The sequence below is a fragment of the Phoenix dactylifera genome, chromosome 6, assembly GCF_051530095.1.
Source record: "Phoenix dactylifera cultivar Ajwa chromosome 6, Ajwa_hap1_PhDact_Kaust_v1.1, whole genome shotgun sequence".
Lineage (NCBI taxonomy): Eukaryota > Viridiplantae > Streptophyta > Magnoliopsida > Arecales > Arecaceae > Phoenix > Phoenix dactylifera.
The window spans coordinates 23,381,326-23,453,414 of NC_143195.1; the positions used below are offsets into that span (position 1 = coordinate 23,381,326).

The 72,089-nt window shown below is 39.0% G+C and overlaps 5 protein-coding genes, 1 long non-coding RNA gene and 1 other non-coding gene across 7 annotated transcripts; 3 read left to right on the forward strand and 4 right to left on the reverse strand.

Moving 5' to 3' along the window:
- Positions 1-7,400: 7,400 nt before the first annotated feature.
- LOC120110883 (putative cis-zeatin O-glucosyltransferase) lies at positions 7,401-9,234 on the reverse strand. Its single transcript, XM_039126816.3, has one exon. It carries the CDS (start codon positions 9,047-9,049, stop codon positions 7,634-7,636), a length of 1,416 nt encoding a protein of 471 aa, XP_038982744.3. The 5' UTR covers positions 9,050-9,234; the 3' UTR covers positions 7,401-7,633.
- A 14,892-nt stretch (positions 9,235-24,126) lies between these two features.
- Positions 24,127-24,811, forward strand: LOC120109633 (histone H4-like). Its single transcript, XM_088723404.2, has one exon. It carries the CDS (start codon positions 24,325-24,327, stop codon positions 24,634-24,636), a length of 312 nt encoding a protein of 103 aa, XP_088579530.1. The 5' UTR covers positions 24,127-24,324; the 3' UTR covers positions 24,637-24,811.
- A 2,776-nt stretch (positions 24,812-27,587) lies between these two features.
- Positions 27,588-27,659, forward strand: TRNAC-GCA (transfer RNA cysteine (anticodon GCA)). Its single transcript has one exon. It is a non-coding gene; the product is annotated as a tRNA-Cys (tRNA).
- A 1,698-nt stretch (positions 27,660-29,357) lies between these two features.
- On the forward strand, positions 29,358-31,644 carry LOC120110884 (putative pentatricopeptide repeat-containing protein At3g11460, mitochondrial). The gene has a single exon (XM_039126820.3). The coding sequence runs from the start codon at positions 29,653-29,655 to the stop codon at positions 31,228-31,230; it is 1,578 nt and encodes a 525-aa protein (XP_038982748.3). The 5' UTR covers positions 29,358-29,652; the 3' UTR covers positions 31,231-31,644.
- Positions 31,645-31,967: 323 nt separating this feature from the next.
- On the reverse strand, positions 31,968-35,308 carry LOC103710319 (uncharacterized). The gene is made up of 2 exons (XM_039126819.3): positions 33,308-35,308; positions 31,968-32,582 (listed from the first exon to the last, which is right to left on the reverse strand). The coding sequence occupies exons 1-2, from the start codon at positions 35,306-35,308 to the stop codon at positions 32,253-32,255; spliced, it is 2,331 nt and encodes a 776-aa protein (XP_038982747.3). The 3' UTR covers positions 31,968-32,252.
- A 17,054-nt stretch (positions 35,309-52,362) lies between these two features.
- Positions 52,363-54,483, reverse strand: LOC120110943 (uncharacterized). Its single transcript, XM_039126996.3, has one exon. It carries the CDS (start codon positions 54,481-54,483, stop codon positions 52,363-52,365), a length of 2,121 nt encoding a protein of 706 aa, XP_038982924.2.
- A 4,985-nt stretch (positions 54,484-59,468) lies between these two features.
- LOC149753363 (uncharacterized) lies at positions 59,469-60,110 on the reverse strand. The gene is made up of 3 exons (XR_016395666.1): positions 59,781-60,110; positions 59,590-59,691; positions 59,469-59,497 (listed from the first exon to the last, which is right to left on the reverse strand). It is a non-coding gene; the product is annotated as an uncharacterized LOC149753363 (long non-coding RNA).
- Between the last annotated feature and the right edge of the window lie 11,979 nt (positions 60,111-72,089).

Consider the following 72,089-nt stretch of genomic DNA (forward strand, 5'->3'; position numbering starts at 1 on the left):
TCTACTGCTGCGGCTGTTCAATTCTCCATGCAGGGCTAAGCTCTTCTCTAGGGCTGGATGCAGCCCTAACAAAGGGCCAAGAGTTTTATATTTTTGATTTCTATTCTTAGAGTTGTATAAACCTTATTTTGCTTCTAATGAATATTTTATTTCATCTCATATTTAATTTCTGTGATTTTAAATGTGAAGTTTATACAACTGCTCTTCATGATCACTAAGTAAATATAAGATAGTCCATGCTTAAGGAAGATGCGATGTGCTGCCACCTTAGATTAGGATAGACATTTCATGCTAACTAAAGATGGATTATGCCTAAATTACTTTTGTAAATTTTTATTTAAATGCTTATTAGGCTTGTAGCCAATTTGCATGTTTATCCAAGAAGAAATTAAAATATAAATAACCCTTGTCTCGATGTTAGTGGTGGATTTCTTGCCCTAGGTTCTCCTAAACTGATATTATTTTAATTGTATTTTCTTTTATTAAATTGCTTAGTTTAATAGTCTTCACAAATTCATTTTTTTAAATATTTTTATTTTTAAGAAAACAACTATACCCCAATCCCTGTGGATTGATACCCGTAATCACTATCCTACCAGATACGTGCTATTGCGTGGTCTTTAAAGTTGACTATCATCAACCAAACTAGGAAGCCCCTATTCAAAAGGAAAGAAAGACAGAGGAATGGTGATCGCCATGAGATTTCCTTCTGGTCCCATCATAAAGTAACTCCTCTTCTAATCTAGGAGAAAAGGGTATTAATGGAATTTTATTTCTAAACTTATCTAACCAGACAATCGTGTATTCATGAATCGTAATAGAGATGAATGGTTGGGTTACATTGCAACCAAATCTTAAGTTTTGGGGTCTTATTGAAAAAATTAGAAGTTTTAGGGCGTAAAGATAAATTGTAAAAACTTAAAGAGGTGTCACTGTAATTTTTTTAAATTTTTCTAGTTCCATGTTTGAAAACTTGTAGTCGTCTAATTAAAAAATTTATAACAAAAATATTTAGATCTGTACAATATCTAAGGCTACAAATATACACGAGCATAACCTAAGACCATGGGGTCAGGCTAGTTTTAGATCGGGTAAGGCATTTTGGCATTGGCCATGGGCTTGGTATGGGTCTCAAATTTTAGGCACTTATTTGTTTGGGCTTGATTTGGTTAGTGTAATAACCCAGATATTTTGGGCTCGTGGGCCGGCCCGGAGTGGCCAGGCCCAGCCCTATCATGACTAGCCTAGCCTTTGGGCTTGTGGGTCAGCCCAAATAGGCCAGGGCCAACTCGACCCAAGCTACCCAGTCAGCCAACTCGATCATGGGTCGGCCCGGAGTGTCCAAGCCCATGATTCCCCGATGTCTCACGATTTCATTGCCTTATTGCGCCTAAAAATCTAATGATTGAAAGCGAATCGAACAAGTATTCTTTCCTATTTAAGGATTCCATCCTCCTCCTTTGAGAATCCATCAAAAATTATGAGAGAAATCACCACAAATTTGAGCTCTCTTCTGGATCCTTCTTCCTTGATTCGTCGTTGAAGAGCCGCCGAGACACCTTGATGTACCTAGGTAAGGGTTCTTCATCTTTTTCTCCTTCTTTTCCGCCGTCTGAGCCTTCGTTTCACCTTGTTTTGAGCTGAAAATTGCTAGAAATTTTATCCGAAATAGGGGCCTTAATTCATCCTCTCTAGTTTGTCATCGCTAGCCGCCGGTTGGCCAATGCTGTGGCCACTGTCGAGTCGGGGGCGGGCCACCATGGCCGCCAACCCCTAGGACTTGCGAGAGGGAAGAGAGAAAGGGTCGGGCCGTCATGAAGAGAGGAGAGAGTGGATTTCTCTCTCTTCCTCCTCTCTTTCTCTCTCTTCTTTCCCTCCTCTCTTTCTCTCACCTCTCTTTGTCTTCTTTCTCCAGTTTCTCTCTCTTTCTTCTTCCTCATTTTCTCTCTTGGTGTCTCTCTCTAGTTGAACAGGTAGGTGGTGATGGGGACTCGCGGGACAAGGTGATAGACCCTTGGTGGATGCTGGTAGGCTGTCTAAGTTATTAGTCTACTGTTTGATTTTTTTTTTGATAATCGAATTTGATTCTGTAGAGGGAGAGTCGTCTGTGCAAGAATGTTCTGATCGGAGTATTCTGCACCCCAGCTCATAGACTTTGAAGCGGATCAATGATCCTTGTTTTAGTCAGTCTTCGGTAAAAGTAAGAATCCTTATACCTAGTCACTAGTTATATATATGAATATATATTGAGTTGTATCGCTGGATTTGCATCATGAGATTTGTATCAGTTTGGCATGTGACGATATGTTTTTATATGATTTCCAATACAAATATATTTATATGGTTATTATACATATTAGATATTGAGAACATGATTATATGAATAAAGATATTTTGAATTTGAGAAGAATTCATTGTATATGTGATAATTTATTTGACAATTGTAATAGGCATATCAGACGGATAAGATATGGTTTGGACTAACCTCACTGACACATGAAAAGCTACCATGGGCTATAACGTAGGTTGGATAGCCACCACAAGCTTTTGCATGATATCCGTCTCGAGCTGGGTTATAAAGCCACCACGGACTTATGCATAGTATCGGCCTTGAGCTAGGTCATAAAGTTACCACGGGCTTATGCATGGTATCAACCTCAAGCTGGGTTATAAAGCCACCACGAACTATAACATAGGTCGAATAGCCATCAAGGGTTATAACGTGATACGGTATCAGCCTCGAGTTGGGTCATGATCTTGGTTAGTTCAAAGCCGAAGGAAAAAAGAAAATTGATAAGAAACCTGAAAATCAAGTTAATGAGAAACGAATAACATGGCATAAAAAATCGTTGTTGAACAATTTGTTTTATTTGAGATATATATATGTGTGTGTGTGTGTGTGTATATACTACTTTGAAAAGATTTTAATAAAAACTTATATGCATGTTATTTATGAGCTTTTCAAGTTTTTATACGATATTTATTTGTTTGAATTTATTAATTGATTAGAGTCTAATTACTTATGGTGTAGCAGTTTGGGATTCTTACTAGGCTATATAGCTCACAACTTTCTTCTTCTTTCTTTTTTTCAGAGTTGTAGGTTGCATAGTACATAGTTGTTGTTGAAATCACGGGTAAAGGGGATGATTAGATAGAGCATCAGTGATACTAGTTGGATGATTAAATTTTGTAATTAAAATAGTTTTGTTATCTGTTATAAAATAAGATCATTTTGGTTCACTGATATTGAAGTTGTGATAAATTTTTAGGCCTAGTATATTCTCTAGGGTCTAGCTCTAGAGAGTGGGCGGTCATGTCGCATTTTGGACTCAGTTGCTAGGTTCGGGGCGCAACAGTTAGATCCAAGTCTAGTCGTGGCCTGAGCCATAGCCCACCAATCCTTTAAAAATTGAGGCCTAAATCCTTTCTCAAAAGTCCTAATGGCAAGACGAGTCTGCCAACAAAGGATACCCAAGGAAAGCGGGGACTGAGGAAGAAGACTTAGCCGGCTCCTAAGCCGACTCGGACGGCATGCACCTCCGTCCTGGGACTGAGTTCACCATGGATCGCGACGAGCACTGCCGAGTCCTCGCCGGATACCGAGGGGTGGCACAAACCCAAGAAGGTGGCACAATGGGGTTCGCCGGAGAAGATGACACCGACCGGCGCCTCAGCATCGGCAGCGGCAACGGAGGTCCTGTTCCATGGCAACTCGGCCCAGCTGGTGAACCAGGTGAGTCCTCCTCGCCATGACTCAGGATTGGGCTTGGATGGGCCGGGCGGAAGGCCTAGCGGAACTCGGCTTGAGGAGCTTGCGGGCCAGCGCGGGGCTAGAGCTGATGGGCTTGGCTTGGCAGCTGTGTCGGGCAGGAACGAGCTGGGCCCACTAAACCTGAAGCCCATCAAAAAAGAAGGGCAAGGCCAGTGATGCAACCCACGAACCAGCTACTCACAGGCCCCTGCATCCCGTGCTGGGCGAGGGCTCATCATGCCAGTCCCCAATGGGGCTCGACGGTTCCAGAGATGGAGCCTCTCACCGGCAGTGTGTGAAGGCCAGACTGGGTCAGTTCGGGCTAGTGCGACCGGAGGTGGAGGCAGGCGGTGGCAACCCCATGGTGTTCCATTCCCTCGGCAAGGCGACCAAGCATGGGAGGTGATAGCTGGGGACGCCATGGGGAGAGGCGGCAACGCGGGCATGATGGCGGCAAGTGGTGGCACCAAGGGTGGCGAGGTGCAGGTCTGGGGTAGACCCGACCGCAGCAAAGGTCTGGTGTCCAGCCTTCCCACCAAGCCAGACGAGAGAAAGGGGGTGGGCCTAGCTGTGGTCGACTCTGCAGCAGGCCAAGTTGGGCCTTCACATGATGAGGTGGCCCACATGTTGAAACAAGTCCTGCAAGGGCTTGGGATGAGGGCAGATCAGGTGTTGGAGGCACCTGCAGGGGTGTTGGAGCTGAAGGCAATCACACAATCTCACCTTGCTTGATGAAGATCCTTCTATGAAACTGTCGGAGGGCCAGAAAGCCATCCTTCAAACCTGCCTTCCACAGGTTGGTACAGGTGCATGCCCCTAATATTTGCATCCTTGTCGAGACCCACCTCTTCGGTGCTAGTTTGCAACATGCCTAGCAGGATATCCCCAGATCCTGGGGGAGTTATGTGGTCGAGTCACACAGGCTGTCAAGGGGCATCCGAGTCGCTTGGGGGCTTAAAGGATTCACCATTGACATCTTTCACTATAACTACCAGCAAGTGGTGATGGTCATTACCAAGGGGAGCAGTACCCCTTGGGTCTTGTTGGCTGCCTATGCCAGTATAGACTATAGGGAGAGGAGACTGCTGTGGAATGAGGCCTCCAGCCTGATCCAACTAAGGAACTCGGTGTTGATATTGGGTGACTTCAATTGTATCGACAGTCCATAGGAAAAGTGAGGGGGGAACCCTTCACCAATAAGATCGGAGTCAGAAAGTTTTAGGAGTTCACCCAGATCAACGAAGTGGTTGATTTGGGATTCACCAGTCTGAGGTTCACTTAGTGCAACAATAGGCTGGGGCGGTACGCATCTGGGAGAGGATCGATAGGGTTTTTGCTTCAAGCAGTTGGATCCAGAAGTTCCCGAATTACTCCGTATGCCACCTTCCTCGGATTGTACCTGACTACTGCCCTGTTCTGGTGAGTACCTCACACATTATTTCTATTCATAGCCCTTTTAGATTTGAGTAGATTTGGCTCTCCTACCCGCAGTCGTGGGACATGGTTCGAAAGGCATGACAAACACTAGTGCGGGGGGATGTTATATACAGGGTGACCCGGAAACTGTTGTTAACCAGGCGCCGATTAGTCAGATGGAATCGAGAAAAGGTGGAAAACATCTTCAGAAGTGTGAAGAAAACTGAGGCTGCCATTGCCAGACTCCAAACCATAGATAAAAGCGGGGCGAGGCTATCTGACTCCGCCCAGGGGGACCTTTGGGAACTACTCTCCAGACACCACTCTCTACTCAGACAGTAAAAGATCTTCTGGAGATAGAAGTCATAGGTTCAGTGGATAGTAGAGGGCGATAGGACCATCAAGTTCTTCCACCGGTCTACCATTATTCGACGGTAGAGGAATAGAGTCAGCAGGATCAGGGACCTAGTCCGGGTGGTCAGAAGGTCTTCAGCTCGACAAATTGAGGTAGGCTGGATTTGGAAGCTTCACATTCACCCCCGAATCTCCTTGTTTATTTGGAAGGTGATTTGGGGTTGTTTGCCAACCAGGGGCTTGTTGGCCTAACGAGGGATGCACATTTTGCCCGAGTGCTCGGTTTACCCTGAGGTGGAGGAGTCCACCTTTCACGTCATCCTCGAGTGTCCGAGGGTTGTCCAGATATGGAGATGCGCCACAGCCCCCCGAGCCTCCTAGCCAGGTTGGCTGTCGACAGAGGACTTCTTGCTATTTTTGGAGACTTCTTCGCTGAGGTCTGGTGCTTAGGACTTAGGGACCAGGGCTGCCTATCTAGCTTAGCATTGCTAGTTGGACAAGAATGCCCAAGTTTTCGAGGACAGAATGGAGCAACCGAGGTCGGTAGCGGACCGAGCTCATCTTCATACGGTGGAGGTCACCTGTGCCGCCACGCTGCCACCACTTGAGATGGTCGGAAAAATATGGGACTCCCCTTTTGCTCCTATAGCACCCAAGACTATTCTAGTCTCCTAGAAGCCCCCACCCCCTGGCTTCCTCAAAGTGAATTTCAATGGCAACGTTGGTGAGGGAGGGAGCACTGGAGGTGTGAGCTTCATCATCAGGGACCATGAGGCCAGGTTGATAGCGGTTGGAGACCGGGGGATATTTGACACCCCTATTGTTGGAGCTAAGCTCAGGGCAGCATGGGAGGGACTCACATACGCGAGGCGGGTGCTAGGGGCAGATCCCGCATCCTTCTCAAGGAAAACTCTGCCACAGTAGTCGAGTGGATCTGGGGTCGGGGCTCCGGTGCAAGCTTCAGACTGCTGCTACGTGATATTTGTAGTCTCTTAGCTGTGTATAGATTTTCCGGGGCCACACACGTCTATAGAGAGGCAAACGGTACGGCTGACTAGGTGGCCTCATTCGCAGCTCATTAGACTAGATTGAGCTGGCACCGATGAGGTGCCCTACGCTTTGTGTCATTTACTTTTTTTTGATTCTGTTGGTTTTGCCCATGCATGACGTGTGAAAAGCCGATGTACCAAAAAAAAAAGCTGAAACATAGAATGCTGCCAAATAAGGGGTCCCAAGCAATTCAATAAGCAGAGTTGCTAAAAATTATTATTTTTGATCTAGATTCAGATCTTATTTCTTTCAAAAACCTCTTTCTAGACATCTAGAATCTCCAAATGACGACGACGATGACGACAACAGAAACAAAAACAAAAGCAAAAAAACTCAATTCAAAGGGGCACGCCAGCTAGATGAATGACTTCTTAAGTTATATTTTTGTGTCAGTAAATATTTTTAAAATATGTTAAAAAAACATTTTCAGAATAGAATAAAGCTTGCTTAGGCCTTAGCTCTCTCCCTTATCTCCTTTCCTTCCCCGCAAACCACAAATTTTTTGTCGTTTCTTCTATCTCCTCCGTCCACACAGTCTCATCCCGGCATGCCCGCCCTCTCAGAAAACCCAAATACGCAGGCCCATATAGACTGTCTTTGATGTCGACGGTTTTACACTTGATTCAAGTATAGAATTATTCAAGAACCCCTTTGAAAAAGCAATCTTACTTTGCAAAATTGATGACTCGAGTTTTTGTAACATCCAATGAAGTACCTGGCTCGATTAGGCTTGGTTGGAGAAGTCGGATGTTTGCTCTTTTTTTTTTGATGAAGAGAAGTCTAAATTCACAAAGTGTGTCATAATATCCATTAGTTAGCATAAAGTAAATTGTTCGTTCCAATCCAGTAGTTCACCTTGGGTTCATTAATATGTAATCGATTACAGAATCGAGCTTGAAACAAACTTGAAGCTTGAATGGGAACCATCATTCTAATTTATTTATTTATTTCTCCTTTGAAGAAATATAGCGTAAATGCCAATACAAATCTGAGTATAAACCTGGATGGATGCAACAAGCAGAGATGTGGCAAATCGCAGACCCGAGCCCTTACGCTCACTGATCATCTGCTAACATGGGCAATGAAGGAGTCCAATTCAGCTCGAGATGACCCACCCTCGGATGCAGCCTCTCGAACAGCATTGCCCAAGGCCTTAGCACGTCTCCTGATCTCCTGCCCTTCTTGACTCACCATAACTCTCTTGATCGACTCCTCTATCTCTCCGGCCGGCAAAATCTCTTTCCGGCGAGCCCACTCCCTCGCTACCACCCCGACCTTCAGAAACTCCGTCACCAGCACGGCGTTACTCGGCTGGTCGGAGTGCATCGGCCACGCCATGACAGGCACCCCCATGCTGAGGCTCTCCATGCATGAATTCCACCCACAGTGGCTCATGAACCCACCCGTCGCAGGGTGGGCCAAGATCTCAAGCTGCGGCGCCCACCCTCTCACCACCATCCCCACCCCCTCCACCTTCCGTTCATAATCCGGCGGCAATTTCCTTTCTCGACTCTCCTCGCACTCAGCATATATGTCTCCTATGTCGGCATCCCTCAACACCCAAATGAACCGCTGCCCGCTGCGCTGGAACCCGATCGCCAGCTCGTTTATCTGCTCGTCCAGCATCGTCGACGTCGTCCCGAATGATACATACACGACCGACGCCGGCGGCTGCTTGTCGAGCCACTCCAAGCATGCATGCCGTCGACCGCCGTCTCCTTTTGGAGTAGTTACAGGATTTAAAGGGCCGATTGCAAATAGTTTTTTCTTGCCCCTGTAAAATGGGTCTTCAGCAAGCAGGTCGACGAGCTCGCCCTCAATCGGGCGGCAGGTGTTCATGAGGCCGCCGTCGGCGGCGATACTGTCCGGGAGGACCCTGTGCGTGGTAACGAATTCTAAGAACTCGTTGGTGAAGCAGTCGTCGAAGGACTGGCAAAGGATGGCTTCGAGATGCTTTGGTTTCGGTTGGGCAGGCTCATCTTGGACTGACGACTTGTAGGAGAGGTGGAAGAAGGCCGGGACGCAGTGGAAGCCGTAGACCTCGGCGTTGGGGAGGGTGGCGGCCTCCTGGGCGGCGAAGGAGAGGAGGGGGTCGTAGACGACGACGAGGCGGCGGGAGACGGCGGAGAGAGAGTGGAACAGGGAGATGAGAGGAGAGCGGAGTTGGAGAGTAGATTCCCAGAGGGGAATCAGGTGGTTGGGGAATTTGGTGGCAGCGTTGGGGTCCGGGGGAGGGGTGGAGAAAGGAGGGATGGGGAGGTCGTGGAAGTGGATGGCATGGAGGGCTGCGGGTTGCCAGCCTTGGAGGCGGGACTTGGCCTGGCGGATTTGGGAAGGGGGGGCGGCGTAGTGGACAGCGAGGCCGCGGGCGGAGAGGAGGAGGGAGAGGTGGAGGAGCTGGTTGAGGTGGCCTTGGGCCGCGAAGGGCACCATCACCACGGCCACCTCCTGGACCTGCATTGCTTCGACGAGGACCATTTTGGTTTAGGTGATGGATATCAACACGGCTGTGTAGTTTTTGTCGTGAGTAGCCGCCGAGTAGAGAGCGACACGGCTGTATTGGTTTAGGTGACCATTTCAACACGGTTGTGTGGTCCGAGGGCGGCTAAATGGGATGGTACCTGCCAAAAAACTTAAAATATAAAATGAATATTAGTTTGTGGACAAAACACTAACTTTGACGGGCACAGAGTCGAAAGTGACCGAAAAAGCGATAGGTAAGAAGAAGTTAATTTGGTAGTGCCAACCACGGTTCTGCCCGGCAAAATGACGAAGTTCGCTCAAATTTACATGGGTTTGGCTGGCGGCCAGCGAATTTTGCCGATGAGGTTTAAGTTGCAGATCGTTGATTGCTGTATCTTTCGGATGATTAACCACATCAACCATTCAATGGCCGCAACAGCCACTTTGAAAGCTGTGCATATAAAAAAAATTAAATACAAAAGTACTTTCTAAATACCAAATTTTACATAAATATTTTTTAAAAATTAATATATATATATATATATATATATATATATATATATATATATATATATCCTCGTAGAGCACTTGCTTGATTATTTTATTATTTTTATTTTTATTTTTACATCTATACTCATATCATTTAATGCCATTAAAAAATTAATAATTTTGAATTAAAATAACTAAAATATCTTTAATGGGTAGATGTGGAAAAAGAAATATTTATAAGGTGATCGCGATGGGAGATAAAAAAATAATTTCAAAATTTTATTTTATTTTTAATTAAAATAAATATAGTTTTTATTAATGGTGTTAGAAGAATCATTATATTAGGAGTATTTATGCAAAAACAGTATTTTATGAGGATACAGAAATAAATATAAATTTTGAAGAGGGTATTCACGCAAATTTGAATTTGTGGAAGGATATTCATGCAAAAAACTCAAAAAATTATGCTGCTTTGAGATCTATGCAAAATGTAATCCAACGGATGCGAAAGATCAATCATCCTTTAGCGTAAAACGTACAACCCAAATCCTTCCATTATATATATATATATATATATATAATAGCAGCATGGTGGAACAATGTTATTGCCTGTGCACCATTTTGGACGGTTGCATGCTAAATCATGCTTCCATATTAGATTTCTTGAAAAATTTTGGCAGTCCTGTACGAGGCTCAAGATTTTTTTTTTTTAAGGTAACAAATTCGGAGCATAGCTCTAGAATGGAAAAGAAACTACAGCTCTCCAGCTATCCACCTGAACTAACTAAATCAGCTCAAGAGGGTGGTAGACTTTAAGCAGTAGCTAGGATAACTTACAAGAAGTCAAGGCCATTACCTCTTAATGTTAGCTCACTGCTCGTCACATTCGAGCAGCATCTTAATTTCCCAATCTCCAACTTCAAGCAATTCTGAAAGGAAGAAGCTCACAAACACTCTTGGATAAGTTGGATACCAAACCTATAGAGTATTCCTTTCTAACATGCCTCACCATCAAAGGCAATTGCAGAGCAATAAGAACTGTGTTATCCCCTATTTAGTTACGGTAAAATATAATAAGATAGAGAATCTACCCTATATCATAACTACCACAAATCATATGTATCCAATCACCATATTTGATGTCTTTAATTACAAACATAAAAAAATTAAAACCTCGTAGCGTGGGTCACATCTGGATAGATTATCATTGGATCAGATGCAGCAATCTCTCACTTTGCCCAATCCAACATATTCAGCTTTGTTGTAACTATTTTGAAACATTCCAAAAAAAAAACTTTAACAAAAATTGCCTGGGTCTGTAAATTGAAAAATTGGATCCACATTTTAGAAATTTAGTTCTTGCATAAGATATAGGATTTACTGTACATACTCACTTAAAAAGCAAGCATCAATGTGAATCATATGAATTATCAAATTAACACATGACCTTTTATGCAGTACAAAACTAATGGCACCTCATGACTAAGTACTTGCAAAATTTTCACTTCATGAATAGGCAAAACTTGATATGTTTTCCTTGGTCTTGATTATTATCATCACACAATAAACAATTGAAATCAGCATGAAAATAGAGTAAAATGAACTTCATTATGAAACCAAACAGGATCAGTTTACATAGTGTCCAATGAATATTATTCATAGAAAGTACTAATGAGCCCCATTTGACTCACATGGTTCTTGAAAATCTCAGAAGCAAGTTCTTTAGTTATTGGATCTACAATCACGGGCATGAATATATTCAACAGACATTATATTCTTTTTCATTCTTTCACAGAGAGCTAAATACTTAGCATCAATATGCCTGCAATTATCCGTGCTCTTCATATGCTGGGAGAACCTCATTAAGTAGAGAATTACTATCACAATATATCTTTAATAGTTTGCTAATACAATCAACAACTTAAAGTCCTATAATAAAATTTTGCAACTAAATGACTTACGAGGAAGCCTCATAATAGGCTACATACTCTGCCTCCATAATAGTTGTAGTGATAAGACTTTATTATTTTGTACTTATCCATTATATTGCACATCTTGTAAGTAGGAAGATATATCCGGTGGTAGACTAATTCCTACTATTTATGCCTCGAGCGAAGTTAGAGTCCAAGTGGTCAATAATTTCAAGATAATTTGACTATCTTTATACGAGCATGTAGTCTTTTGTGCTATGTTGATGATGTAACCTTCTTTGCAGCTTTCCAATTTTTCACTCTTAGATTATATTGACACTGTCTAAGCATTCATACAACAAAACCAATGTCTAAATGGGTACAAACTGTTGGGAATTGTATCCTAAATGTCAATCGTCAGCATGTTGATGATTAAATGAATTGACAAATCAATAAAGTATTTTTTGGCATTAATTCATCATTTTACATCTTCAAATGAACTCTTATATGATGAAGTCCTTAGGACTTATTAATGATAAAGGAGGATTTATCTTCGAGTCCTTAAACTAGTTCGCGACCAAATGATATGTTGTTACAAGGACGACAGCATTATCAAGATTAGGTCGTTGTGTGACATATATGTTGGTTGTCCTCTTAACCAAGGAGTGTGGAGACACTGGTATGCCACACAGGTGAAGTGTAGGAGTATATTTCACTGAACGTGACCAATTTCGGAACGCTCTACTGTCAAGAGATGTTCCGAGTGGATATGGGTATAAGTTTGGCCCTCTGACCTGAGACCGCAACTTGTGACTAGCAAGCAACTCATTGTACTTTGGTACCGGGCTGCCTGGATTTCTAATTCAGTGACGGAAGGTCACTGGGTGCAGTCAAGTACTTGCGTAGTCAGTTGTGAGTCGAGATGGAATTGACCCCTCCTAAAAACAGGAGATAATGTCTTGTGATTAATTTAGCAAAACCTTGGCCAGGGTAATCCCAGTGAGGAGTCACGGGATATCTAAAGTTAATCACATAATGGATGTACTAATTATAGGGTTGACAGTGAGCTCTAAGTCATCCTGGCATTAGGAGTCAAAGGGATTGAATTATACAGTAACCATAGTTCAAGGTTCCAGAATATTTGCTTCGCATATATTCGGCCTATCTGGACGTCGGGTACCATTGCTAGATGGTCACATCGATTAGTGTAGGAAGTCGTTCCTATACTACCGGCTTAGGTTCGAACCTATGAGGTCACACGCATAGAAGATTCCTGATTGATCAAGAAGGCTGATGAATGATTAAGAATCATTCAGGGGTAATTTGGTCAATTCGATTGGCAAATTATCTTATAAAATAATTAAAGTAATTATCGGAGGATTGATTAGTAATTAGATTGCTAATGAACTCAATTGGATTGAGTAATTAGACTAAGGATGAGCCAAATTGAATTAGATTCAATTTTGGGCTCAATCAAGTTTTTTGACCTGATTGGATTAGGTCTGAATCAAGAGGACTTAGGTTGACCAAATTAAATTAGATTAAATTTGTGCTTAATTAGGGATTGACCTAATTGGATTAGGTTCAACCCATGGTAATTGGATCATTCTAATTGTTAGGATTTAATTAAATTAAATGGGTTTGATCTGAAACTGTTCGGATCTTGAAATCCACTTGTCACATATCCATGCAAGGCGCCATAAATTGATTTTTAATATGATTAATAATTAATTTAATTTATTTAATGGTGCCATGGGACACTTGGCAACATCAGGGACCTCTTTCATCATTAGATGGGTCGAAATGGAGAGATAAATTCATGAAAAGAATTGGATAAGATCAAATTCTCTCTCTTCATGACATATGTCATCCTTATCTTTATCTCACTTCTAATTAAGGTTGAATTTCGAATTTAATCATCACAAAATCACCACATGACCCTCTAATCTGATTGGGGGCATGGGAATTTCGAAATTGAAAGAGAGAAGTGGCAACATGATGAATGGTTTAGATTAGATCAAGCTTCATCATGTAATGGCACATGAACTTGAATTTTGAATTCAAAATTCAAAACCCCACAAAATCCTCCACCAATATAGGATGGTTGGCATGAAGTTAGGTGGGAGAGCAATATTAAAAGGACCTCCATCAGCTGGTGGTCGAATTCAAGAAAAAAAAGAGAGAAAAAGAAGAAGAAAAAAGGGAAAAGAAAAGAGAGGAACCCTAGTTCATGCGTGGAAAAATTCTGCATTCAATCTAGCCGATTTCTTCCTCCTCTAAGTCCATCGTGCCATTAGTGTTAGGGGTCCCTGATAAGAGTCTTTAGATCAGATCTAAATCCTCTTCAATCCCTTTAAACCTTTCCTCCAAGTTCTTCCAAGAAGGCGGATCAAAAGTTGATAGCGTTGGGAAGATCAAATTTCAGCCTCAAGAAATTCTGCGCAAGCTAGCACTTTCGCAGGATTGGATCTCTTCAAGAACTTCACGTGGACTTCTCGTAGAGGCCATTCGTGTGCGTGGCTGCGAAGTCGAGGATCAGATCCACAAGCTTCATCCATCATAAAAGGTATTAATCCTATATTAATCTTTTATTATGGTGTCAAGATCTAGGTCCGATTCCCCGAGGTTTTACCCTCTTTTGGGGCTCCTCACGGAGATATCTCCAGAATCCATTCAATGGATATTCGGAGATTAATTGGAATAAAGTTTTTAAGTTTCAGATCTGATAGTTAATCATGCATGAAAGTTTTAGCATAATTGTTTAAACGATTCCGGCATAATCCTATGTGTTCTTAATGTGCTGATTTCTAGATTTGATCTTGTAAGCATGCATGAATTAAATTGTTTGATTCATTTTTTCGCTGCGTTTTTGAAACTTAAAAAGAACTACGTATGACTTGATCCCCCTTATGAAGGGGTACGTAGGCAACCCGATCAGGTTCAGCCATGATTTTCAAAAAAAAAAAAAGCAGCATGCTTAACACCGAAGAACCTAGGATTCACTTTCAGTGGTATCAGAGCAAAGGTCCAAGAGTTGTGACCGATCTCTGGAAACTCTCACGCGTGATCGTGTGACGAAGCGTGGCTCTCCGTCCGGATGCGTATAGAGATGCGTGCTCTGATAGGTATACATGGGTGTCACCCTATTTTTAATAGGACCGAACCCATGTAGGAGTGGAGACTCCCCCTCCTATCAGTGGTATCAGAGCCAGGTTCATGTTTAAACTTTTATGTTTTAATTTTTGTAATTAAATCTGAAATCATGAGCATGCTTAGATTAGATCTAAAGTATTTTTTATGATTGATTTAATTGCTGATTATGCATGATTAACTAGATCTGAAATTTTGGATGCATATGATGCATGTTTGTGTTAAGATTTGTAACATAAATAAATCTGAAATCATAATATTGTTTAGATTAGATCTAAATAAAATTTATGATTCATATGATCTCTGATTTTAATGAACAAATCAGATCTGAAAATAAAAGTGAAAAAACAAATACATAAGATGTATGTTGTTTGTATTAATTCATGTTGTTATGTATATGTGATGCATGAACATTAAATATAATGACTTAAACATGAATTAAATCTGATTACATGTGATTAATTACAAAAACTCAGGTCTGAAAATATGTTTTAAGAACTGAAAGATTGTAATTAATATGTAATTAAAAATAAATATGCAATGATCAAAACTTTCATAAGTCTAAACTTAATTGAGAATTAAGTGTTATGAAATAGAATTGTAACTCAATTAATTGACATTGCATAATTATTTGGGCATATGGGTTAGCTTGAATCAAGTTTCTAGGATTGGGTTAGACCTAAGGTTAGAATCATACATGGACAAATAGAATTAATTGATCAAATCTAATTAAGTAGTAATTAGATTAGGTCAAGGAAATTCTAGGTCAATTTACAATAGTTGTAGATGGATTAAGTCCATGTCTTTGATTAGACCAAGATGGAACTTGATTTAGGCTCAGAGGTGTAGCCCGAGTCATTTGAGTAATCAAATCGAAATTGATTAACCAGTCGGTGTCTAAGGTAAGTTTGGCAGTTTTGACCGGTGGTTTTTAATTGGGAGCTACTCGCACTGATTCGTCTTTGTCGAGTTAATGGCATATCCCTTCCACCGATCTCACTTACCTGGCCGACATGGTCAATCACATTTTGATTGGATCACTTAATGATTCGAGTTAGCCCATGCCTATAAGAAAAATCAGTTTGACTGATTTAGGTGCCTCCTTAATCGGTTTGAGTCTAATCTGATTTGGTGAAGTCAGTGGGAGAAATTAGACTAACCGGATCTTCTTATCTATCCTAATTAAGAAATCCTCTAAAATTATTAGGTCCTTAAAATGAAATGGTTATGGGGATAACTAGGTCATAGCCTCCCATTAAGTTGGGTGATAATGGGTCCAATGTTTTGATGGAGGCGCGACATGCCTGGTACTTATCAAGCATTGGAATTGTCATTCAATATATGATGAGTTAAGTGTACCTTCAATAGGCGGTCAGGTGAGCCGAGCCACACTCGGGCTTGATCGTCTATTAGTTGATTAGACTTAACCCTATCATTTAATGGTTGGACCTGACTAGGGTATTCGGTGGAGGCGCCACACACCTGCCGAAGAACCTAGGGCAAAATTATCACTAGAAGTTGCTTGGTGAAGCAACTGGTTTAGAACCTACCAATAGGTGCATATGGGTTAGCCGAGCCACACTCGGGCCTATATGCGATCTATTGGGTTCTAGTGCCCACTAAAGAATTAGGAGTAATTTTTCGAATTGGAGGTAGAGGCTACCAATTTGTATAAAATAGTGGGAGTATCTTTAGACTAAAGTCCAAGTCTACTGTGTTTAGTCAATTCATATACTAATAGCCAAATTTTCTTTTATGTAGAAATGGCCACAAGTTTGTCACTTCGCTCATTATTGGATAATGACAAGTTGACTGGTCCCAACTTCAATAATTGGTATAGAAAGCTGAAAACTCAGCATAGTCAGACCAAAAGAATTAAGGATGACCAAAGTCAGGCAGAATGCTTCTATTGTAAGAAGCAGAGGCATTGGAAGAGGAATTGTCCTCAGTACCTTACCTCACTTGACCCGAACAGGCTAAGCAAGAGAAAAGGGCAATCAGTTGCTGATCAAGATATTTATATGATAACACCTTGTAATTTCTCTATATGTGATAATTCGACCTGGGTATTAGATACTGGAAGTCCGTTTAATATATGCAATTCGTTGCAAGGACTTCAGGTCAATGAGAGATTTGAAAACAGCGAGAGATTTCTGAATGTTGGAGATGGAAGATCTGTTCCAGTTCTAGCTTTAGAAAATCTCAAACTTATTTTCAATTCTCATTTAATTGTTTTGAGTGATTGTCACTATTGTCCTACATTCTTATTGAATGTAATTTCCGTAGGCCTTTTGGCCATGAACGGTTATGAAATTTCAATAAAGAAATGTTCTTGTGATATCATTATGAATGGTGTTACTGTAATGAATGGACAATTGAGCAATGGCATCTACTTGTTATCACAACCTGTTAATGTAATGTACACGTCAAGTAAGCGTCCTAGAATAGATAATATCACAGATGTCTACCTTTGGCATCATAGGCTAGGTCATATTAACAAGAATAGGATGAACAGGTTAAGTAAAGAGGGAATCCTCAATGTTAATGATTGTGAATTATTGACAACCTGTGAGTCATGTCTTCTTGGTAAGATGACTAAATCACCTTTTATCGGAAAAGGTGAACGAGCCAGTGACTTATTGACCCTTGTACATTCTGATGTATGTGGGCCAATGAGCACAAATGCTAGAGGTGGGTATTCATATTTTATTACGTTTACAGACGACCTTTCTAGGTATGGTTATGTCTATTTAATGAGACATAAATCTGAATCATTTGAAATGTTCAAATTATATCGTAATGAAGTAGAAAAACAAACTAGAAAGAGTATTAAAACTCTTCGATTAGATCGAGGAGGTGAATACCTCACCAGTGAGTTTTTGACATATCTAGGAGAAAATGGGATTCTCTCTCAATGGACTCCTCCTGGTACACCACAGTATAACGGTGTATCAGAAAGAAGAAATCGAACTCTGTTAGACATGGTTCGATCCATGATGGGGTTTGCTGATCTGCCTATATCCTTTTGGGGATATGCTCTTGAGTCAGCCTGCTACATTCTAAATAAGGTTCCAAGTAAGTCTGTAAATAAAACACCACATGAGATGTGGACTGGACGTAAGCCGATGCTCTCTCACCTTAGGGTTTGGGGGTGTTCGGCGTACGTCAAACGTTTGAAGACAGACAAAATTGAACCAAAGTCTGACAAATGTTTCTTTGTTGGTTATCCTAAAGAAACTAAAGGATATTACTTTTACTTTGCTAAAGAACAAAAGTTATTCGTAAGCAATAGAGCTGTTTTCTTAGAGAAAGAATTCCTTAGTGAAGGAACTAAAAGCTCTAATGTTGAGCTTAGGGAAGTTCAACATGTAGAAGATTCGATACCATCTACTGAACTAGTTGAGTCGAATTTGATTAGATCAGATCCAGAACCCATATTAGATGCACCATTAAGGCGATCGGGTAGAGTACCACGTCAGCCGGATAGATACTACGGTTTCTTGGTCCGGGACAGGGATCCTATCGAACTTGATGAAAATGATAAGGATCCGATCACATATATGGATGCAATGCAGAGGTATGACTCTAATAAATGGCTTGGAGCCATGCAATCCGAATTGAAATCCATGAAGGTCAATGATGTATGGACATTAGTTGACCCACCCGAAGGGATTAAACCCATAGGGTGTAAGTGAATTTTCAAAAGAAAACGGGGCGCAGACGGAAAAGTAGAGACTTATAAAGCCCGTCTGGTTGCCAAGGGATATCGTCAATGTTATGGTATTGACTATGACGAGACATTTTCTCCTGTGGCAATGCTCAAATCCATTCGGATTATGCTTGCGATAGCAGCATACTTAGATTATGAGATCTAGCAGATGGATGTTAAAACCGCTTTTCTAAATGGAGATTTAGAAGAGGAGGTGTATATGATGCAACCTGAAGATTTTATATCTGCAGATGAGTCTAAGGTGTGCAAGCTTCAAAAATCCATTTATGGATTAAAGCAAGCTCCACGGAGTTGGAACATACGATTTGATAAGGTGATCAAATCATATGGCTTCATTAAGAATGAAGAGAAACCTTGCATTTATAAATGGGCAAATGGTTCAGTTATCATATTTCTTGTTTTGTATGTGGATGACATTCTTTTAATCGGGAATGACATTCCTGCATTACAAGGAATAAAGGTTTAGCTATCATCTCAATTTGCCATGAAGGATTTGGGAGAAGCATCTTACATCCTAGGGATGAAGATCTATAGAGATAGATCTAAAAGATTGCTTGGATTATCCCAATCCACATACATTGATACTATACTGAAGAGGTTCAGTATGATTAATTCCAAGAAAGGCTATCTTCCAATGGGCCATGGAATTAACCTCTCTAAAAGGGATTGTCCGACAACCTCTCAAGAAAGAGAGAGTATGGATAGAATTCCATATGCTTCGGCAGTAGGATCTATAATGTATGCCATGACATGTACTAGACCAGACGTGGCATACTCACTAGGAGTAGTGAGCAGATACCAGTCTGATCCAGGTAGCAACCACTGGAAGTTTGTAAAAACCATCCTTAAGTATTTGAGAAATACTAAAGATCAGTGGCTGGTCTACGGTGATTCTGACTTAAAACTTGAGGGATATACCGACTCAAGTTTTCAGTCAGATCAAGATGATAGCAAGAGTGTGTCGGGATATATCTTTACTCTTAAGGGTGGGGCCATCTGCTGAAAGAGTTCCAAGCAGCATACAGTGGCAGATTCTACATGTGAAGCAGAATACATCGCAGCATCTGATGCAGCCAAGGAAGCCGTATGGTTGCGCAAGTTCATCACTGAGCTGGGAGTGGCACCTTCCATTGATGGTCCAGTTCCTATATTTTGTGATAACACTGGAGCCATAGCTCAGGCAAAGGAACCTAAAGCACATCAGCGGACCAAGCATATTCTGCGACACTATCATCTGGTTCGAGAGATTATAGAACGAGGTGATATTGATCTTCAGAAGATTGACACAAAAGAAAATCTGGCTGACTCATTTACCAAAGTCCTCGGCATTAAAGAGTTCAACGAACACAAGTCGAAGATGGGTATTAGATACTGTGCCGATTGGCTTTAGGCTAAGTGGGAGTTGTTGGGAATTGTATCCTAAATGTCAATCGTCAGCATGTTGATGATTAAATGAATTGACAAATCAATAAAGTATTTTTTGGCATTAATTCATCATTTTACATCTTCAAAGGAACTCTTATATGATGAAGTCCTTAGGACTTATTAATGATAAAGGAGGATTTATCTTCGAGTCCTTAAACTAGTTCGCGACCAAATGATATGTTGTTACAAGGACGATAGCATTATCAAGATTAGGTCGTTGTGTGACATATACGTTGGTTGTCCTCTTAACCAAGGAGTGTGGAGACACTGGTATGCCACACAGGTGAAGTGTAGGAGTATATTTCACTGAACGTGACCAATTTCGGAACGCTTTACTGTCAAGAGATGTTTCGAGTGGATATGGGTATAAGTTTGGCCCTCTGACCTGAGACCGCAACTTGTGACTAGCAAGCAACTCATTGTACTTTGGTACCGGACTACCTGGATTTCTAATTCAGTGATGGAAGGTCACTGGGTGCAGTCAAGTACTTGCGTAGTCAGTTGTGAGTCGAGATGGAATTGACCCCTCTTGAAAACAGGAGATAATGTCTTGTGATTAATTTAGCAAAACCTTGGCCAGGATAATCCCAGTGAGGAGTCACGGGATATCTAAAGTTAATCACATAATGGATGTACTAATTATAGGGTTGACAGTGAGCTCTAAGTCATCCTGGCATTAGGAGTCAAAGGGATTGAATTATACAGTAACCATAGTTCAAGGTTCCAGAATATTTGCTTCGCATATATTCGGCCTATCTGGACGTCGGGTACCATTGCTAGATGGTCACATCGATTAGTGTAGGAAGTCGTTCCTATACTACCGGCTTAGGTTCGAACCTATGAGGTCACACGCATAGAAGATTCCTGATTGATCAAGAAGGCTGATGAATGATTAAGAATCATTCAGGGGTAATTTGGTCAATTCGATTGGCAAATTATCTTATAAAATAATTAAAGTAATTATCGGAGGATTGATTAGTAATTAGATTGCTAATGAACTCAATTGGATTGAGTAATTAGACTAAGGATGAGCCAAATTGAATTAGATTCAATTCTGGGCTCAATCAGGTTTTTTGACCTGATTGGATTAGGTCTGAATCAAGAGAACTTAGGTTGGCCAAATTAAATTAGATTAAATTTGTGCTTAATTAGGGATTGACCTAATTGGATTAGGTTCAACCCATGGTAATTGGATCATTCTAATTGTTAGGATTTAATTAAATTAAATGGGTTTGATCTGAAACTATTCGGATCTTGAAATCCACTTGTCACATATCCATGCAAGGCGCCATAAATTGATTTTTAATATGATTAATAATTAATTTAATTTATTTAATGGTGCCATGGGACACTTGGCAACATCAGGGACCTCTTTCATCATTAGATGGGTCGAAATGGAGAGATAAATTCATGAAAAGAATTGAATAAGATCAAATTCTCTCTCTTCATGACATATGTCATCCTTATCTTTATCTCACTTCTAATTAAGGTTGAATTTCGAATTTAATCACCACAAAATCACCACGTGACCCTCTAATCTGATTGGGGGCATGGAAATTTCGAAATTGAAAGAGGAAAGTGGCAACATGATGAATGGTTTAGATTAGATCAAGCTTCATCATGTAATGGCACATGAACTTGAATTTTGAATTTTGAATTCAAAACCCCACAAAATCCTCCACAAATATGGGATGGTTGGCATGAAGTTAGGTGAGAGAGCAACATTAAAAGGACCTCCATCAGCTGGTGGTCGAATTCAAGAAAAAAAAGAGAGAAAAAGAAGAAGAAAAAAGGGAAAAGGAAAGAGAGGAACCCTAGTTCATGCGTGGAAAAATTCTGCATTCAATCTAGCCGATTTCTTCCTCCTCTAAGTCCATCATGCCATTAGTGTTAGGGGTCCCTGATAAGAGTCTTTAGATCAGATCTAAATCCTCTTCAATCTCTTTAAACCTTTTCTCCAAGTTCTTCCAAGAAGGCGGATCAAAAGTTGATAGCGTTGGGAAGATCAAATTTCAGCCTCAAGAAATTCTGCGCAAGCTAGCACTTCCGCAGGATTGGATCTCTTCAAGAACTTCGCGTGGACTTCTCGTAGAGGCCATTCGTGTGCGTGGCTGCGAAGTCGAGGATCAGATCCACAAGCTTCATCCATCATAAAAGGTATTAATCCTACATTAATCTTTTATTATGGTGTCAAGATCTAGGTCCGATTCTCCGAGGTTTTACCCTCTTTTGGGGCTCCTCACGGAGATATCTCCAGAATCCATTCAATGGATATTCGGAGATTAATTGGAATAGAGTTTTTAAGTTTCAGATCTGATAGTTAATCATGCATGAAAGTTTTAGCATAATTGTTTAAATAATTCCGGCATAATCCTATGTGTTCTTAGGGCTCGTTTGGTTCGCGGGAAAAGAAGGGGGGAAAGTGTGGTCAACGGGAAAGTAATGAGATGCCTCTTGTTTGGTTGGAGTTTTCAAAGGAGAGAGAAGGGAAAGTTGTATTCCCATGGGAATGTGATTCCCACATTTCATGGGAAAGTCTTTCCCATGAGAAACATGGGAAAGTTACTTTCCCATGAGGCGGGAATCACTTCATTTTTACTTTTTCCCAAAAAGTCCCTTCAGTATTAAAGAAGCATTAAAGAGGCATTAAAAACCTAATTTTTATTAAGGGCATAATAGGAATTATATATAACTTTCCTAGGAAAGTGGATGGCCAACCAAACATAAGCACCTTGGAAATTTGTCACTTTCCCATGGTCAACCAAACATGCCAAAAATACTTTCCTAGGCATCCTCTTCCTAGGAATTTGTTTCCCAGGAATCATATTCCTAGGAAGGAAAATGCTTCCCGCGAACCAAACGAGCCCTTAATGTGCTGATTTCTAGATTTGATTTTGTAAGCATGCATGAATTAAATTGTTTGATTTATTTTTCCGCTGCGTTTTTGAAACTTAAAAAGAATTACGTATGACTTGATCCCCCTTATGAAGGGGTACGTAGGCAACCCGATCAGGTTCAGCCATGGTTTTCAAAAAAAAAAAAAAAATCAGCATGCTTAACACCGAAGAACCTAGGATTCACTTTCACAAACCTAGCATAATTTAAACTCTTAAAACATATGCATAGGGTAGATACCTAATTTTCTCTCTCAAATTCATTTCTTTGATGTTGTGGCTTATGTAGTTTGTCAACCTTTACATTAAGAGCAATCTCGGATGATCATATTTACATCGTGATTTTTTTTTAACACTATAAAGATGTAAGATCTTTGAGATAGTCCAAAAGAAACCCTAAAGAGTTACCCTTATGAATTTCAATGTTGATAACATTAGCGACTTCACGTATATTTTTTCATCTCAAATTTTTTGGACAGAAGTTCAAGTCTTCCCCATCCGATCGGCTGACAGCTCCAACACCTTGGTGAAGTGGCGTTGGAGCACTCGCAGCTCCTTCTCTGTGATACGGTGGTTGGTCCATGTTGGGGTGGGCCCTACGCCACCATTGACCACGATGGGGTGGTCCCAACCACCCCCGAAGGAGGTCTCGCCACACCCCTCGCTGGGCTTTTGGCTGCACTCGCACGCCGGCCCTCGCCGGCTGCCGATCCCATCCCTCCGGTGCATTGCTGGCACGATCCGCCGTCAATGCAGCACACCAGGTGTTCAGGAAAAATTACACTTAGTTGCACGACAATTGAAGCAGCTAGGTACTCGATCGCACCAGGCGCAAACCCCTGGCGTTGATTTCATCTAACAGACTTTCTTATAGGGCTCGTTTGGTTCGCGGGAAGCATTTTCTTTCCTAGGAATATGATTCCTGGGAAACAAATTCCTAGGAAGAGGATGCCTAGGAAAATACTTTTGGCATGTTTGGTTGACCATGGGAAAGTGACAAATTTCCAAGGTGCTTATGTTTGGTTGGCCATCCGCTTTCCTAGAAAAGTTATATATAATTCCTATTATGCCCTTAATAAAAATTAGGTTTTTAATGCCTCTTTAATGTTTCTTTAATACTGAAGGGACTTTTTGGGAAAAAGTAAAAATGGAGTGATTCCCGCCTCATGGGAAAGTAAATTTCCCATGTTTCTCATGGGAAAGACTTTCCCATGAAATGTGGGAATCACATTCCTATGGGAATACAACTTTTCCTTCTCTCTCCTTTGAAAATTCCAACCAAACAAGAGGCATCTTATTACTTTTCCGTTGACCATACTTTTTCCCTTCCTTTTCCTGCGAACCAAACGAGCCCATAATGCTTTCTAGCAAAACGACCGTCTCACGTGCTGTTATGTAGACCACCCGCCACGTCATCGATCCGCACCGTACAAAACGAAACCAACTCCACCGTCAATCCTAAACCCAACGACCCATATCCACCGATGAATCCCAAAAGCATTCTAAAATCCTTTTCCAAGCCCCGCCCGCCGAAACCAAATTTCCGCCTCTAGGAAACCCAAGTAGGCTCCGTTCCCTCCAAAACCCCAATGTCCACGCTCTATAAACTCTCCCCCATCCTCCCTCCTAATCTTCTCATCTCCAATTCCCATCATCTCAGAGGAAATCAAATTTCCTTTCGTCAAAGCAGCCATGTCAGGTCGCGGGAAGGGCGGGAAGGGTCTCGGCAAGGGCGGGGCGAAGCGGCACCGGAAGGTGCTCCGCGACAATATCCAGGGCATCACGAAGCCGGCCATCCGCCGCCTGGCCCGCCGCGGCGGCGTGAAGCGCATCAGTGGCCTCATTTACGAGGAGACCCGGGGAGTTCTCAAGGTCTTTCTCGAGAACGTCATCCGCGACGCCGTCACCTACACCGAGCACGCTCGCCGCAAGACCGTCACCGCCATGGACGTTGTCTACGCTCTCAAACGCCAGGGCCGTACTCTCTATGGCTTCGGCGGCTGAGATCCATCCATTCGGTGGTTGTTTTTTTAAAACATTTTTAGGGTTTTGGGCGCTTCTTATGTGAGCGAGATGCTGTGAGTTCTTGTTGTCTACCTGGAATGGAAGTATCATGTTCCATTTCATCTTTTTATGAAATAGAGAAGAAAAACGAAAAAAAATCTAATCTTGCAAACCAGTTCTGTGATTGCTTGTTGATGCTGGTCAGTTTAGTATATATAATTAAGTTTCAATTCAAGGAAGTAAGATGGTCTACTTGATCTATATGCTGTTGTGGTTTTATATGTGGTTTGTTAGATAAATTTGCTTGTTTTCTCATCTACAGCAACCTGGATTAAAAAATATAGCCGAGATTTTAAGATTCTAAATCCGATCATTATAAAGCCCAAAAAGAATTTGTTTTCCCTTTTTGTGTATACTCCTCCAACCTGGAACCAGGAGGAAGAGAAGTGTAATGGGATATTGTTATATAGTTTAGTTTGACCTTTTGTTTTCTGCTTCTATCTTAATTAATCTCTGCCATTTCTTCCTTTTTCCCTTTCATATTGTTTGATGGTTTCATAAGTGTTCCAAGCATGGATATTATCAGTGACTGAGTTTGTGTTTTCATTCTCCTGCTGAAACCTTGTGAAAATATTTAAATTAAGTGTTGATGAATTCATCTATGTTTGATATCTCATCAAGAAGCATTATGCAGGGAGTTCTTGTGTGTGTTGGAGTATTGATCATCCAACATAATTTAGCCCACAATCTCACCCTCAAGATGCATGAAATATGCAAGTATATGAACGATGCCCACCTGCAGATTTGATCAAGCTGGGATATGTTGCTGATGTAATGTTGGATGATAGAGTTCTGTTTTGCCTTATTTTCCTGAGGAAACAATAGGTTGTGCACCCATGGAATCGTACACTGGTCGGTTCCATGGGCAAATTGAATTAAAATTTGATAGAAAAGCAAACCCTTAACATGGTTTTAAATTAGGGTTATGGAAATGATATTGATTCAAAGCTCAGTGCGTCCTGAGACAATTTTCAAAACTATCAAATATATTTTAGAATTGAAAGATTAACATAATAAATGAGAAACATGCCAGCTTTCAGAAGGTATGAATGGGCAAAATATTTTATCTTCGAGGATTCTTGTTCATTCAAGTAGATACTGTCTTTTACTCACTGTGTGACTAATAATCTCTACCTCTTACTGTTGCAGTTCGCCAGTGAAATCCAATGGCCAAAATGAAGAGATCTACCAAACTAGAAGTTCTTTTTTTGCCAAGCTGAATATATAAGAACATAGGCACTAATGAGGTTTGGAATCCTTTGATGCTGTAGGTATTTTAATTCCCCCGACAAATGGTAGTAGTAATTCAAATATTTTTCATGCTTATGCTTATTGCAGGATATGCTTTGTTGAGTAATGTAATCATTGACATTGAAAGATGCAGTCAGAGTTTGTATTTGTCACATATAGGTGGGATGAATTGAAAGAAATAACAAGAGTTGATAGTACATGATGAGGATTAACTGACACTGGAGCATCGTAGAAAATTCTAGAAATCTAGTCTTGTTTCATCATAAGGCACTAAACCAGTATGAATTGGGCACATATTACGTAGGGGAAGCAGGGAGGTCCTGCATCCATTGAACTATGATGGTCACTGGTGCCTGCAAATTTGCAACCCAGACCTTATATGGATGACATTACAGAGATTTACTATAGAGATAATGGATGACATTAAATTTTTCCTCCAATCTTCATAGAGTTTGTTTATTAATGGGTTTACGGAGATTTACTTTAGTTTTTCTTTTCTATGTTCAATGTTTCAGGTGCTTGATTTACCAACAAGATCTACTGGATTTATTCACTTAAAGCACTTGGTGCTGATCTTTCTCAGTGGCTTGGATAAGGAAGCAAACTTTCTTGGATTGGTTTCCCCTTTTAATGCTGCTTCTATACTGGAGAAATTTCAGTTGCATGTATGTCAATTTATCCTGACCCAAAATGTTGGTCATATGGAGAATTTGTTACAGATGATTTGTCTGTTGGAATGGTTTCAGCACTTGATTATAATTCTGAAGGCCCATTCTGTAGGTAACTTGGATGGTCACACAATCTAAAAGCCAAGAAAACCACAAGGGTCCTTTTCAGTTTGGAATCTTTGGATTGTCATCACTCATAAAGATTAGTACGAATAAAATTATAAATGAACTGTCACTGTAATTGTTGGTACTGTCCGAAATAGAACTATTAGTTCTGATTTTAAAACAAAGATAACTATCAATGCAACTATTAATGTGATTATTCCAACTAGATTAAGTATTATATATGTAATAATAATAGTAGTGATTATTCTCTTAGACCTACTATTTAAATCTGGGATAGTATTTTCGTTTTTTTGTTGGATTGCTTGTTGCTATTAGTAGCAGAAATAAGTAATTTAGGCTGATAATATCCTGGTTTAACACTGATTTGAGATGGGTTAGCTAGCAATTTTTTTTCATCTGGTTTGGACAAAGTTAAATGGATCAAGTATGGCTCACAATTTTGACCATATTTAGGTCATGAGGCTAGGTTTTTTATTGGTTGGATTTTGTCAAGCCAGGTTAGGTTTAAACTGCATCAACTAAATTTGGTGAGGGATCTAAAATCCTAAGAAAATTGATTTTAATAATTGTGATAAAGTTTGGGCAGAGATAGAATGACCAATATCAGGACAAGATGGATCTCATTGGATCTTTCAAAATAGGCTAGATCATATTTTGAGTCACAAATTGGGAGCCGACAAATGGACAAGTCTGGATAAAGTAACAAAGGTTCATTGTCAAGTAGGGACACGTATAACAAATGATAAATATTACATATAATTTTCTTTTCCCATTTCTTTTTAATATCAATATGTATTTCAAATAGCTTTGACTAAATGATAATAAGTTGATGACATGCACAACGGAGGGTCCATAGCTCAGTGGTAGAGCATTTGACTGCAGATCAAGAGGTCACCGGTTCGAACCCGGTTGGGCCCTTATTACTATTATCTGTTTTCTATTTTTGAATGTCTTTTAGATTTCTTCATTTTTATCTATCAATTAATGCTTCCACTTTAACAAATTAATGTGATTTTTCTTTTTAAGTATTCTACTGCCAAACACTTTCCTAATTCACTATTTTCTTTATATCTCTCAAATTTAGATTTTAATTTCTTCTTTTAGCTTTGAATAATAAGATGATTTCTTTATTTTTAGCTATCAATGTGCTTCTCACTTTAATAAATTAATATATTATTTTTTTATCAAGTCTCCTACTGTCAATTATCTGTTTTCTATTTTTGAATATCTTTTAGATTTCTTCATTTTTAGCTATAAATTTGTGCTTTCACTTTAATAAATTAATGTGAATTTTCTTTTTAAGTATTCTAGTGCCCAACACTTTCCTAATTCACTATATTCTTTACATCTCTCAAATTTAGATTTCAGTTTCTTCTTTTAGTTTTGAACATTAAGATGTTTTCTTTATTTTTAGCCATCAATGTGCTATCACTTTAATAAATTAATATGTGATTTTCTCTATCAACTATCCTTCTGGCAAATATTTTCCTAATTCACTATTTGTTTCTTTATATTTCTTAAATTTAGATTTCAGCTTCTTTTTGAGTTTTGAATATATCAGCATCCAAAGTTTTGCTAAGCATGTTAATTAATGCTCATTCAAATCTGAATTATTTATCTTTGGTTATTAAAATCTTGTTCTCTTAACTTACATACTGACCGCTTTTCCTAAAACTTGCACATTAATCTCATTTTAGATACTCAATTACGTTCTTCTATTTAAGATATTAACATGATTCTTTTTAATTTTTAATTTAAACTTTGTATTAACAATTTGTGTTATGCTCTTCCAACTTGACATATTAATCTGTGTTTTTCTCTTTAAGTATATTAGTTCCAAACACTTTCCTAATTCACTATTTTCTTAATTATTTCTAAATTTACATTTTAGCTTATTTTTCCACTGAATATATCAACATCATAATTTTGCACTAAGTATGTTGATTAATTCTTTCATTTGAATTTGAATTTTTAATCTTTGATTGTTAAACTTTTGTTTTCTCAACTTACATATTTATCACTTTCTCAAAAACAGGCACATTAATCTTATCTTAGATATTAAATTATGTTCTTAAATTTTAAATATGAATATGATATATTTCATTTTTACTTATCGATTTGTGCCAATTTGTGATTTCACTTTAAGACATTAATCTTTGCTTTTCCCATTAAGTATACTAGTGCCAAAAGCTATCTTAATTCACTATTTTTTTATATTTATTAAATTTAGATTTTAGTTTGTTCTTCCCATTTTGAACATGTAGCAATAAAATTTTGCTATGAGCACATTAATTAATACTTTCATTTTCAGATATTAATTTATGCCTTTTAAATTAAATTTGTTAAAGTCAATCTCTTTCTAGTTTTTTCTCCTTAAAAAATTCCGATAATGCGGCTACGAACTGGGTGGCTACTTATGTAGCCAGTCACTCCGGTAGTATTCTGTGGGCTGAAGATGGGAAGTTCTTCCTGACACTTCGAGGTATTTTGTTTTTCGATTTTATTGGATGTACCCGTACTCGGCAGGTATGATCCACTTGTCTTAGCAAAAAAAAAAGAGAAAAAATCCCGATAAGTATATAAAGCCATTAATATTTTTAGCATTTTCACCTATCAATCTCAAAAATCTTGCACTAATTACATATATTATAGATAGGTTTCTAAGTCCATTTCCTGTCCAACTGCTCGTTACAGGTAACTCTCTCATTTGTGCTCATTTTTAGATATTAGCTTGTGTTTTTTTCTTTTGATTATATTGGTGGAAGATATCTTTCTAGTTCTCTATTTTTTCTTAATTCACTAGTTCTGTATTAGAGACAAAGTAAATGCTACGAGCTTAACACAAAGTTTTGATTTCTATATATTGTACTGGTAAATAATCTATTGGATCCAGTAATTCTTCGATCTTCTCATGCTTTCACGGAAAAGACCTCTGATTCCAAGCTCTCTTTTGTTTTTGGTAAAACCAATTCCCATGCACATTCCGTGGAACGGCTATCTCGATATATCCAATTCCTCATTCAAATCCGACATTAAAAGAGAAATCCCATCCCTGAATCACAGGATCAAACACTTGGCTAAGAATGGATTCTTTGACAAAGCTCGTGATCTCTACCAACATCTTCGTGTTTCCGACACAAAGCCCGACCGCTTCACATTCACTTACGTGCTCAAGTCCTGCGTCGGCATATCAGCCATGGCCGAAGGCATGTCTATCCATTCACACATCATAAAATGTGGCTTCGAACACAACCTCTTTGTCATGAATTCTACTATAGAAATGTACTCTAGATTCGGCTCTGTAGCCTCTGCTCGTCGGGTTTTCAACGAAATGCCCCAGAGAAATTTGGTTTCGTGGAATTTGATGATTTCTGGTTATGGGACAAATGGTTATCCTGAAGCAGCAATGGAGCTCTGTAGCTCAATGAAGCATCATGGAATGGCTTTAGATAAAGTGGGCTTAATGATTGTTCTACCAATCTGCGGCCATGTTAAAGCTTTCAGGCTAGGCAAATCCATTCATGCCCATGTGGTTATGTTGGGTTTGTCTCGGGAGACAGCTATATTAACTGCAGTCTTGGACATGTATGCAAAATGTGGAGAATTGGATACCGCAGAGCAGATCTTTGATGAGATTTCAAACAAGGATGTGGTGAGTTGGAATGCGATGATTACCGGGTATTCACAAATCGGAAAACCCAGACTGGTGCTTCAGCTCTTCAAGAGGATGTTATCTGAAGGCTGCAAGCCCAGCATTCCTACCATGCTGCTTTCACTTCAAGCAGGCACTCACTTATCATTTCTTCATATGGGGAAGACTATCCATGGCTATATTATAAGGCTTGGTTTCGGTTCGGATGTTTCTGTAAAAGGCCTTCTCATAGACATGTACTCCAAATGTGGAGAACTGAGTTCTGCTTGTTGCGTCTTCAGTGAAATATCTGAAGGGAATATTTGTTCATGGAGTTGCATGATTAATGGCCTTGGTATGCATGGATATGGGAAGGAGGCTCTAATGGCTTTCTTTGGAATGCTGAAGAGAGGCATTGTTCCTGATGACATCTGGTTTCTTCTGGTCTTAGCTTCCTGCAGCCATTGTGGCTTGATTACGCAAGGGCGAAAGATGTTTTATTACATGGTAACGCAGTTTGGTGTTCTACTGAAAATGGAGCATTATGCCAGCATGGTCGATCTTATTGGACGGGCAGGATGCATTGATGAAGCGTTTAAGTTTATACGCGAGATGCCAATGGAAGCAGACTGCAGTGTGGTGGGGGCTCTACTCGGAGCTTGTAGAATTCATGGGCACTTGGAGATGGGGAAGGTGTTTGAGGAGTGCTTGGAGGGATCAGGATGGACAGCTGCAGGATTTTACAAGCTTTTGTTGAGCATTTATGCAGGTGACGACCGTTGGGATGAGGTGATGAAGATCAGAAGTGTGATGGAGGAAAAAAAAGTAAAAGGTATATCTGGATGTAGTTTAATTTAATTGAACAGATAGGTTCATGCTGAAGATGCTATATCAAGATGCAGAATTCCTTGCCAACACAAAACATGAGCATTGAAGTTATGGCACTGGCTGACTATAACAATTACACCTCCTTGCTTGATGGTAGAAGTCATTATGGTAACATATCAGAACCAAGAGGTCCCTAGCAGACTCCAATGCAGGCTTTGCTATTATTGGTATCCTCATTTTGAGATGCCTCCTTAAAAAGGTGTAGAGATTGAATTGTGGATGAGCACTTGATCCGAGATGATCGATCGACCTTCTTTATTCATGCGTATAAAGAGTAGAATAAGAGATCGACACCAGAGTGCAGTGGAACTTTACATTGCTTTGGTGTAAGAAATTATATTCCAAGGCACTTTTATAGAGGAATAAGGATCTCGGAGAACAGAAATGGTTGAGCACTCTTACCTCCTTTTCGTGGGCGGGTTATAATAACTCCTTTGCAGCTTGGCGATCAGCAAAATTATTGTTTTTAACCAACATGGCCATTGCTTCACACAGCCATCAGAATGCAAGGAAAACAAGAAATGGTGTTTTGGCGGAAACTGAAGCATATTATCTGGAATATGGGACACTGAATTCCATATTCTTTTTGCAAGGAATACAGGTTTCTCAAAACTCTCTTACATGTTCCTGTTAATGGATGAGTTCTGATACTAGATTCGATATTCTTTCTTTCTCTTTACACCAGTGGCTACAAACTAGATTCAAACTAGAGAGAAAAAACCTGTTTCTTATTGACAATGTATGATATTTCTTGGCATCACTTGTAACTAAATAATATGAACATGATCAGGCACATTAACACTATAACTAAGGGTTACAATAAATTGAATATTATTCTCCCTGCCCAAGTCCAACCGTACCCAGTGACCAATCCAAGTATTCCCCTGCCAGAGCTGGTGGCACATTCTAGCAAGCCGAAACTGCAATGAGCAATGCAGTCCTTAATTGGACTTTCGAGGCATGTAGTTCAACCACTATACAACACGTTCAAACTAGACTCGGCCCATTGGAGAAAAAGGCGGATCGAGGAAGAAAGAGGGAGGGATTTGTTCTACTTTCTTCTTTGCTTTTCTTTTCTCTTCTACTGCAACTGCTTCGACTAAGTGCCTCACTTCTTCCTCAAGGAGTAACTTCAGTGAATTAGAATATAGCCTCTGGCTGTTCTTCTCATGCCCAACAGCTAAAGACACTTCTGAACTGTGTAATAAAGCAATGCATATTGAGAATGCCTGTAATGCAGATAACTGTGCATGAAAATCAACTGAATACTGTCCTTTCCCATCAGCCATCATGGATACTGCAGGTAACTTTTCTTTGGTTCCCTGTTTAAGAATAGGAATATATAGAACTTGTGAGGTTGAGATAATAACAACCAAGAAAATAGATCTACTTCATGCATCAATAGAAAAATTGCAGTCTCAAGTATGAAGAAGAATTGATTTACATAGATACATGGCACATTTGTTTTAGAGATCCCCAAATAAATGCATGTCGCAGACACAAGCAAGTTAGTGAATGCTCCTTCTACCAAACTAAACAGATAAAATAAGATATGGCATTTTGGTTGCTTATTGTGAAGAACAAAGTCTGAAACTTATTGTTCATGTCTAGATGCTCTTGATGGTATGACCTGCCAGACTATGCTTCAGTAATATGTTACACCCAAATAAATGAACTATTTCTCAAGAGGTACCTCATTACTTTCAGCTATCATAACGCTAGTAGCTTAAATTTTGGCATTGACCCATCAAATAGTTTTCCACACTCCTTCAAATCTCAAGACTAGTAGATGGTATCTTCTGTTAATTCAAAATATTACACCTTAAACCTTGCAGAACAACTATTCCACCATGGCAGAATAAATAATTGAAATGATGTGCATGTCATGATTAAGCAAAAAATATGCAAGAATATCGAAAAAACATCATTACAATTCAGAATTGCTTCCTACCTGTTCAAACTTAGAACATGATTACCATAACAACAGAAATCCATCATATTTCATCAAAAATGAGATATATAACATAAACCTACAGATAAGAAATACCTGGACAAATAAAGCCATGGGCTTTTGATTTTCCATGGTTATGTAATCTGCCCAACCGTCAGCACCGGCATTACCCAAAACAATAATAGGGCAGCCCATATCCCAGCCACCACAATCACAGCCTCCACCAAATCTCCATCTATCTAGTAGTGATGAGGGACCACCTTCATCAGTACTTGGCAACCCATGGGTCCCACTTGGGATAACCACCTTCAAAATTCCAGGATCTAGCCCACCTCTCATTGTCTCCCTTCCTTGATCGACTCTAATAACATTTGATAAGTTAGAATTTTCTCTGGAACCGACCACTTCTGCTTTCATATCTTTTTTCTTCTTGTTAAAAGGAATTTGAATTACAATAGCAGCAATTTCCAGGTGTGGATGCAAATCTGCTGGTGACCAAGGGTAAGAAGTCGAAGCATGCGAGTCACAACTACTGACAGCATGTCTAACATGAAGTTGGTGCTCCATTGAATTACTTCTCTCCAGAGGACCATCTATCATTGAGTTTTTAGAAACAAAATCCGTGGGAGGTTGAATGGAACCTGAAGAGCATTTAGATCTTTCTTCAGCAACAAAGCTCCTTCTTGCCTGGGCAATGTCGTATAAACTGAACTCTGTCACAGTAGAGTTATCCAAGGATCCATTTTCTCTCACTTCCGAGCACAGATAACAAGAAACCTGCATCTGTCCAACCACTTGTGATGACTGTACATGCCTATCTTTAGTACCCCTGCCAGTATTGTTGATCTTTTTTTTACAACCATGGAAGGTATAGACCCAATTAAATGCATTATCTGTTCTCCATGTCTTTGCAGAAAGAACATCTGCTGGATCTTTTATAGAGAACTCAAACGATGGGGTACCATTCTTAGACTCCAATTTAAGAATGCCACGTAGGTGAGCAGGTGAAGAAGCACTGGTCAAGATCTGGTCGTTACCAATCAACTGCCCATCATACACTATTTTCTGATTCACCTTTGAGAAATCGTTCAACAAAGATTTCAGAGTTAATCCATTCCCCCTGATGCTTGCAGGATGGGTAGCTTTGCCTTCAGGAGTTTCTGTTTCCATGACTGGTGGGTTCCGCATAGACTTGGATTTCATGATGGGATCCAGCATCCGCTTGAATGGGCTAAACCGATTTTTGGGGCTGGCATTAAGAGACTGGCAAGATGAGCTAAAATTTTCAGCTTTCGCTGATAAGGACTTCGAGAGAGATTTAATTCTCTCTTTATCGGTAATGATATTTTCATTATTTTCAGGACCAAGCATCTGATTGCAGTTAGAACTTAGTTCTCTAAATGAACTTGTTTGTACCAGCTCAGGAGCTGCATCAGTATAAAGATAATCAGCATCCTCAGAGTGCAGACAGATCTCCAAATGATTATCTCCGGAACTATTTTTTTCTGCAGCAAAAGCTGAGCATAAAGTGTGGGGATTCAAGGGCTCTTCAGGAAGATCACGGAATGAAAGATCTAGGAACTCCATGGATCTTTTTGTAACTGACTGACTTGTGTCACCAGATTGGGATGCTGGCTCGGCATTTAAAAGAACAAGAGATGATAGGTTTTGCTGCAGAGACGTATCTACTCCATTTGGCCTAGGCTCAGGCAAGGAAGCAACAATCTCAAAGGAGAGGAAAGCACCATCATCATAACTGGCCAACTCTACTTTTCTTCTTCCCTCTCTTAGCTTCCTAATTCTCCTCACTTCTTTTGAGCTCTGATATATAGAACCCCTCTTTACCACTTCATTATCATTAACATCTACTCCAATAGGCCCAGAAGGCATGCTTTTGCAATGGAGGCTCGGAGAATAGCTGAGACCCGATTCTTTGAAGTCACCATCCAAACTCTTCAAGTGGCGATATCTGCTAGTGGGTTGTCCTTTTGTATCTCTTTCTTCTACTTTTGTACTGCAATGAGAAGGATGGACAATTTTGGGCCTTGATTCCGTTTGCAAATGGTTTTCACATTTCAAAGCTACATCTTGCCCCATAGTACTGAACTGCTGAATCACAAGAGAATCAAGTTAGATTCCATAAATTTGTAATATGGTGTTTAAAATTTTTGAGTATTTTTTATTAATCTTAGTATTCCAATGCATGTAACTGTATCATGATCTTTTTCACTTTTGAGTATGTTTTGGTGAACACATATGAAATCATGAAGCATGCGTATTATGCTGGCAGATGGTCTTTGATATGTAAACAAATAATATACCATGTATTAGCCTGTCAGCCTCAATTTTATTACAAAAATCAAACAAGAAAGAACTGCACAAATGGTCTCAGAGATAGAAATGCCAAAACAGCGGGATGGACAAGGGCATTCCTTGCGCCTTAACTCAGTAGAACCCGAATACGTAGCCCTATAAAACCTAATTTCAAGTATCCATCTTCCATAAGTGAAAGCTTCTGAATACTCAATACTGCAAACAAGAATCCTTATAGTAATAATGTTTATCCAGCAATCACTTTTTCCTCACTATTATAAAGATTAGCAGCCAAAGGCGCAGTGCAGTTGTGCAGATCATCACTGCAAAAGGAAAAAATGCAAAACTTTGGACCAAACTATTTTTTTATAAATTTTAGACTTGTAGTTGTAGAAGCATATGATATAAATAGAAAGCATTTAAATAGGCACTCCTAACCTTCTTAAGAAGCCCTTATAAGCATACTCAAAAAGCATAAAGCATCCCCATGGATTAGCTCCTCTCGTTCGATGCCTTAGATACAAAATTCTAGATATCAAGACCAGCAACATACCACTCATACACTCCTTGAACGCTTGGACTTTTTTTTATTACGGTTCTTATCCTCTATATTGAGTCATTGGGACTCTATGCTCAGATGCACAATATCTTTTTTATTCAGTTAAAGATGATTGATGATATCTTGGGAATTGGGAAGACAAAAGATTCAGTATTTAATAGAATTTTAAAGCCGGAATTTAACTGAGTATTCCTAACAACATCTTTAGGATAGCAAAATTAGTACCTACAGCATTTATTCAACTGAGTTGGGATTTGAGCTAGAATGAGGTGATATATGAGTGGCATAATTGTTGTTCTCTAGATACAACAAATTCATTAACTTATATAGCTGATAAGAGATCGGTGTTCAATTGTTCAGCTGTTTTATAATTTATGAAAGCGAAATGGGATCTCAGATGGAATACAGCTTGAGTTAGGTAGCATGTAAGTGTTTGTTCCAATTATTAAACAGTTCTGATAGGTATCACAAACTAATCATCTATTGTCCTTGAAAATATGAAAGTTTACATTTTTAGGCTCTTCTCTAGGTACAACAAATTCATTATATCAGAGCGAAGAAGTTAGGATCCCCGAATAAGACTTCAGCATGTGACTGAAGCACTTGAATGCTACCACGATTTCTAACAAGACTGCCCTGTAATGTTCCTCAACTTTGAGTGTGATGACCAGCAACCACTGTTTTCTCCCTTTGATAAATAAAACATAAAATAAAGAAGCCAGATGCAAAGTACAAGTTATCAACCAAGTACACAGAAAATCAACGTACAACATTTTGTGACAAGACAGAGCTTTCCTTAATTTTTGATATGTTGAAGAATTTGCCAGTTAAAGGAATCACAATTTTGGATGTGCTCCACCCCTTTAATTCCTTAAAATTTAAAAAGAGGAGGGGAAGACCTAAGGTAACAGGAAAGGAAGTTTTAAAGGAATTGGGAAAAAAAATCCTATAAGAACATCAGAGTCATCTTTTCTTGAAGGGGATGATTGGCAAATGAGGATTCATAAAGCTGACCCAGATTGCTGGCAGAAGGTTTCATGATTGTTATTATGTTCGCATCGCAAACTTCAAAGGATTATTTATACTAGCATCTACAAGTCACAAATAATAAACAGAGGAAAACATGGCCTCTTCTGGTTTCTCCTAGAAGTTGTTAAAAGATTTGTTTGTGAATATACATTCAGCTCAATAGTTTTATGGACTTCTTGTAAATCCTAAGATAGACTTCCCAATATTAAAATGTAATATTCCCTCAAGATGTTTCGTCCTTGTAAAGTTATGCAGGAGCAGACAATTGTAGTCAAACTGATACTACCACATGCATAGAGAACACTGACATGCTAATGGTTTCTTCAATAAACTTTACAATGCATAATGATAAGTCTGCCTTTGGAAGTTTTTAATTTCAAAATGGCAATATTGTTTCTCCTAAATTTAGAAGTTTTAATTTTGAGAGTTGAGATATACTGGGATATGTTTTCTTGTTGAAAAGAAAAGACTCAAAAAATAGAAATACATGAGATCATAAGGAGATAAGAACATGAAATTTGAAGTCTACACAAAGTAGAATTTTACTGTTTCATGATTTTAGGGCAGTTTACTGAAGTTTCGCTACACATCCAGACACCTGATTAATAAAAACATAACTTGAATTCCAGAAATATGCAATTTCTAAAAAAAATACCAAAATATGTTGAACCACAAAATTTCATCATGCAATGATTTGTAGTGCAACCAAATCCACGGAAAACGAAAGATGATTAGAAACTTGTGCACCTAATTACTCAGTATTTAAGAGGTAAGCCTATTCATTAGTCTCAAAGCATAAATTTGTGAATCCGAATCAGTGCTACGAAAGACAAAAACCTCACAATAGTAACAACAAATAGGAATCAACAATATGACCTACTAATGATTAAAAACCTCATGATAAAATATTGGAAGTGCCCGAGGAGAAACTACTTTGAATTTTAAGGGAATTATAAGGGCAGGCTCAGAATAACTCATGATAGCTAACGTGTTGAGTGGGTTCACATGTGCAAAAGAAGTAAGACAGCCAATAAAAGGGTACATGCAACAGGCAGTGAGCATACTAAGTGGTGAAAAATGAAGAGAACAAAACATGAAATAGAAAGCAACAACATAACAATACACTTAACATCAGTAAAAGAATTAATGCACTAGGCAAGGCATTGATTGTTTGGCCATGATAAAGCATGCTTACCAACATGATAATGCATTCAATACTTAACAATCACAAACACCATTGATGCAAAATTAACTGAAATTATGAACTGAGAAACAGCAGAAAGACTTAAGTAATCGTTCCAAAGGAGCCATGCGACATCCACGAAGTCATTTAATGAGCTTAAGCTCCTTCTGAAACTACGTTGTGCTGAGAACCCCACTTAGCAGTTGATAAGCTCTCCTATAAAACAAGGGACAACAGCACATATCTTTGAATATAAACAGAAGCAAATAGTAGACAAGGGTTCCACAATGTTTAAATATCTTGCTCTAGTACAACTATACAAGCCAGTCTTACATTTCTAGAAAAGATAACAGATACAATAGGATGGGCCTTTCTGTTTCTCCATATTAACATTGGATGCCTGTGCAAGTGTTAGTATCTGTTATTAGTGACGTTTGAAGTCCCAGAAGTTGGAGCATCTCATCTATAAATAAAAAGAAACGAAAAATCTGAAACTAGTGTCAAAATTTGAAAGGGCTTGAAACGGAGACAAAATGGGAGGCCAAAAGAAGAGACAAGGACATATAACCAGAACCCTAAATTCATATTTTGAAAACCAAAGTTAAGATATATGATACATTATATGTTATATCATATAAGAGGGATTCTAGCTCATCTATACATGCCTTGAGCAGTCAACTTACGCCATGAACTCAGCTGGTGCCTGGCAAGAGGGCTATTAGTTCTTTAGCAGGTGAAGGGGAAACATATAAACTATTTATTAAACAGGACAAAGTAATCTTTATACAACATGTCTTATAGTATCCTAAAATTTTAGGAATTGCAGAATATCCAGCCCCTCCATCCACCTAACTTCTCCTTTATCTCCTTTTCTAAAATAAACTTGCAAGCGACTAGTTTTTACTCTAAAAAAAAATCGCACTGTTACCTATTTTTAACTTGCTGATTCCAGAAGCTCTAATTTCCTGTCACAGTATAACATATCAAATTATGCATAGAAACATCTTTTAGGTCACATAAAATGAGCAAAAATATCATCTTCCAACATGCCACAAATTGACTGATCTATGAAAGATGGTTCGATCTTACAATTGACCAAATAGACGCAAACATTGTAAACTAAAATCATAGTTAACCCTAATTGGAAAACAACAGAAGGAAAATTCTGAGAGCAAAACGATGGAAACTTATTCACCGCATCCAATAAAAATGACCCATTTTCTTAGCTAAAAGAACCAGAGGACGAACAGCAGCAGCAGAAGCCCAACAACCCAACACTCCAAATGGAGGAAGATCTCACTCTCGCCAATCTCGTACCTCAACGAGTTCGAAAATGAGGCTGGAATTGAACCAAGGAAGAAGCCTAAACGAGAGCGAATCGACGCAAAAAATCCCCGAGGAGACAAGTACATCATCCCATATCCCCCTCCTTAGTTACGGACAGAGAATAGAAGAGGGCAAGGAGATCAATGCCAAAATCCCAAGCAGAGAATTTAACATCTCAAAACTTTCCCCACCAGATCTCAGCAATTCACCCTCAAAATTTTTTTATATATAAAAAAAAATCTGAAACAGCAAAAAGGTGCATTCCTCTCTTCTAAAAACCCTCATTTTGTATCACCAGTTCACCACTCAAAGCTGGCAGCAACAAAACCCCACCTTTCCACAAAACCCATGAAGAACACCTCGATCCAACCCCAAAAATACAAAAGAAAGAAAAAAATCAAAAAGACCACCGATAGAACCAAAAGTAAAGCAAACAAAAACCACAGACATGTGAAGTACCTCCGATCACTCGAGCCAGCGAGCGAGCGAACGAGAGAGAGGGCGCCGTCCGGGGATCACAGGGGAAGAGGAAAAGCCATCCAGGAGGAGCAGGGGCGATGCTCGGCAGCTTCGAGACTCGCTAATCGCTCGCGCTTTTTTCTTTTTTTTTCGTTATAAAGAAGGTAATAAACGAAAACGGTAATTAGGATTAATAATAATAATGGAGGATTAAAATAGGAATCTTTTTTTTTTCTCCCTCGCGTGCGCCAGCTCTCTCCCTCTCCGGCCGCTAATTAAAGAGGCCAAAGCGGGGTTCGGCCTTGCTACACCGCTGCCGTGGACGCGAAATTACACGAATATCCTCTCCATCTCTCTGCTCTTACATACTTTTTATGTTAGAATTTGGTCGGTGATGAATGACTGATTTGCCCCCAACCAAACGGTATTGATTTGGACAAGAAATCGGACGAGGATTTGTGGCTGCTGGAATTATGGCTGCAGGGTTGGAGTTGTGAACAGGGGCCCACAAAATGTTTTCTTGTCCTGTTATTTTGGGCATGCGTATCTTATTATATTTGGAATATATTTGCAACGGGATTATGTTTATAATTATTTTTATTTTATTTTATTTTATTTTATTTTATTTTTAGGAATGTGTTTAAAGATTGATCCAAATCAGAAGTTCAATAGTGTGTTTCAAATTCTATGTCATGTTTTTTTAATCTCACTGTGATCTCTTATATTTGTAAAGAAAAATGGATTTATAGAGTTTCTTTTTATACAAGGATGCGCATAAAAAAGTTTTAAATAGTGAAATGAACGTGAGTTGAATGGTGTGCTTTGAAATGATTTCCATTCTAGATCAAGTTTGGTAATAATATAATAATTTTAACTATTATAAGATATGCGCAAGTACATCTTCTCCTGCTGAATCTTTCATTTTATCCATTTAGAAGGATTTTTTTTTTTTTTGCATTTATGTAAGTGTTTGAAATCTAATTTATAAGACATAAACAGCAAGTCCAACCCAATATATAAACTTCTGCATGAATTTTTAACCATCTGAATCTCATCCCTGCCAATCCATGAATCAGATCAGATATCTTTTTTTATCCTACAAGTACAGTAACTTAAGAGTATTAATCTTCTCTAGTAATGAAATAACTAAATAATCAACTTATTCAAGTTTTATTCGCAATACAAATAAGCCAAAACATACATAATAAATTGCATGTCATTTGTTCAATTTTTTTTTTTTTTTGCTAAAGATGTCATTTGTTCAATTACCCATTATTAATCAGTGCAACAAAGTGAGGGAATATTTAGACCATCTGATTAAGAATCTGGTCTTAAGAATTTAGAGATTATAGGAATATAGCAGGTGGCAATTCTTTCATCTCCCACCCATGGTTTGATATATTATGACAAAAGAAAGACCCTTCCTTATATCCCATGCCTAATCATTCATCATTGCAATAGTACTATGGGGCCCACCTTTGTGCAGGCCATGCTTCGTGGCAAGGGGTGTCGGGAATCAGCATGACACATGCTATGGTCGTGGTGTGAGACATTAATCTCCACGTAGCACATGCCATAAGACCTGAACCCTTTTTTTATTTTTAATACTGTCCTACCAGATAGTAATGTGGCTTGTCCTTAGAAATAAATGGGGATCATCACCTTAGCAAATGTCTCCAAGGCATTCCTTAAACATTTTCCATTCTTATAAGGACGTGCTAACATCCTAATTTGGTAGGGTTATTAAAACTTGTTATGCGAGAAAATAAGAAATATAAAAAACTTTACAAGTGCAACCTTTTAAAATACCATATAGTCCAGCCACTTTCTATAATGCCCAAATTTAGAGCATAAAAGACGCCGCATACCTATATAGCAAACCATACAAGTATGTAATGCTATAGACTATATCAAGTAATAATAATTTTTTTAAAAAATTATTTAATCAAGAACTTATCCAAATGATCCTTACAATAGTTCAAAAGTGACACAAATTAATATTTGCTAACTATTAACATAAGTCAAATAAAATATTCTAACTAGTCTAGCTAAAACTCCAATAACCAAAAGTATCTTCAAAAAAGCTAGCGCACTCCATAAGTCCCGAGCAATTATGCATTCAGATCTAAAAAATAGAAAAAATATAATAATGAGCTATACTAGCCCACTAAGCAACATAACACTCCAAAGTATTGTCAAAGCAAGCCAAATAATTAGTTAAAAGCACAAATATTGACTAAAAAATAAATCATTTTCAAATAATGCATTTTTTTTTTTGAAGTATACTATTGTTTTCATAAAAAAATACTAGAAACAAGATATCAGGCTATGGCCACGTAACCTAGTGGCATGGATCAGAGTACACAAAGTGCGAAATACCACTATTATTAACCACCGGTGGTATAGTATCCCAAATACTACTATTCTAGTCACCGGTGGTGCAATGTCGAAACCAGTTTCTCATAGATTACAAGTCGACAGGGCTAACAAATAATCTCCATTGGCGGAGCCAGATCATAGCAATGCTGAGAATGCATATATATATATATATAACAAATTTTGCCAAGTCATATTTTTTAGATTTTATAACATAATACATAACATATTTTAAAATAATTACTATCACAATATTAATATGCGTGGCCCGTTTAACTAAGTATAAAATAGATATCATAATTAAATTTAATCAAATAATTATTATTTTATTAAAAATTTAGAAAATACATTTTGAAGTATTATGTTACTTATCTCTTCTTACTTTACAAATCTTATTTTAGTTAGATGGGTCAGGTACACCTATTTTAATATTATTAAAATATTATTATTTTATTATCATTTTAGAAGTCAAGGAAAGTCATAATTAAACATTACTGAAAAACGGCCTTATACACCCAAATCAAGTCGATTAGGTGATAGTACCTGATTACTCAGGTCGATCTGGGCAAGATACTTTCATCGTATAATGCTCGAACTATAATACAAATAGTTTAACAGAGATTAGAGGCGATCAAATCCAACATTATTAGCAAGGACTAAGGTAGGGGTTGGCACGCTGTCCGATGACCCAAGATTAGGATCCTTCACTGAGATCGAACCAAAAATCACTAAGAGTCATATTTGCGGGGTTTAGTCAACTCTAGAGAGAGAAAGTTCAGATATAGAGAGAAACTTTGTAGAGAGAGAAACATGAGGGAGAACAAGAGAGAGAAAGTGGAGAGAAAAAATAAGGAAGATAAAGAGAGAGGAGAGAGTAGAGAGAAAGAAAAGAGAGACTCTCTTCTTCTTCCCCGAAATAGGGGAGAGTTGTCTCTCCTCTTCCAACAAATCTAGGGGGCAGCTTATGGTGGCTCAGCCCCATGCGAAGGTGGCCACGACAGCTTTTAACCATAGTCATTGCTGGCAATGGTGGCCAGCAGTGGCAAAACTCGAAAGAAAAGGAGCTGAAATAGGGCTCCTTTGGAGGGAGAGAGAAGAAGAAGAAAAAAAGCCAATCTTGGTCTAGCAGCTCCTTTCGGTGACAAGTCGAAGAACATGATCAGAGAAGAAGATCGATATTGGTGGCTCAAACTCGGATGAACTCGAAGGAGAAGAGAGAAGATCTTAAATAACTGATGTCGGCCTTATCCGGCTAGTCTCCAGATCAGGATAAACTTCCGATATTCAACGCGATTGGGAGGGAGTCTTCATTGCGATCAGGAGGAAGAAGACTCCTAGCTGGAGTCTTCCTCTCGATCTTCATGTGGGTCGCACGAGAGGCTTCGGCCCAAAAATGGCCAGGCCGATCAAGTGGACTGGGCCCAGTTCGAGGGTTTCACACTTTCCTAAAAGGTACTTGGTCGTATATATTCAAGAATTTGGCTATTTAGCTAACATGATGCACCATGAACATGGAGGTATGAGCTCCAATCCCATCCTTTCCAATATCAACATTATTCGAATCATGGTATGATTTCTTTCTTTGATTTTGCTTGAATGACACCCAATCACGATCTATACAATGACATGCCAGAAGACTAATTTTGAATGGATTCAAATTTCTCGACAGATCCGAAAAAGAAAAGCTAAAACCAACCCTCCTTCGTATGGCCAAACACGAGTAGGACTAATTCCTCCACCATAAACATAAAGCTAGAAGACTCGGGAAAGGATCATCCTCATCTTAGATACAATTCTAGTATTCTACTCTTTAGGTCTTCTTATTCTACTTGTCTATTTTTCAAAATTTATCTGACTTAAGTATTGGAGGCCCCAACTAGATCAGCTTAGATGACCTTTAATTTCCTTTTCTCTCCTTTTTGTGTGTAGATCGGAGCCCTTCTTCTGAGAGCTAACCTATTGGCGATTGTCAGACCTTCACCAGCCTCAGATCGGATTTTGACAGCAACACTTTTCATAAAATAATAAGGTTTATTTTTCAATTATAGCTAATAATAAGATTATTGACATAATGCTTCCAACACATTTGAATATCCAACTTGAGTTCAAAAAATATGACCTTTTTTTGATAAATTATAATAAAAAAGATAACACACGTTAAGAGAAGCGCATTGGGATATTGATTAGTAGACTAACTTGGAACTGGTAGCCACTAACAATCTTGTTGTGAAAGTAGTTGTGAACCAGTTGATTGAAAAATTCCAAAATAAGCCAAGAAAACTAACTAGAAAACACATAATATCCCGCTAATATTGTAAGTAGTTAGCTAGATTTCGCCTAGTTAGAGAACCAAACAAGATTAAATTTAATATTTATCATGTCAATAAAATTTAATATAGGAGATTTTTTCAGCAAAATAATTGTAAAAGTACCTCACATTTATTGATTAAAAAAATAAGCTCTGGGAAGGACTGACAAGCACCCCATCAAAGATGAGAACAAAGCAATTACATTATGAAAAAATTGGGAAACTACCAATGCATACATCTATATATTCTGGGAATAATTCTCTAAGCCTTTTTGCAATGTCGAACACTCTTAATTTCATATTCGTTTTAATTAGTAGACACCTTTCCGTATTTGCACTCCATGGCACATATATGGTTGTTATCTACTTTATCAAAAAAGTGTGGGATCCATTCCTTTACCTCATGAAGAGGTTAGTCAAATTCAATCAGCCCATGCTCTTCATAGTGATTATCTTAATCAATTTTAAAACAGACAATGTTTAACTATTTAATTTGTTTAATTTATTTTAATTTATTATAAGTCAAGCTAGATTATCAATTTAATGAAATGGTCAAATTTAGATATAAACTTGTGATATGATTAATAAAAAAACCACATGCGAATTGATAGATCTACCATGTGTCTGGTCCGATGTATATTTTGTTAGATCGGATCTAATTGCCACCGGCAATAATTTTAAAGAGTAGATGTGGGGAAATCTGTAATTTCGTCGGAGGTTGTCGGTAGCCGACGCCGTCCGCGTCCTTATCACGGAAATAGAGCGAGACCGGCAATGCGGTCGCTGTCACATGACCGGCATGTGATGTGGGCGAAGATTTGTCCGGGACTCCACATGGAATGGGCGCGACCCCGTGATAAAAAGAAAACAAACGAAATTGATCTACAAAACGGGTGGCAGCAATAATCATGTTACGCGTGTCATGCCACTAGTGAAGGAACCCAACTGGGGAAGTTCTTGGGCCTTGTAGTGTATAAGTTTGCGTTAATAGTGTAGATTCGTCGGGGGGCCATAAAGTCCTCCCGCCACCCGACAACCTCATTACGCATCAGCCTGCGTTTAAATCTATTTATCCATCCATGATCCATCCTTCTCTCCCCCGCGTTAAGAAAAGATGGAAAGCCATTGCTTTTCTTCTATTTATTTAGTTCCTTTTGCTTTGCTTCTCGGTCAAACCTAGCTATAGTTGTTGGAGGGGACCGATTGGCCTCTTTTATTTGGGGCCCTATGGCTTATGGACCACCTTGGAATGACCTTACACAGAGTTCGTAGAACATTCTCTTGAAAGGGGATGTTAGCGCCTTTCCAACTACTGGGATCAGCTTGTTAAATTTTTCCGTCATTGACTGCTTGCTAAGTGCTGCCATTTCTAGCAGAACCCACTGCTTTGCATCTTCATCTTAAAACTTGCAATTATGTTGGGGTAAATGTGTATTTCCTCCCTATTGTACTTGTTACGGTATCTAGGTCTTCTTCGAGGACTTTTTGTATAATTGTCACTTGTTTTTTGGTATAGACTTTTTGTATTATTTGTTTCCTTCTATTCAAGTTGCAGGTTGGTCAAGTATTGTCTAGCTCGGCAAAAATAGGTTTCTCTGACTGTTACCTGCCGACGCAAGAAAGAAGCAACGGTAATTTGGTCATCGCGCCAAAATTTTCCGACGCTTCTTAGTAGTGTCGAGAGAAATCTGGATTAGACGACGCTCTCATAAGCGTCGTCGGAAGCCTATGGAAAAACGACGCTTATAAGCGTCATCATAGACCAAGCTTTGGCCTCCAACGACGTTTATAAGCATCGTCAGAGGCCAAAGCTAAGCCTACCATCAACGACGCTTATAAGCATCATTGGAGGCCATGGTGTAGCAATGACAATGCTTATATGCATCGTCGGACACTACAAATCTCCCACCCCCATCCCTAAATCTCCAACCCATCGGACACCACAAAATCCATTGTCCTCCAACCCCAGATGCCATCATCCACAAAATCCCCATTTCCTCCCTGCACGACCAAGCCTCTTCGTCGATCTCCACCTCCGCCCGTCCGCGGAGGTCTCCTTCTCCTCCCCCTCTCCCTCTCCGACGCCTTCTTCCCACAAAATCCCCATTTCCTCCCTAACCCAACCTCCATCTCCATCGAGCTCCGCCTCCGCCCATCTGCGGAGGTCTCCTTCTCCTCCTCCTGCTCAGGGGTGGCCTAATACATTTGGGGGCCTAAGGCGAACTCATTAGAAGAGGCTTTTTATATTATTATTTAAATAAAATTTTTTTTAATAAGTATAAAAATATTTTAAAATTTTTATTTAAAAATAATTCGTCTAGCTTTTTGAGAAGCAAAATTACTAATTAAACTTTTATACTCAATATCCATTAAAATACTATTTTTAATCGATAATATAGCTAATACATTTAATCTTTCTTGTGACATAGTTGATCACAAATAAGATTTTATCAACTTTAATTTTGAAAAACTTCTTTCAGCAGAAGCAACTGTTACAGGTATTATTAATAATATCCTATATGCAATGCATGCATTTGGAAAAAAATCTATTTTTTATAAAACTTAAAATATCAATAGGGATACTAGTTTTTGTTTGTAAAAATTCTTTTAAAATTTTTAACTCTGAAAACAGATCAATACCATCAATATCAGAATATTCACTATGCTTTAAAAAGTTTTCAAAATTAAGATAACACTTTTTCAAATCATCTTCATTCAAAGATTTTAACTTTCTAAAATTAAACAAAAAACCAAAAATATTTTCATATATGGTAAATTGTTCAAACCTATTTTGAATTGAAGAAATAGCTTGATCTACTATATATAAAAAGTAATCAATTCTAAAAGATGCTTTAGCTGATCTTGTTATCTCATCATCATTATTTTCATCAAAATATTTTTTTCTACGGATCACACGTTTTTTACGAAATATAGGTTCTATTTCCATTTCATTTGCAATTTTTTTAGATGAATTCAAAACATTCATGAATCTATTTTTCCTATAACTTTTTAAATAAGAAAGAAGACCTTTTAATTGATCTATAGCAACATCAATATGCATGTCTTCAGATTGTAAAATCTTACTAACTGAGTTAACAGCAAACAATATATCGTGCCAAATATTTATGCCTAATAAGAATTCAAAATTTTCAATCTCATATGTAGCTAAACATGTGGCTTCACACTTTATTTTAAGATCTTCACTAATTTTCGCTAATTGAACTAAGGCATTTCTTATTTTAGGAGCTTGGTTTTTAATTGCTTTGACACTTTTAATACGACTTTCCCAACGTGTTTGTGACAAGCATTTAAGAGTCAATGTGGATATATTATTTTGTAAAATTTTTTATCGTTTTGTAGAAGAAGATAATAAGGTATAAATTTGTTGTATCACTTCAAAAAAAGATATAGCCTTAGGATATGAGTTAGCAATATCACATAATACTAAATTCAAGTTATGATATCTACATGGTATGTAAAACGCTCTAGGATTTATATCTAATAATCTTTTTTATACACCTTGATGTTTTTCTTTCATATTAGATCCATTGTCATACTCTTGTGTCCTCTTATATCATTAATCTCAAGTTTATATTTTTCTATTATATTTATAAGTTCATTAAAAAGGCCCTTTCCAGATGTATCATCTACTTCTAAAAATTCTAAAAAATATTCTTCTACTTTTATTGGACTTGTTGAAGTATCTACACATCTTAAAACTAGGGTCATTTGATCCTGATGGCTTGCATCAGGAGCGCAATCAAGTATTACAGAAAAGTATTTTGCTTCTTTAATCTTTTTAATTATTATAGCTTTAATTTCATATGTGATGCGGGATGAATGCGAGGGATTTAAACATAAGGATTATCAGTAAGTTATGTTGATTAACTAGCCTAATAGCAGCAGGAAATTCAGTCACATATGGGATAAGAAAACATTAACATGAGCATAGTAATTTCAAGACTAGTTACCCGCATGTACTAATTCATTTAGGACTTAGAAGAATGGACCGTTGTGGTTGAGAAACCACTTGATTAGGACACTTCCTTCAATAAATTAGACCTAGAGTTGAGGTTTACCAAACATTGAACTTCTGGATTTTTTTTGGAGGAGGATCCTTGATCTCACTCTTGAAGGTTGATGATTGGATGACCAAGCTTCATCTTCCGTTGCAACAGGGCCCTTTTGCTATTGGTTTGGAAGGATAATTGACCCAATGACATGGAGTACTTTAAGGACCTGCAAAGAAACAGGGATTAGAACTTTGGCGTGAGAGGGGAATGGAAATCACAAAAGAAAAAGGAGGCGAGAGGAGGTAGGGCAATGGTGGATGTGGTAGTGGCTTTAGGGCCTCACGCCCAACTTGGAACAAGGGCCTCACGCCCAACCTTCTCTCAAGGTGACGAAGCAAGATTGCTAAGAAAGAAAGAAGCACTTTTTATTCATTCATCAATTGAAATTACAAGATATCATGAGGAGGTATTTATAGACTTTCCTCATGATTTGAAATTTAAACACATAATGAATGGCGCTCCACATTTGAAGGCTTGGTTGCTAGAGAAAAGGAAAGAAAGTTGGCCGGCTTTAAGGGGGAGGATTTGAAAAGTTGTTGGCTCCCATTTGAAATTTTCTTGCATTTAAATTGTGGCCGACCTCTTGGACTTTGAATTTGGGTGACGTGTCAACTTGTATGAGGTGGCATGGTGATTGGTTCTTCTGATGAGGTGGCATGACGTTGCATTGGTTTCTTTGATGAGATGATGTGGTCGGCTCCTTATGCTTGACTTCATCCTGGTTGGCGTGCTTCCATTGGTTGGAGTGGTGGTGAGGTGGCCAGCTGATGTTGATGTGGATGCCGAGGTGGTGCTCCAAGGGTGTGCAAAGGTGGTGGTAGAAACATGCAATATGTCCTGACTTGGCTTGCTTTCTGACTTATTGAGGCTTGCTTTCTGACTTATTGAATTTATTTATAGGACTCGATCAAAGCCACAGTAACCTTGAGTTAATTGATTGGAGTCTTTTCTGGATTCTGGTGTCCGCACCAATTCTCCCAGGGTGGGAAGAATTCGACTCTGTCGAACAGGGGTTGGTTTGGCTGTGGTACTTTTCTAGGAGATCTGGGTTGAGTCTCTGTAGGTCCTCTCGAGTAATCCATGAATCATCAGATTTTGGTCGACCCTCCCAGTGAACCAAATAGCGTTGGTACCCTTTGTTCTGGGTGGTGATAGCTTGATCATCCAAAACATGTTCAACCCTATCTCTCGATTCTGGAAATGTGGCTGGAGGGCACTCAGGTGTGGGTTCACTCTCAATGGGAGCATGATCAAAAGGCTCACTAGGTATCAATGTTGGTCCCTTATACTCTATAAGGTCTGAGATGTTGAAGGTCGAGCTAATACCAAAATCAAGGGGTAAGTCAACCACATAAGCGTTAGCTTCAATTTTCTTTAATATCCTAAATGGACCTGCACTGCGGGCATGCAATTTTTTCATAGTTCCCGGGGGAAACCTTTCAGGTTTTAGTCTAATCATTACATAGTCTCCTTCAATGAATTTCTTAGCCCGTTTGTGACGATTAGCTGCTTGCGCATAAGCTTTGTTACTCATGTCAATTTTCTTACTGATTTCATTATGTAAATCCCTGACATGTTGTGCATATGATTCTACTGTCTCTGAGACTCGTGCATGTGAGGGTAATGGAATAAGATCTACAGGTTTCCTAGGTTTATATCCATGGACAATCTCAAAGGGACTCTTTCCTGTGGATCTATTGACTGAGCTGTTATAAGCGAATTCAGCACGTGATAATAGGAGATCCCAGTTTCCTAGGTTGTCACCGACAAGGCATCTCAATAAGTTCCCTAGACTCCGATTAACGACTTCGGTCTGACTATCAGTTTGAGGGTGGTAGGCAGTGGAGAATTTGAATTGGAACTCTTGATGGCAGTACCGCTCAACTACGAGATGCTTGAAATGACCCATTTATCTACGGCACTGATGGATTAGGATTTATTATTGCATTTGTGGTTCTGGGTTCAACCTACTTAAGCTGCAAAAGGGTCTTCTAGAAATAGCTAGTGAACTTAACGTCTCTATCTGATACGATGGTCTTGGGTAAACCATGTAGCCTAACCACTTCATTTAGAAAAAGTTTAGCTATTTTTGAGGCATCATAAGTCTGGGAACAAGGTATGAAATGTGCCATTTTGGAGAATCGGTCTACCACGACATATACTGAATCATGTTTTCTCAGGGTTTTGGGTAATCCTAACACAAAGTCCATGCTAATATCTTGCCAAGGGCATTCGGGGACTGGTAGGGGAGAGTATAGACCGGTGTTTTGTCGTTGTTGCTTTGCTGTGGTGCAGGTTCGACATCGGGCTACTATTTGGGCAACGTTTTTCTTTAGACCTGGCCAAAAGAACTGGTCTTCAACTTCTAAGATGGTTTTGTTCCTACCAAAATGACCAGCTAGGCCTCCTGCGTGGATTTCCCAAACTAGAAAGTCTCGGGTGGAGGTACGGGGAATGCACAACTTATTTCCTTTGAAGAGGAATCCGTCGTGAATGGTAAAATCGGGAAATTGGCTCGAGGGTCCTTGACGGATTGATTGGTAGGTTTCCTTAAAGTCGGGGCAATGTTCATACTCCTCCTTGAGCCTTTCAAAACCTATGACTTCGGTACTAACAGAAGTGAGGAGCATAGATCGTCTACTAAGGGCGTCGGCAATACGATTTTCTTTTCCAGCCTTTTGTTTCAGGACGAAGTCCTGGATGTACTCTACCCATTTCGCATGTCTAGGGTTCAACTTTTTCTGAGAGTTGAGAAAACGTAGGGCTTCATGATCGGAGTATAGGACAAACTCTAGTGGCAGAAGGTAGTGTCTCCAGTACCTTAGGGCTTGGACCACTGCATACAACTCTCTATCGTAGGTAGAATACCTTAGCTTGGCGTCGTTTAATTTCTCACTAAAGAATGCTACTGGGTAGTTTTCCTGACTTAGAACGCCTCCAATCCCGACTCCTGATGCATCACAGGCAACCTCGAAAACTTTGGAAAAGTCGGGTAATCTCAATATAGGTGCTTGTGTCATCTTGTCCTTAATCTCTCTAAAGGCCTTTTCAGCTGCCTTGGTCCACTCAAAATTTCCTCTCTTAAGGCAATCAGTAATGGGGGCGACAATTGTGCTGAATCCTCTAATGAATCTCCTGTAGAATGTGGCTAGACCATGAAAGCTACGAACGTCATGAATGTTTTTGGGTACTGGCCACTCGATTATGGATTTGACTTTTTCGGGATCGGCAGATACTCCTTCAGTGGTCACGACAAATCCTAAAAAGATAGTCCTATGTGTCATGAATTCACATTTCTTTCGATTAGCATAGAGGCTATCTTGTCTAAGTGATTGACAAACTTGTCTAAGGTGATTTAAGTGGTCATCTTTTGTTTTGCTATATATGAGAATGTCATCGAAATAGACCACTACAAACTTTCCAATGAATGTCCTTAAAACTTGGGTCATGATCCTCATAAAGGTACTAGGTGCGTTGGATAAACCGAAAGGCATCACTACCCATTCAAATAAGCCGTCCTTAGTCTTAAAGGCGGTTTTCCATTCGCCTAACTCTTACTTGATGATAGCCACTCTTAAGATCGATTTTGGAGAATACCGTGGCTCCGGCCATCATATCTAACATGTCGTCTAGACGGAAAATAGGAAAACGGTATTTGACGGTAATCTTATTGATGGCACGACTATCTACACACATTCTCCAAGTGCCATCTTTCTTAGGGGTCAGAAGGGCAGGTACTGCACAAGGACTTAAACTCTCCCTAATGAACCCTTTCCTAAGTAACTCGCCAACTTGCTTTTGCAATTCTTGGTGCTCTGAAGGATTCATCCTATAATGGGGTAGATTGGGCAAGGTGGCTCCTGGAACTAGGTCTATGGCATGCTGAATGTCCCTTAAAGGTGGTAGGTTGTCAGGAAGATCTTTAGGAAATATATCTTTGAACTCCTCTAAGATTTCAACCACTTCTTGAGGGTGTGCTACTGGGGTTTGGTCCAGGCTCTCCTTAACAGCCAACATCCAAATGGGTGAACCTTCATTGATCTCTTGCTCTAATTCCTTAGCATTGATTAGGTTCAATCCAGGTTTCTTTTCCTTCAGACTACTACTAGCTCCCCTCTTAATGTTGTCCTTAGGTGGGGTAGGGTGAACTACAATTTTCTTTCCATTATGATTGAAGGAACATGAATTTGATCGTCCAAACAGGGTAGCATCATGATCGTATAGCCATGGTCTGCCTAGGATAATGCTACTTACTCCCATAGGAAGGACATCACACCATACCTTCTCCTGATAGGATTGGAATTGTATCTGGACTTGGCATCTAAGTTTAATGGGTATTGAGGTCGAATTTATCCAAGATACCTTATAGGGATCGGGATGGGGTATGGTAGGCAACCCTAAACTCTTGATGGTGTTGGTTGATATGGCATTGACACAGCTTCCACTATCTAAGATGATTTTGCAGGCTTTTTCTCCTATTTTGATAAAGGTTTGTAGGATGTTGGTCCTACACCAATCTTCTTGTTCTTTAGCCTGGGTCAATATACATCTCACAACTCCTAGAAATTCAGACGTCTCAATGATTTCTTCCTCTTCTTCATATTCATCTACCAAATTGGTCTCTGCTTCGTAGACTTCTTCTCCATAATTCTCTAGGGTCTCAGGATCTTCTTCTTCTACTTCTCCTATGTGTAACGCTCTAGTGGGGCATTGGCTTGCATAATGTCCTATTTTATGACACCTAAAACAAGGGACATTATTTTCCTTTCTACCTTCAGGGGCTTTTCCTTTGTCGTCCCTACGAGCCTGTGGAGTGATAGGATTGGGTCTGTGTGATGGGTTTGAACTTGGGTTTGGCCTGCTTCCAGGGTTGCTAATCCTATTGGGTTCAGGTCGTCGAAAAATGGGTCCCCTCTGGAATCGTTCGCAGTCTCTGGCAATCTGGTAGGCTTGGTCTAAATCATGAATTTCCCTTAAGAACAATTCCCTTTGAATGTCCTCCTTAAGACCAGCTCTAAACCTAGATAGGGTTACGGCTTCTGACTCGACTATGTTGCACCTCATAGCGAACTCATCAAATTTGGCAATGTACTCAGATACAGTTTTCCCTCCTTGATTTAATCTTTGCCATTGATCTAGTAACCTCTGTTCGTAGGATAATGGGACGTATTTCTCTCTTAGCTTAATTTTCATCTGTCTCCATGTATTGATAGGTAGTTCTTCTCTTTGCCTAGTGATCCTCTCAATATTTCTCCAGTATAACCTTGCATGTCGTGTCAACCTAAGCTTGGCAAATTTGAATTTTCTTTCTTCCGACATTTCATACCACTCAAAATATTGATCCATGTCATTTTCCCAATCAATGTATACCTTAGGGTCTAGACTTCCTTCGAAGGAGGGTGCATCAAGTCTGATACTCCTAAGGGCTCGTTCATCCTGGTCTACATGATCCTGATGTGGTCGTCGTTGATTATGTTCAGGAGTGAAAAGGTGGCGATGGGGTTGGGGTGTCAATTCAGGTTCCACGTGGGTATGTTGATTTTCCTCTAGGGTTCCTAGCCTCTCCTCAACTTGATCAAACCTATTGTTCAATTGTTTGAACTGCTCAGTCATAGTCCTTAGGATGGTCTCAAGATTGGGGTCCATGGCTTCAATGGGTTGTGTATGTGATGGGTTGTAGGGTGATTCTGATCTAGTTGTCATACAAGGCTCAAGACAAAACAAAATGACTAGCCTATGCTAGGGTTTGCTAAATCTAAATCAAAGACTTATCTAATCAAAATTGGTTCACCACTTGCCCAGGCCAGTTGGACCAAGAGTTCGTGTAACCGCCATTAACCATACTTAGCTGACACCAACCGCTTAACGGGGCTGGGCAGATAAGATGGTAGCCACGACCCTGATCGGAACTTTTCTAGACAGCAAGGAATTAGCCAAATTCAATTAGCCTAAAGACTCGTTGTGGTTTCTAAGTTAAGTTGGCTAGTTGAGTTTTAAATTAGGCTTAGGTTCTAGATTTATGAGGGTGGTTGTTTTGGGCTAAGGAAAGGTGATGAAATTCTTCCCTTATGTTGCAATTAGAGTGCCCTTAATATGATTTATGATGGATGCAACTATTTTAAATGTCCACACAAGTTGAGATTTAAAATTTCAAATTTCAAATTTCGAATTTAAACTTTTGAATTTTGAATTTCAGATTTGAATTTTAGTTTTCAGCTTTTGAATTTCAAATTTCAAATTTCAAGTTTAAATTTCAAATTTAAATTTTGAATCTCAAATTTTTTTGGTTTCAATTTAAGTTCCCATTTTTAATTTTGAAATTTGAATTTCAAATTTAGATTTCAGATCTAATATTTCAAAATTTTAAGTTTTGAAATTCGAATGCAAAAGTCATATTGGAAATTTCAGATTTGGAGCCCAAACCTAGAATTTCAAATTTACTTTGAAATTATTAACTTCAAATCCTAAATTTGTGAAGATCAGATCTCAACTTTAATAACTAAAATTCAGAATTAAAATTTGAAATATTCAGATTTAATTCATAAACTTAATAAGGCATGCAAACTAGGATTTTGGCATCAATGGATTTCAGAAAAGTGCAGAAATTTCAGCAAGTGCAGAATTTCAGCATAATCAATGTGCGTGTCCCAATTAACCTTGCTCTGATACCAAAAATGATGCGGGATGAATGCGAGGGATTTAAACATAAGGATTATCAGTAAGTTATGTTGATTAACTAGCCTAATAGCAGCAGGAAATTCAGTCACATATGGGATAAGAAAACAATAACATGAGCATAGTAATTTCAAGACTAGTTACCCGCATGTACTAATTCATTTAGGACTTAGAAGAATGGACCGTTGTGGTTGAGAAACCACTTGATTAGGACACTTCCTTCAATAAATCAGACCTAGAGTTGAGGTTTACTAAACATTGAACTTCTGGATTTTTTTTGGAGGAGGATCCTTGATCTCACTCTTGAAGGTTGATGATTGGATGACCAAGCTTCATCTTCCGTTGCAACAGGGCCCTTTTGCTATTGGTTTGGAAGGATAATTGACCCAATGACATGGAGTACTTTAAGGACCTGCAAAGAAACAGGGATTAAAACTTTGGCGTGAGAGGGGAATGGAAATCACAAAAGAAAAAGGAGGCGAGAGGAGGTAGGGCAATGGTGGATGTGGTAGTGGCTTTAGGGCCTCACGCCCAACTTGGAACAAGGGCCTCACGCCCAACCTTCTCTCAAGGTGACGAAGCAAGATTGCTAAGGAAGAAAGAAGCACTTTTTATTCATTCATCAATTGAAATTACAAGATATCATGAGGAGGTATTTATAGACTTTCCTCATGATTTGAAATTTAAACACATAATGAATGGCGCTCCACATTTGAAGGCTTGGTTGCTAGAGAAAAGGAAAGAAAGTTGGCCGGCTTTAAGGGGGAGGATTTGAAAAGTTGTTGGCTCCCATTTGAAATTTTCTTGCATTTAAATTGTGGCCGACCTCTTGGACTTTGAATTTGGGTGACGTGTCAACTTGTATGAGGTGGCATGGTGATTGGTTCTTCTGATGAGGTGGCATGACGTTGCATTGGTTTCTTTGATGAGATGATGTGGTCGGCTCCTTATGCTTGACTTCATCCTGGTTGGCGTGCTTCCATTGGTTGGAGTGGTGGTGAGGTGGCCAGCTGATGTTGATGTGGATGCCGAGGTGGTGCTCCAAGGGTGTGCAAAGGTGGTGGTAGAAACATGCAACATGTCCTGACTTGGCTTGCTTTCTGACTTATTGAGGCTTGCTTTCTGACTTATTGAATTTATTTACAGGACTCGATCAAAGCCACAGTGACTTTGAGTTAATTGATTGGAGTCTTTTCAGGATTCTGGTGCCCGCACCAATATGCTAATATTTGAATCAATTCATTTTGAATATTATGACCTAAATAATGATTGTGAATATCACCATGTTGAATGCATCGAACATGTTCTTGCATTACTGGATCAAATTCTGCAATCGTTTCAATAAAACTTAGAAAATTTTCGTTATTGCATTGATAGATCTTTTCATTCTTTTCTCGAAATGCTAAATTATTTTTTGCAAAATTTTTTACGACAGCAGTAATTCTCAATAGAACTTTTTTCCAATGATCCTTCTCTTGGTTTATTTGTTCTTGGAGACTTTTATCAATTGTCTTATTTTTTAGCAATTTCACTTCTAAATTAATCCACCTATTCATGTTAATGATATGTTCATTAGTTGTTTCATGACTTTTAAGCTTGATACCTAGATTTTTCCAATTCCTACTTTCTTCATTGACTAATTGACTCGTGCTAGGCTTTGAATCAAATAATTTACAACAAAAATAATATATTCTATCCAAATCTTTCGAATACACTAACCATCTTCTATCATGTTTTTCACTATTAGGTAACTTACAAATGTAATATATTGTAGAAAAGTATCTATTATTTTCATCCTTAGAAAAATGAAAATCATAATCTCTAATTAGACATCTTTCCACCATTAGATCTCTAAATTTTGTATCAATATTTTTTCATTGACCAGAATCATAAAAATCAGTAGAAATAGAACTAGTTTTACAATTTTTTTTCTTGTTTATCCTATCTCCATCTGATTCTTCATTGTGCTCTTCACTAGATATTATTTCACTAGCAATCTCAGTGGGATGTTCACGGTCCAACAGAGGATGGTGGACTTTGGAGTGAGCCGAGTTGCCGAGGAGGCCGGAGCGGCGGAGCCCGAAGGTCGGAGGAGCCGAGGACGGCGAGGACGGCGACAAGAGCTGGAGAGGACTCCTCTCAGAGGAGATCCAGCCGGCGGCTTGCCACTCGCCGGGTCTTCCGTCGGCCAGAGCCCGGAGGTTGGAGGACGGGAGGAGCCGAGGACGGCAACGTCGGCCAGAAGAGGAGATCCGGTCGGCGGTCCAAGAGCTGGAGAGGAGATCCGGCCGGCGGCTCGCCACTCGCCGGGTTCTGCCTTCTTGGAGCCGGAGGAGGAGGACCGAGGATGGTGGACTTTAGAGCGGAGCCGACTAGCCGAGGAGGCCGGAACCCGGAGGTCAAAGGCTTGGAGCCTCGAAGGAGCTGAGGATGACGAGGAGAGATGGAGCGGTGCTGCAGTGGAGCCTGGAGAGGACTTCGGAGCACTGAGAACCGAGCTGCTGAGTCTGCCGAGAACTGGAGAACGGGAGATTGAGAGAAGGTTCACTGGTTCAGCAATCAAAAAAAAAGCACCGACGGCAGAGAACTGAGAAGGGGGGAGAGAAGGAGGGAGGAAATGCCCGTTGCTTGTCATTTGTCAACTGCCATAGCCGTTGCCCAGCCAATCTGTCATTGGGAAGACATCAAAGGGCCGAAGGGGATGCATCTGTAGCGGCGTATCCCGGTACTGGTAGTCGTCGCCCACTGCCCAGTGCCCAGCTACGACTCTAGCTAGCTTTCGGATGGGAAAGGCTGAAGCCTGAAAGCTACGCATTAAATAATAATAAAAAAAATAGTGCGATGGGGGCCTTCCCTAGGTCGAGGGACTTAGGCGACTGCCTCAGTCGCCTAAGGCCCGAGCCGGCCCTGCTCCTGCCACTACAAAAGAAAGAACATCTTCCGGCGCTTTCTTGGATCTTTACCGACGCTTATAAACGTCGGTAGATCTCCTGGTCACGCTCCCCAAAGCGTGGGTAAGACGTCGGGCAGGTGGGCGTGGGCTCGGTTTAGGCCGACGCGTTAAGAAAGCATCGTCAACCTATGCCGACGCTTAAAAGCGTCGGCGAACTTGGACCGACGTTGGTTAATATGGGACTAGACCGACGCGATAAATCGTCGTTAAAGGCATGCCAGTCAGTTGCTTTTGCCGACGCTTAAAAGCGTCGGCAATAAATTTTTTTTTTTTAATTTTTTTTTCGTAAAAGTAATTTTTAATAGTCTGTGTACATTAAATTCTAACAAAACAAATACACTGAATTACATATATAACAAAATACACGTCACAAACAAGAACTTTGATTACATTCATATTATCATATTTGATTACATTGTACTTCAAAAACATTCTAAAAACATACAGCTCAAATTCCTAAGTACACAATCTACGATATGTATCAAGGGTCGACGACATCATCATCTCTACGAGTAGATGAAGTATCATCAACCTACAAGAAAAAAAAATATTTTAGAAACTAAAAATACGAAAGTTATCATGCTCATACAAAAATACATTATAATTACATAAAATATTCAAATAGATTTAGTTATGTATCGGAGGAGCAAATCTCTGCAAAAAAGATGAAATATGGTCAAGCTGATCCTGTAAAGATTGTATCTTCAACTCTTGGCTCTGCTTCAACTTCGCCATATCAGTCATATGACTCTGCCTCATCTCCTCTATCCTTGTCTCATATGACTGCTTTATCTGTGCCATCTCTGTCTTCAAACTACAAACCTCTGCAGTGCTAGTACCTTGTCTGGCATCTTGGGTATATCGGCTCACTGCAGACAGCTGAGTGGGGGTAACTCCGACACCGTAACCCCTCACGCGACCATAACGTTCTGGGCCCATCAATTCGGCGTAGACCTAAGCCTCGACGCGACTGGCCGCGTCGGATGATGATGACTCTCCGACGTGCTTTGAAATAAGATTTGTAGCTCTTTCCTATATCTCTCTAAAAAAAAATAGTCACATTAATATTTTAAAAAAGTAAAATTAATAAAAAAATTGTGATCAAATAAAAAATGGGTACATACAACTATATCTCTCGACTCGTCCCGGACAAAGCTGCCATCTCGGTGAGTGTGGATCATCTTATAAAACTCTACCTCACCAGGTTCCCTTCCATGCTCTACTATCTATACATACGGAAAGTATATTGGCAAACTATATATCATGATACGTGCTATATGTTAGTAGAGTTTCAAATAGTTTCAAAAGAACTTACGAATTCATTTCTACGTCTCGCATAACTCTTCGAGCCTGAAGTATGAGGAACTGCTTGAGATGCTCGTGCAGATCTACCAATATTAGAATATGTCTGCCAAAATAAAAGCACACAGTATAATATGATTCAATGTATATATTTGCAATCTATATTAATAATAAAGATAATATAAGATATTGAAACAATATACATGACCTGTCCTTTTTCAGAAAACTAGTAGTGAACAAGCTCCCTCCACTGCTGAGGGTATACATCAGAAGGAGTCACACGAGCAACCTCCTCCTCTGTCATACCCTCGCGCTTGAAGTCCGCCTTCAATTTTACTTTATATTCTTTCCATTTGCGGTTGAGGGACTTTAGCACCCAATCATGGCTCTCTGGAGGGAGTACAAACTTACCCTACAACAAGATACAGAATGTTATAATAATATTAAACTTCAAAAGTAAAATTATGATAGTAAGCAAATTAACATACAGAAGGTATCAAATTAAAAAGAACAAATTTAATTCATTACCTGCATGAGTCTAAGAAGCTCAACCTTATATGAAGGAAGCATGTCATTCCACTTCGTATAGTTGAGCGGACATAGTTGACCCTTGCGTGCAATCGATCCTAAAAAGCTTGATAGAAGACTTCCAACTCTATTGATGGGCTGCCCCAATTCGTTGCATCGGATGACGATCTTCTCACCCAAAGGAAGCTTCCACACATCCTTTGCTTGAGTGGGTCCTCGTCTCGTCCTCACTGTCCCTTGTCCATCTATTCAAATTAAATAAAATGTCTTAAAAAGTTGAAGACAAATATGAACATAAAATATGAACTTTAAATCAAATTACTCTGGATCCGGAGCTCATCCTCCGGGCAATCAGCAGGAGGCTCGCGCTGAGATACTGACTCGTGCTGCTGGTCCTCACATGGCTGCTGGGACTGCAGGGACTGCTCAGAAGTAGATCCCATCTGAGAATGCTGGAACTCCACATCTTTAAAGCATCTCCCTCAGGGCATATTATTACCTGGTATGCACAAAAAAGAATCAATATTTGGTTAAATGATAAATTTATACTAAATAAAGGGCTAATAAAAGAGAATATAATAACTCATTCAACGTATGCTTCATATATTTTACTTACCATTATGAAAACCATCCATTTAGAAAACCAGATTTCAAAAGGTTTAGTGTCAGCATTTCTATGCCTGATTGATTCAAACTTAACCCTGCTGATCTCCTTAACCCTGCTGAACTTATTTTTCTTGATTCAAAAGTTTCAAACCAGATTGATTCAAACTTTCTTTATCTACTGGAATAGAACTCTTTGCAACGTTGTTCATGCTGCAGTAACTGTTAACAGTAACCATATATTATGAGGTGTATTTTAGGGTTAAAAAGTCCTGTTAGGTTTCCTTTGGTATAAATAGGGTTCTTATTGTTTTACGTAACAGAGTTGGACTACTGATTAATGAAGGAAAGAGTTTTTGTTTTGTGTGATTCTTCAACGAAGTTGTGAGGCGTTCAAAAAACATCAGTGTAATCCAGGGGCGGCCCAATGCATTTGGGGGCCTAGGGCGAACTCACTAAATGAGGCCTTTTTTAAAATAATAATAATAATAATAATAAATTTTTAATAAGTATAAAATACTTTAAAATTTTATTTAAAAATAATCCGTCTAGCTTTTTGAGATGCAAAATTACTAATCAAACTTTTGTACTCAAGATTTATTAAAATATTATTTTCAATCGATAATATAGCTAATCCATTTAATCTTTCTTGTGACATAGTTGACCGCAAATAAGTTTTTATCAACTTTAATTTTGAAAAACTTCTTTCAGCAGAGGCAACTGTTACAGGTATTGTTAACAATATCCTATAAGCAATGAATGCATTTGGAAAAGAATCTGTTTTTTTAATAAAACTTAAAGTATCAATAGGGGTACTAGTTTCTATTTGTAAAACTTCTTTTAGAACATTTAACTCCGAAAACAGATCAAGACCATCAATATCAGAATATTCACCGTGCTTTAAAAAGTTTTCAAGATTAAGACAACACTTTTTCAAATTCTCTTCATTCAAAGATTTTAACTTTCTAAAATTAAACAAAAAACCAAAAACATCTTCATATATGGTGAATTGTTCAAACCTATTTTGAATTGAAGAAATAGCTTGATCTACTATATATAAAAAGTAATCAATTCTAAAAGATTCTTCAGCTGATCTTGTTGTTTCATCATTACTATTTTCATCAAATTGTTTTTTTCTACGGATCACACGTTTTTCACGAAATATAGGTTCTATTTCCATTTCATTTGCAATTTCTTTAGATGAATTCAAAGCATTCATGAATCCATTTTCCCTATAACTTTTCAAATAAGAAAGAAGATTTTTTAATTGATCTATAGCAACATCAATATGCATATCTTCAGATTGTAAGTTCTTACTAACTGAATTAACAGCAAACAATATATCGTACCATATATTCATGCCTAACAAGAATTCAAAATTTTCAATCTCATATGTAGCTAAACATATAGCCTCACTCTTTATTTTAGGATCTTCACTAGTTTCTGCTAATTGAACTAATGCATCTCTTATTTTAGGAGCTTGATGTTTAATTGCTTTGACACTTTCAATACGACTTTTCCAACGTGTCTGTGACAAAGGTTTAAGAGTTAATATAGATACATTATCTTGTAAAATTTTTCATCGTTTTGTAGAAGAAGAAAATAAGGTATAAATTCGTTGTATTACTCCAAAAAAAGATATAGCCTTAGGACATGAGTTAGCAGTATCACATAATACTAAATTTAAGTTATGACATCCACATGGTGTGTAAAATGCTCTAGAATTTATATCTAATAATCTTCTTTGTACACCTTGATGTTTTTCTTTCATATTAGACCCGTTGTCATACCCTTGTCCTCTTATATCATTAATCTCAAGTTTATATTTTTCTATTATATTTATAAGTGCAACAAAAAGGCCTTTTCCAGAGGTATCATCTACTTCTAAAAATTCTAAAAAATATTCTTCTATTTTTACTAGACTTGTTGAAGTATCTACACATCTAGTTACCTAGGATCATTTGTTCTTGATGGCTTGCATCAGGAGTGCAATCAAGTATTACAGAAAAGTATTTTACTTCTTTAATCTTTTTAATTATTATAGTTTTAATTTCAGATGCTAATATTTGAATCAATTCATTTTGAATCTTATGACCTAAATAATGATTGTGAATTTTACCATGTTGAATACGTCGAATATGTTCTTGCATTACTGGATCAAATTCTGCAATCATTTCAATAAGACTTAAAAAATTTCCATTATTGCTTTGATAGATCTTTTCATTCTTTTTCCGAAATGCTAAATTATTTTTTGTAAGATTTTTTACGACAGCAATAATTCTCAATAATACTTTTTTCCAATGATCTTTCTCTTGGTTTATTTGTTCTTGGAGACTTTTATCAATTGTCTTATTTTTCAATAATCTCACTTCTAAATTAATCCATTTATTCATGCTAGTAATATGTTCATTAGTTATTTCATGACTTTTGATCATAATATCTAGATTTTTCCAATTTCTAGTTCCTTCATTGACTAAGTGACTTGTGTTAGGTGTTGAATCAAATAATTTACAACAAAAACAATATACTCTATCCAAATCCTTCGAATACACTAACCATCTTCTATCATATTTTTCACCATTAGGTAATTTACGAATGTAATGTAGCGTAGAGAAGTGCCTATTATTTTCATCCTTAGGAAAATGAAGATCATAATCTCTAATTGGACCTCTTTCTACTAATAGATCTCTCAACCTTGTATCGATTTGCTTCCATTGACCAGGATCGTATATATTTGTAGAAATAGAACTAATTTCATTAAGCTCTACACTATTCTTATTTATCCTATCTTCATCTAATTTCTCATTATGTTCTTCACCATGAATATGGTTGTCAATCTCATTTTGTTTCATTCCTTTCATGTCATCTTTTAGCTCTATTTCAGGTGCTTGTTCTGTTGTTAATTCCTGAGTTGAACTTGATGTAGTGTTTTGTTTGTTTGTCATAACAAATTTATCTAGAGCTCCTTTTTGAGATTGAATGAGTTTTTCGATTTTTCTTTTTTTTTTAAGTTTTTCATATCCACATTCATATTTTCTATTAGACATTTGAATATAAAAATTATATTACCAAACAAAACAATTAAGATAATTACTACAAACAAATTAAAATACAAAAGAGAAAAAATAGAAGAGAAAAATTGTAACAAAATTATAGAAATTGCAATAAAATTAGGGAAATTAAACACTGGATGTTGAAAATATAATCAAACAACAAAAGGAGGGTTAGAAGGATCACACCATATGTTGTGCTACAGTGCCACACTGCCACTACCCACTGAGTCACTGTCAGTGTCACAGACTGACAGTCTCTCAGTGAGACGGACGGGAGGGCTGACGGGACGGCCGGGCCCGCCGGGGTCACGGGACAACGGGAGCCGGGGCCGGGGAGGGAGGCGAGGAGGTCACGCCGTCTGCCGTCACGGCCTCACGCCTCACGGGAGCCGGGGCCGGGGGCGGGCGAGGAGCGGAGGAGGTCACGGGCTCACGGCTCACGGGAGTGACGGACTGACGGCCTGACGGTGTCATAGGCGGGGTCCGGGGACTGGGAGACGCTCAGGCGGAGGAGACGACCTCGCCGGCTCGCTGGATTGAGCCGGACGGGCCGACGGGCGACGGGGTCACGGCCTCACGAGAGCCGGGGGCCCGAGAGGCGGGAGGGAGCAGGGGCGGCCCAATGCATTTGGGGGCCTAGGGCGAACTCACTAAATGAGGCCTTTTTTAAAATAATAATAATAATAATAAATTTTTAATAAGTATAAAATACTTTAAAAATTTATTTAAAAATAATCCGTCTAGCTTTTTGAGATGCAAAATTACTAATCAAACTTTTGTACTCAAGATTCATTAAAATATTATTTTCAATCGATAATATAGCTAATCCATTTAATCTTTCTCGTGATATAGTTGACCGCAAATAAGTTTTTATCAACTTTAATTTTGAAAAACTTCTTTCAGCAGAAGCAACTGTTACAGGTATTGTTAACAATATCCTATAAGCAATGAATGCATTTGGAAAAGAATCTATTTTTTTAATAAAACTTAAAGTATCAATAGGGGTACTAGTTTCTATTTGTAAAACTTCTTTTAAAACATTTAACTCCGAAAACAGATCAAGACCATCAATATCAGAATATTCACCGTGCTTTAAAAAGTTTTCAAGATTAAGACAACACTTTTTCAAATTCTCTTCATTCAAAGATTTTAACTTTCTAAAATTAAACAAAAAACCAAAAACATCTTCATATATGGTGAATTGTTCAAACCTATTTTGAATTGAAGAAATAGCTTGATCTACTATATATAAAAAGTAATCAATTCTAAAAGATTCTTCAGCTGATCTTGTTGTTTCATCATTACTATTTTCATCAAATTGTTTTTTCTACGGATCACACATTTTTCACGAAATATAGGTTCTATTTCTATTTCATTTGCAATTTCTTTAGATGAATTCAAAGCATTCATGAATCCATTTTCCCTATAACTTTTCAAATAAGAAAGAAGATTTTTTAATTGATCTATAGCAACATCAATATGCATGTCTTCAGATTGTAAGTTCTTACTAACTGAATTAACAGCAAACAATATATCGTACCATATATTCATGCCTAACAAGAATTCAAAATTTTCAATCTCATATGTAGCTAAACATATAGCCTCACTCTTTATTTTAGGATCTTCACTAGTTTCCGCTAATTGAACTAATGCATCTCTTATTTTAGGAGCTTGATGTTTAATTGCTTTGACACTTTCAATACGACTTTCCCAACGTGTCTGTGGCAAAGGTTAAGAGTTAATGTAGATACATTATCTTGTAAAATTTTCCATCGTTTTGTAGAAGAAGAAAATAAGGTATAAATTCGTTGTATTACTCCAAAAAAAGATATAGCCTTAGGACATGAGTTAGCAGTATCACATAATACTAAATTTAAGTTATGACATCCACATGGTGTGTAAAATGCTCTAGAATTTATATCTAATAATCTTCTTTGTACACCTTGATGTTTTTCTTTCATATTAGACCCGTTGTCATACCCTTGTCCTCTTATATCATTAATCTCAAGTTTATATTTTTCTATTATATTTATAAGTGCAACAAAAAGACCTTTTCCAGAGGTATCATCTACTTCTAAAAATTCTAAAAAATATTCTTCTATTTTTACTAGACTTGTTGAAGTATCTACACATCTTAAAACTAGGATCATTTGTTCTTGATGGCTTGCATCAGGAGTGCAATCAAGTATTACAGAAAAGTATTTTACTTCTTTAATCTTTTTAATTATTATAGTTTTAATTTCAGATGCTAACATTTGAGTCAATTCATTTTGAATCTTATGACCTAAATAATGATTGTGAATTTTACCATGTTGAATACGTCGAATATGTTCTTGCATTACTGGATCAAATTCTGCAATCATTTCAATAAGACTTAAAAAATTTCCATTATTGCTTTGATAGATCTTTTCATTCTTTCCCCGAAATGCTAAATTATTTTTTGTAAGATTTTTTACGACAGCAATAATTCTCAATAATACTTTTTTCCAATGATCTTTCTCTTGGTTTATTTGTTCTTGGAGACTTTTATCAATTGTCTTATTTTTCAATAATCTCACTTCTAAATTAATCCATTTATTCATGCTAGTAATATGTTCATTAGTTATTTCATGACTTTTGATCATAATATCTAGATTTTTCCAATTTCTAGTTCCTTCATTGACTAAGTGACTCGTGTTAGGTGTTGAATCAAATAATTTACAACAAAAACAATATACTCTATCCAAATCCTTCGAATACACTAACCATCTTCTATCATATTTTTCACCATTAGGTAATTTACGAATGTAATGTAGCGTAGAGAAGTGCCTATTATTTTCATCCTTAGGAAAATGAAGATCATAATCTCTAATTGGACCTCTTTCTACTAATAGATCTCTCAACCTTGTATCGATTTGCTTCCATTGACCAGGATCGTATATATTTGTAGAAATAGAACTAATTTCATTAAGCTCTACACTATTCTTATTTATCCTATCTTCATCTAATTTCTCATTATGTTCTTCACCATGAATATGGTTGTCAATCTCGTTTTGTTTCATTCCTTTCATGTCATCTTTTAGCTCTATTTCAGGTGCTTGTTCTGTTGTTAATTCCTGAGTTGAACTTGATGTAGTGTTTTGTTTGTTTGTCATAACAAATTTATCTAGAGCTCCTTTTTGAGATTGAATGAGTTTTTCGATTTTTCTTTTTTTTTTTAAGTTTTTCATATCCACATTCATATTTTCTATTAGACATTTGAATATAAAAAATTATATTACCAAACAAAACAATTAAGATAATTACTACAAACAAATTAAAATATAAAAGAGAAAAAATAGAAGAGAAAAATTGTAACAAAATTATAGAAATTGTAATAAAATTAGGAAAATTAAACACTGGATGTTGAAAATATAATCAAACAACAAAAGAAGGGTTAGAAGGATCACACCATATGTTGTGCTACAGTGCCACACTGCCACTACCCACTGAGTCACTGTCAGTGTCACAGACTGACAGTCTCTCAGTGAGACGGACGGGAGGGCTGAGGGGACGGCCGAGCCCGCTGGGGTCACGGGACAACGGGAGCCGAGGCCGGGGAGGGAGGCGAGGAGTTCACGCCGTCTGCCGTCACGGCCTCACGCCTCACGGGAGCTGGGGGCGGGCGAGGAGCGGAGGAGGTCACGGGCTCACGGCTCACGGGAGTGACAGACTGACGGCCTGACGGTGTCACAGGCGGGGTCCGGGGACTGGGAGGCGCTCAGGCGGAGGAGACGACCTCGCCAGCTCGCTGGATTGAGCCGGACGGGCCGACGGGCGACGGGGTCACGGCCTCACGAGAGCCGGGGGCCCGAGAGGCGGGAGGGAGGCAAGGAGCCGAGGAGCCGAGGAGGTCACGGGCGGCGGGACCGCCTGGATGCCAGGGAGGCGGGGACGGTCGCGGGATGCCGGGGCCCGAGGAGGCGGGGAGGCGGACTGGCGGAGGCGCGGCCACGCGGGGGGAGGCGAGGAGGAGACGAGTAGACGACCCAGGCGGCAGCCGGCAGGCAGTCACACCTTCACGGAACAGTCGAACAGAGTAGAAGAGGATTGAGGAAATAGGAATGAGGAGCAGAGGAGGAGTGGAGGAGGAGTGGAGCAGGATGAGGATTTTAAAGAGAGCCAGAGGGCAGAGAGGAATGATGGGCGATGGCATCATGGCCGATGGGAATATGGGATCGGATTAAGCCATTGAGGAGGAGTGGACAGTGGAGCACCCGGCGACCCGCGTCTTGTCGAGGTAGCCGTTGGCTCCTGCCGTCCTGCGGGCTGCGGCCTTACCCTCTGAGGCTCTGACACTGTAGCTAGCTAGTAGTTAGGAGCGAGAGCTGGGAGGGTAGAGCGTAGGATGCCGTCGCGGGGCCTTCTCTCGAGCCGGGGCCTTGGGCGACCGCCTAGGATCAATAATGTTTGAGGAATAAATCAATAATGGAAGCTGGAATGGATTAAAAACAATATATAATCAATAATGGAAGCTGGAAGCTGAAATCAAAGGCATCTACAGTAAAATTAGAAATATCTATAAACCTGGAATATAATATGTTGCAGGTAAAAATCCTCGGGTGGAGGCGGGCCTGGATCGATCGGGACTTGGGGCCGGTCGGTCGACGCCGGAGAGGAGGGAGGAGGAGAAGATCCTCGGGCGGAGGCGAAGCGATCAAGGCTTGAGGGCAAGAGAACAAATTAAAGAAGGAAAAAAACCCACGAACACCCAAAGAAGAGGAGGAGGAGAATAGGAGAACAAGCGAGACGGAGGGAGAGGAGGGAGTAGGAGAAAATTACCTCGGGCGGAGCGCGTTGGGGTCGGTCGGTCGACGCCGGAGAGGAGGGAGGAGGAGAGGAGGTAGGAGCCGGACGGTCCGTGCCGGAGAGGAGGAAGATGGGGGCTAAGGCAGCGCCGGAGACGAAGGCAAGGGCAGTGCTGGAGAGGAGAATGAGGGGGCTCGGGAGTAGCTAGGGCAAGTATGCGGGCTCGGGGTCGGCCGTTGGGTTTTGAGGGGGCTTCAGCGATGCTTATAAGCGTCGTTTTAGCGTTTCAATTACCCACACTTGTACGCGTCGTCTTAGGCCAAAAATAACGACGCTTTAAAGCGTCGTTTGGCTTTAGGTCTACGACGACGCTTTTAAGCGTCGCCCACTACTTTAAATTACCCACCCTCCCCAAGAGTGTCGAAAAAGTTTGGCGCGGGAGTATAAAATGCTGACGCTTTCCCCTAGCGTCGGCTTTTCAAGCTTTTACTGTAGTGTGCTCTCCCTCTTTGGCACCTCCCACTTCCCCCTCCTCCTCTCCCTCTCCCTCTTTAGCGTCTCCCACTTCCTCCTCCTCCTCGCTGTCCATACCCACCACCCATCCACGGTGTTCTTCGAAGATCCGGCCGACCACCATCCTCTGGCGTCTCCTCGGATGCGGATCTCTGCTGGTAAGTTTCTATTTCTTGAATATTTTCCTTCTTAAGCACTACTTTAATTTGGTCTATTATTTTAGAAAACCTAGCTACGGATTCCATTGATACGTAATATTATAATGCAAAATAATGGGTAGCAGCAGAAAATGATAGCATTATTTAACATTGCCGTAATTTACAATATTTAATTTTCTAATGTATCTAGTGTTGTATATAATCATAGAATATCGATATAAATTGATGTTGACTATACAAAATGTGCAAAAGATAATAGCGGTTAAGATTATCGTATAATACTTTGTTGAAATGATAACACTGTTTGTAAAGTGTGTCATGTTTTTTACAGTCATATTTATCATAATGTAACAGACTATTTGAACTTTAAGCAAAAGTTTTGCTATATTTTTTTTGCTGAATGAGTTGTCTAGATTGGTGGGGTACCTTTCGATTTATTTTGACTCATCATACATAAGTGTGTTGTATGAGATGAATGTTATTGTAATGTCTTTTTCCTTATCAGTTTTTGGTAGCAAGGCATTGAGCAACATAAAAAATTATCTTATATTACCATTTTGCTCGATTGGTTTTACTTTCTATATATGTTGATTTTGCTAGATTGCTTCAGACAACTTTTCACTTAGTATCTAATTTTATTTATTTATTTTAGATAAGTTGTAATTCAATCATTATTCTAATATAATAGGCAAAAGTTGGTTAAATAAGTCAAGATCCAGCAAAGAATATTTGAATGGGGTTCAGAATTTTATTAAATTTACTTCTGAAAAATCTAATATAAATAGACAGATTTTATGTCTATATTAAAAATGTGTAAATAGTTCTTCTCTCGCTCCAAAAATTATTGAAGTATAAATATTTGAATGATTCGTTTGATTGTGACATGTGACTTTTATTATGAATGTGATTTTTGTTATATATTTTATTTGGTAAAAATAATGTATATAGAGTTTAAATTTTTTTTAAAATAATTTTTTTAAAAAAAATAACTCTAATGACGCTTTAAAGCATCATTAGAATAAGTATTGCGACACTTAAAAGCGTCGGCGATAACAAAATTTCCGATGCTTTTGAGCATCGAAAATGGCCGACGCTTTTGAGCATTGGCAATGGTCCGATGCTTATAAGCATCGAAAATAGACCGACGCTTATAAGCATCGTCAATGGCTGATGTTTATAAGCATTGGTAAAGCGTTTGTTATTGTGGACACTTGTTAAAAGCATCGGCAAATAAAATTTTCACGCTAACATTGCCGATGCTTTTACGATGCTTTAGAAAGCGTCGGCAATAAAAATATCGATGCTTATAAGCATTGGTATGTACCATGGTATGCTGTCGATTCAGCACATACCGTACCAGTCCGATCCCTGACCGGTACTGTATGGGGGTTGAAAACAGTACCAAGGCTGTACCGAGAGAACACAACCGGAGCCGGAGAAGAAGAAGAAGAGAAAGAGAGAGCATGTGGGTGAGGGAGGAAAAAAGGAAAGGCCTCCGCTGCCCACGGCAGGGGGCTCGCGGAGGCCGCGGGGGGGCTACGGATCCTACGAGCGGGGGCGCCCCTGCGGCGTTAGCCGCCCCCCTCCCCCCCGTGCGGCCTCCGCCAGCCCTCCGCGGACGATGGAGGCCTCTCCTTTTGTCTCCCTCCCCCGCTCGCTCTCTCCTTCTCTTCTTCTCCGGCTCTGGCTGGGTTCTTTCGGTATGGGCCCAGTACCGAAAATGGTACCGACATGCTGAACCGGTATCATACCAGTCTGATAGGCGACTGGTAGGCCTACTGGTACTGGTACGGCATACCTTGGTATATACATTAAAAAACGTCCGATTTTTTTTTTTTTTATCTGTAGGGCGGGTACTAGATCTAGATATGATTCTAGCCAAGGTTGATCTAGGTAAGGCACTAGACCATTGAGTCTCATATTTTGAGATCTGATATTGATCCAATTGATAGTCGGGTTGTAGTTTGGGACCCATGCTTGTCCAATCCATGGATATTCTATTTTGGACGCTAAAATCAAACCCAGTCTTGTTTGATGCATTTGTATTTTGTTATGACATAAATAATCCACATATTTTTATATTTTTGAAATAATCCAATACATAATAAACTGATTCTCACATCATTAGAGCAAACTATCCAACATTTCTTTCTACCTCTGATAGCTTTATTATTGTTCTTTTATTCCAGATGGACTGCTCTGTATGGTACAAATTACATCTTAGTTCCTTAGATAATGCTTGCCTTAACGACCCAGTTTCTCATCGTTGGACCCATATATGCAGGCTTCATGTATCCTTGGTAGGTACGTACACTTCCTTTCCTGTGATGATCCCCTTAAATGATTTCAGATATTCCAATATTAGTTCAGTTATCATCCCTGCATCCCTATTTAGCTTTAGGGCTAGTCCACCTACGAATAGAATGTCCATCAGACTGGCCGTTCATTTTGGCAAGAAGTCTCCCGTGAACCTGGTTCTCTCTGATGCTGTCATCAAGCTGTTTACACAGTTAATGGGGTGCAAGCATTAGGAATGGCTCTTCAATAAGTACACCAACCTGATCAAATTCTATGGAAGTTAGCAGGCTAAAATATTGCAATGGTATGACTGCAAATATGCATGACAAATTGTCTAGCTCTGCAAATTGGTTGTACCAACGAACACAGGTGCTACATTGGATATGATTTGACAGTGACTAT

Bases quoted from the DNA above. Each gene is read 5' to 3' on its own strand.
- LOC120110883 (XM_039126816.3), bottom strand. From the start codon at position 9,049: ATGGTCCTCGTCGAAGCAATGCAGGTCCAGGAGGTGGCCGTGGTGATG.
- LOC120109633 (XM_088723404.2), top strand. From the start codon at position 24,325: ATGTCAGGTCGCGGGAAGGGCGGGAAGGGTCTCGGCAAGGGCGGGGCG.
- LOC120110884 (XM_039126820.3), top strand. From the start codon at position 29,653: ATGCTTTCACGGAAAAGACCTCTGATTCCAAGCTCTCTTTTGTTTTTG.
- LOC103710319 (XM_039126819.3), bottom strand. From the start codon at position 35,308: ATGGGGCAAGATGTAGCTTTGAAATGTGAAAACCATTTGCAAACGGAA. The intron at 32,583-33,307 runs GTATTTCTTATC...ATTCTTAAACAG, and splicing joins CCATGGCTTTATTTGTCCAG to GGAACCAAAGAAAAGTTACC.
- LOC120110943 (XM_039126996.3), bottom strand. From the start codon at position 54,483: ATGGACCCCAATCTTGAGACCATCCTAAGGACTATGACTGAGCAGTTC.